This window comes from Silurus meridionalis, chromosome 1 (genome assembly GCF_014805685.1).
Source record: "Silurus meridionalis isolate SWU-2019-XX chromosome 1, ASM1480568v1, whole genome shotgun sequence".
Taxonomy (NCBI): Eukaryota; Metazoa; Chordata; class Actinopteri; order Siluriformes; family Siluridae; genus Silurus; species Silurus meridionalis.
The window spans coordinates 19,729,356-19,789,076 of record NC_060884.1 but is presented as its reverse complement, the minus strand read 5'-3'; the positions used below and the strand labels follow the sequence as shown (position 1 = coordinate 19,789,076).

The 59,721-nt window shown below is 36.8% G+C and overlaps 1 protein-coding gene across 2 annotated transcripts; it reads left to right on the top strand.

The window, feature by feature from the left end:
* The first annotated feature begins 3,001 nt into the window (after positions 1-3,001).
* On the top strand, positions 3,002-42,129 carry grm2a (glutamate receptor, metabotropic 2a). 2 transcript variants are annotated; one of them, XM_046859339.1, is made up of 7 exons: positions 3,002-3,493; positions 3,592-3,899; positions 16,351-16,986; positions 32,254-33,091; positions 35,657-36,720; positions 40,805-40,985; positions 41,536-42,129. In XM_046859339.1, exons 3-7 carry the CDS (start codon positions 16,477-16,479, stop codon positions 41,601-41,603), a joined length of 2,661 nt encoding a protein of 886 aa, XP_046715295.1. In that variant the 5' UTR covers positions 3,002-3,493; positions 3,592-3,899; positions 16,351-16,476; the 3' UTR covers positions 41,604-42,129. The 2 variants fall into 2 exon arrangements, with proteins under 2 accessions (XP_046715295.1, XP_046715287.1); XM_046859331.1 differs by having other exon boundaries at positions 3,002-3,899.
* Positions 42,130-59,721: the final 17,592 nt, after the last annotated feature.

The following is a 59,721-nucleotide window of genomic DNA, read 5'->3' as shown; positions in this document are numbered from 1 at the left end:
ATTTCCAACTATAATCAATATTTACACCATTACCCAACAGCCTGCCTCAGTGGGACTCGTATCTATTGATTGTGTAATCAGCGGCAACTTATATGCATAGAAAAAGCAGCGGGTTGAAAAGGCCTAGTGGTTGTGTCAGCAGGGGCTCTTCAATCTCTGAGTGCTCAGTTATGTTAACAGCTTAATTTATTTTTTTTTTTTACTCTGAAGCTATAAGGTAACATTTTTTTGAACAAACTTAGACTGATCTATTTTGTACTGAAGATTTCAGCGGTTACTTTCTAAGCACATCTACAATAAATAATGCTTGATAGGCATGTCAAATCTGTTTGTTTTCCATCACCATGGGGAGGTGACTAACACTTTTTAGCACAAAAGAAGCAAATGGTTTTTGATCTGCAAAACATAGGTAATGAATATAAAATACAAATTACCATAAAATACAAACTTGGCTATAATAGGGACAGTTTTTAAACTGTGAAAATGTTTTATATTTCTTTAGGATTTTCAGTAAATAAACTTGGCTATTAACCCTGATACATACCTGACATCTGTCCATGTTTCCATTGATTATTGCACAATCAATGAAAGTTTTAGCATACATGCGATCCTGACCTTGGGTTTCTCTCTGCATGAAATATCAGATTTTCTCTGGGTTCCAGAGTTTCCACTCCCCATTGATGCAGGCAACTCCAAACTGTCAATAGGTGGGCATGTGGATGTTAACTGGCATACAATCTCGAATGTACTCCTACCTTACATCAGAGCTCTCAGAATATTACTGGATTTAATTGGCTCTGTACATGTCCCTTGCACAGTGACAACGTTGAATCTAATCTAAAAAATTATACTGGAGATTTAGAGCAACACTGCAGTTATATTCTCCCACTGACATACGCTTACTGGTCACTTTCTTAGGAACACCAGTACAACTGCTCATTTATGCCTGTACCCATTAAAGAAGAAAATCGTAACTTGTGGTATTAGAGTAAGAGCACAAGGTCAGCCTTGATACAGCAGCATTGGAGCAGATAGGGATAAGAGCCTTGCTCAAGAGCTCAACAGTGGCAGCTTGAAAGTGCTGGGGCTTGAACCGCTGATCTTTTGAGCAATGACTCAAAGCCTTAGCTTTCAATGTAGCCTAAAATTCTATAGCCTAAAAATGATGAGACGCTTACCAAAGCTGTAGAGTGGTTATGTGCATTACTTGAGCCTTTCTGTCAGCTTAAAACCAGTCTGCAAACTATTCTCCTATGGATTCTCTTATCAACAAAGCTTTCCATCTACAAAGCTGTTATTCCATAAACGTTATTTATTTTCCCACACTATTCTGTTAACATTTAGAGACTAAATATATGGCAAATATGTGACAAATATGTGAACCTGCATAGAAACCTGTTTAGAATTTGTAATTAATTTAATTATTAGAATTGAAATTGCATTGTTTTTAATGTTTGTAACTGTATTGGTACCTGTGTGTCTCTGCTGGTAATTGATTTATATACTAGTGGTAGAAAGTTATGTCTAGTGGATACCATTAAGGAGCTTTATGCAATTTGTAGTTCAGGTTATCAACATTAGGGCATTATTAAGCATTTAGAGTCTGATATGTTTCTACAATAAGTTCTTTAGTTTGATGGTTAGGAGTAATGATATACACAAACACCCTGCAAAACACACCTCATCCACCCTCACCCTCAGCACTGGCGCTCCCCAGGGTTGTGTTCTGAGCCCCCTGCTGTACTCACTGTACACATGTGACTGTGTGGCCACTTCCAACTTCACAACCATCATCAAGTTTGCTGACGACACTGTTGTGGTGGGCCACATCAACGGGACCCCAGTGGAGAGAGTGGACAGTTTCCGGTACCTAGGTGTTCACATCACATAGGACCTGTCTTGGTCCTGTCACACCAACACCCTGGTAAAGAAGGTAAATGATGTTCAGCTGAACGTACCATCCACACCGAGCTCCCTAACCTGCAGGACATCTACAGCACTCTGTGCCGGACTAAGGCCAGAAAGATTATGAAGGACCTCAGCCATCCCAACAATGGACTCTTTTCTTTGTTGCGTTCAGGGAAACGCTTCCGCTCCCTGAAAGGGAACACAGAGAGAATGAGGAGGAGCTTCTCCCCCAGGCCATTCGGAGTTTGAACCAGGAAACACCTAGGATCTAAAAACTGGTCCACTCTCTCCATATCACACTTTTTCTCTGCACATATTTTTCTTTTCGCACTACGACACTTTAAACTCTGGACTGTCAATTTAGCTCTGGACTTTCACAGCACATTGCACTTTATACTTTATACCACACCATACCACACACGGACACTTAAGGACAATCACATAAACCACCTTAAATTGTTTACTGATTTACTGTTTACTGTCATAAGCATACCTTGTATTTACACCTTTTTTCTCAGATATATCTTTATATATTTTATGTTTTATATATTTTATACTCTATTTATCTGCCTTCTTTTTCTTGGGTTATTTATTTATTTTTTTCTCCCCATCCTATTCCCTCATGCCGTCGTAAAAAGCATTTCACTGCATGTCGTACCCTGTATGTATGTGTATGTGACAAATAAAATTTGATTTGATTTGATTTGGAAACCGTTATCATTTAGAAACTTATGGTGATGTCATGCGTCCTGGACAGCTACACAGTAAACTGTTAGGCTCTTCTCATTACTGACAATAAAACAAAACCTTTTTAAGACCACACTAAGGACCGTTTTTGTAGTTAAATATGCGAGCAAGCAGACTTGATAATGTGCACGTATAGTAGATGCTTTCCATTTCGTCTGTAGGCCACAATAAAGTAACTGCAGAGCTCATCTGGTCAGGGTCCTGTAGTGTAATTTACATCATACATTATGCAGGCCATCACTAAAAAAACAGGAAGCGAGCATAATTATGTAGCGCTGACCTAAGCTCATGGGAGCTCGCGCCCCTTTTCTTGCATATCCATCAGCGCCATGTCCAAACTTGTCATCTGTCCCAAAGTGCGATGCCAACGATGTCCCGTCTAATTTTTGACCAACCAGCCTCGGTGTGCCGATGCTCGAGCTTCTAACAAAAAGTGCGCGCGTTCCGACACGCGGCTCAGACTGAGAGACGGCGTGATACAGAGCGAGACGCGTCAGTAGCCAACATCAGCGCGCGACCTTTCCCAGGACCACTCAGAGCATTTCAACTCTTTTCTGCATTTAGTGTTAAGGTAAACCATACAACACAAAGTCAGCGCGACTTGATTGCATGGATATGAGCGGTATTTCATTTGACTTATCTATTTTATTTCGTTGCCACTGCCGTCGGGAACCATCCAGAGTTTGCGCTCGCGCTCAGGGCGTCCTTCTCTCTCCTCTTTGGCGCGCGCCAACATGCGCTCCTATTCCGTGTAAATCATACCACATTTTTTGACCACAGACTCAACATTTTTCCATGAATTGTCTTTCAGTCTACAGAACCTGACCAGACACATAAAGTTGAGTAATATGTCTTGTATTAGCTCAAATTTTGAACGTTCACGCGCTCGACATGTCATTCAGTAATATTCCTATTGTTGCGCGTGCGTAAATACAGAGGCGCTTGTGAGGAGTGAACACTGAGACTTTCTGTTGAGCCGAATCGCAGCTCAGCACCTTGGACAGCTCCGCGCGCTCACCTCTACAGCCATCCATCCCAGCGGAAAGAGCTCCATGCGCGAGCCTGAAGCTGAGCATCACCGAGGAGCCGCAGGACATTTACACGCATGCACGCACTCACGCACGCACACACACAAGCGCAAACAGACACACACACACACACACACACACACACACACACACACACAGAGAGAGCCCATCGTAAAGCAACATCTTCAAGATCTTCCCATGTGACCCGCGCATCAGGTAAGGCTGTCTTGACATTCTCTTATTGCATGACTGAAATAATTATTATGGCATTTAAAAAGTAACACGCTTCAGGCATTCTTTGGAGATAAATGATGTGAATGAAATAGTTCATTCACTCAGGTTTGGTTTGTGTCCGAATGCACATGTGCAAAGGAAGCTGCTTTTGTGTGGCATCATGCAAACAGTCGGTGATTTCAAGATCAGACTGAGAAACAGTCAGACTGATGCTATCTTACACTGTAAGTAGTAGAAAACCCATTTCCTGTGTCCTGGACGTGTCATTCAAACAATGAGGTCTTATTTAATCTAATGAATGATGTATATATTTTTATATATTATATATCAGTATATTATAAAAATATACTGATATATAATATATATAAAATGTACATAATGCATCATACAAAACATACATAATAGTAAAGTGTAATATAGACTGTTTCGCATTGTTGCAGATGCTTACTTGGTTGCTTGTTTATTTATTATTTTAACATTTCATAATATGCATATAGAGATGATCTCAGAAAGATTTTCCAACTTGTCTACCATGTCACCAGCCCAGTCTTTCCCACTATCAAACAGATTTCCACAAATGTGTGCTTTCATTCGATAAGCAGAATGCACTCTTACTGACTTAACGTAAGTGTGTTAAAGTGCTTAAGTTCTGTTTAAACAAGTTTTGTTTAATTTTTCACATCAGATTTCACAGATCTAATCTAGTCTGATGTCTGCATAACAGACAATGAGTACCAAAAAAACAACAAAAAAAAAACAATAACGAAAACCAATGCGGTTTTTCGCAGCATATATCTTTAATAATAAATCCTATGTGAGCCTAATACACAACAAAGCAACAAGTGATTAAATAAAGGCAAATTAGTGCCGTTATTTAAATATAGATTATTGTTATCTTAGTAAACCTGTGAAGACATACATGATATATCTTATGGTGAAAGCTCTGGGAGCAAATAAAAGCTAAAAGCCATAGTGTTGAACAGCATTAGAGGCAGCAGACAAGGGCACAGATTCTTGGGTGTAAATAATTCAGAACTTTACTGGGGCTGCAGAACATTCTCTTATCATGTTATGAAGTCCCAAACCCCTTTGGTCCTAATAGAAATCACTTTCAACTGCATAGCAGACACTCACGATCATGTTTGTGTGTGTGTGTGTGTGTGTGTGTGTGTGTGTGTGTGTGTGTGTGTGTGTGTGTGTGTGTGTGTGTGTGTGTGTGTGTGTGTGTGTGTGTTAATCTCTTAAGCAGGCTAGTTGAATATAAGCTTATCTGAGCATGTGGTCAGAAGTATTATCACACATGGCATGTAAGAAAGACTCTTTATCTGAGACAAACATGACTTGTCTGAGTAATGCCCGACTTCGAGGCATAACCTGGATGACTGATTCCCACAAGGAACAGTCTAGTAAAGGCAAGAAGCAGCTTTTCCGTCTTGTCAACATCCACAGAGTCTTTAGTAACATAGATAAGGTGTTGGTCTGAAATTACTTTATGGCAGAGACGATTAGCGAGATTAGTCTGCAATGTCATGAGTGAGTGATAAGTTATACTTGTTAAATCACGGCATCTGACTGTGGGTGCTCCAGACGGATGACATAATAAAGGAAAAGCATGAATAAATTAAAGGAAAAATGTTGATTCTAAACAGATATACTAAATCATATAATTAAGCTATTGGGCAAACATTCTACTGTGGGCTACAGTAGGTATCAAAAGGCTGAGTATAGAAAGTTGATCTGAAATTTGTATCAAGATTATTAGAGAACATTTGCAGGACAGTAAAAGAGGTATAAATTGGTATAAATGATAAATTGTGCAATTACTTTTTTCTTTAGAATGATTATGTAAATAAAATCAGAAGAAAAGCTGCACTTTAGCTGAGAATGTTATTGTGAGAGACGATCAGACTGTCAATAAACACTGTATAAACCCTTGCATTTCAGAGTGCATGGGTGCAAAAATATGAAATTGTCCTCTGCATTTCTAACAAATGGGAAAGTGCATGTATGTTAACAGCCAGAGAAAGGTACAATACATGTTTGAATGATTTGGGTCATTTGAATTAATTAATTATTAAATTAAATATGAAATTATTGTCAGCACTGATTTTTGGAAATTCTGAAACTTTAGAGAGAAAAATGCAAGTCAAAAAATCTGTAGTGTAATTCAATTGTCTATAAAAGCCTTTATGAAGACTGTTGCTGTTTTGGTTGTTTCTTTCTTGTCCAATAAAGTTCCTATTCATACTCTCATTGGTTATGGTTTGACACATGTCATCATACTATAAGATCATTTTAAACCCGCAGACCACAGGTGCATTTCACTCCTACTGTCTCTAACTGCTCACAAGCTGGAAAACAAAGCCCTCACTTAATGAGTGGTCATTGATTAGCCACTGTTCTTGGGAGTTAGGTTGAAGTTGTCCCATCCACAAAAAGAATCCTTCAGTAAAAATGTGTGTATTCTTGTGCAAAGGCAAAAAATCCCCACATGGATGGAAGTATAAATAATCAATAATTTATCATTATTAAACAATAATTAGTATACATATTGCAAATTAGAAATATCAGATTCATTAAGTACCTGGGAATTGTTTTTAGTCTTTTTAGGAAAAATCTGATTCGCATACTGAAGAGAAGAAAATGATCCATCCGTCTGCCTTTGGCTTTTTACAAATGAAAGGCAAAACCATTTAGCCTGTGGCTACCTTTTGGCTCATAAACACTTATTTCTAACAGGTCAATAAGAACACATTGTACACATGGGGTTTGAAACATAAAGACATTTCCTCATAAAACAGGAGGAGCAAGTATAAATAATGCAGTGGGCATGTATAAATAATTCAGCATTTTTACAATAATAGCTTAAATTGTGTAAACTAAGCCATCCTTAATCAGGTTAACTCCTTGTGGCATACTCATTTTTTGCTCATCTCATGCCTTCTTCATCTGGTTAAAACAAACTTCTCAAATGGAAAGACACAGAACTGAGCAGTGCTCAAAGGTCAGATTTAACCCCAGCTTGGAGGGGGGGGAAATGCCTTAATAATGTCTTATTAAGGCATTTATCTATTCAGCACATTTCTTAAAATCCACTGGCAGCACACGATGAACTTAATCATTCATTTATTCACAAATTTGCATGCACCATTGGTAGAATTTATACAATAATAAGGTGTAGAAAGTCGTAATTACAAAAAAACTCACACGTATATCACATTTTTTAATTAACATAAAGCCAGAAACTTTAATATTAGAAAAAAGCAACCAAACTGTTAAAGAAATGTGATGGTAAAGCCTGGCTCTCTCACAGCTCAGGGTCCATGGTTCAGTCCTGAACTCAGGTTACTCTCATTATAGATCTCTGACCTTGTCCAGGATAAAGAGGTTAATAAAGATTTTAATGACTGTACAAATAAAAGAAATAAAATTAATAAACAGCAAAACATACTTTATGAAGAAAAAATAGTTTAGAAGTGTAGCAAGAAGAACAGCTAATAAAGTTAACAGTTTCCAGTAACTCACAGAGGTTTTGGATTTGCATAACATGTAATGTAGAAGTGTTTTTTATTTGTCATGCTGTACTTTTTGGGAGGCTTACTGACTGGTAAACATTTGCTTTAATTACTTTAGTGACTCCCCAAACACACTGCAAACATTGTTAGACTTATTTGGAGTTGAGGTCCAAAATCTGCTTATAATATTTAAGCATTAGAAAGTCCACTATGAAGCTTGAAAGAATATTACTTTTCATACATTTAATGCATTTTAAACAGAACACACACCCATACACACACGTGGTCAGGGTCATGGTGGATTCAGAGCTTATTCAGGGAACACTGAAACTATAGGCAGAATGCACTCTAGACAGGATTCCAGTCACACACTCATTCAAAACTAGAGGCAATTAAAGCCGAGCAGTTAACCTACCTGCATGTTTTAGGAGACACAAGGAAACCAGAGAACCTGAAAGAAACCCTTATAGACATGGAGAAAGTTTACAAACTTCAGAAAGACAGTAACTTGGGCTCAGGATCAAACTGGGGAGCCTTAATCTATAAATTGGCCATACTACAATTTTGTAAATTGTAAAATTGTAAATACAGTGTATATTATTAACATTGAATTTTTGTGCATGTCTCTATACCCACTGCCTCATTTAACATCTTCTAAATCAACCAAATGAAGAACCAGAATCATAAAAATATTACCCTATTCTAATAATTATATGGAATTGTTTTACCCAAAAACAGTTGATATCAAGAAAACTTTTAAAATGAATTATTTCACAGGGTTTTTTTGCTCTGTACTATGTTTGCTTCATTACACATTACAAATAGATGAACCAGCAAGTAAGTAAGCACAAATAGATCTATATAATTGACTTCTATTTATTAATTCTTTTTTCTATTTATTAATGCTTTCTTTAATATATTTAAGAGCACTGGAAAGCCCAGCATGGAGTGGTTTATAGGTCTTTGGTTATTACAGTATATGAATAATAAATAGGGTTAGAGTGGGAAGGAAGAGTTCCACTGAAGCAGCAGGGAAAAGGCCATTGCTTCAGTGCCCACTCTACTGTCTAATCATTCACCTCTCAGAGAGCTCCCACAATCATATTAACGTCAGCAAGACGGCTCTTGCACAGCGATAATACTTATGTCGATAAAAAATCCTACTTCCTGGTGGTCCTGCAATTAGTCATAGAACTAAGTGCAAGAGTGGGCTCTCATTTGATTGGGCGAAGAAGGATTGCTGGTTAGGCATATTTCAAAGTAATAGTGCTAGTACTAGACTGCTCTGATGTTTTAGTGGAGCTCCTGTGCAAAATCATTACATGGTTCTTCTTTGTGTAATCTATGTATCTTTGCCTGACTATGTGAATTTGCCAAAAAACACGATTTTGCAAGAAATGTTTAATGTGTCTGTGGTATATGTGACATGCATAATTCTTTTATATACACTATATTGCCAAAAGTTTGCTGAAATCTGGACATAAGTATGGTATGTGGTTTTAGCACATCCCAATCCATTCCACTCTATAATCCACTCTTCTGGGAAGATGTTCCACTAGATTTTGGAGTGTGCTTGTAAACATTTGTGTTCTTGAGCTACAAGGGTGTTAGTAAAGTCAGGTACTGATGTAGAGTAAGGAGGCCTGGGGTGCAGTCAGTGTTCCAAATTTTCAGTGTGGCTGTGTGTGTATGTCAGTGCAAGATGTTTAATGAGTGTTACATGTAAAAACGTGTCTTTTTCCATTCGAAAGAGGAAAGCAATGACTGGCAGTTAACTGCAGCACTAGCATTTTCTTCACCGGATGAATATCATTTCGATTTTTTTTATCATTCTCTTACTATAATGACCACCATTTGTGAAGAACAGCCAAATAAATCTTTTATCTCTATTTACTGTTTTATAACTAACAGCTTTAAAGAACGATAACTCATACTGTATATTTAATGGGAATATGATAATAGCTGGCAGGACAACACATTTACTGTATACTTAAAGTGGAAACTCAGACTGAATATAATATTGGTTTAGTTTCTGATTCGTCACATAAATAAGATTACAAAAAGAAATCAGAACACTTGCAGTGGGTAAAAGGGATTTACCTAAATAAGACACTGTGAATAGTGGATTACAGTACATGATGCAGCAATTACTGTTTTTTTAAATATACTAATTAACTCAGGCTTAAGTTAACAAAATTAGTGAAGCATGAATGAAGCCCTTATTTTTATAAGTTTAAATAATATTAATTTACTGAAGTGGATCTGAAGTGCAGGGATTTATACTGTTGTAAAGATATTGAAAGGAAAGTGTTTTAATGATGTGACATTAGGCAAAACGCCAGCACCAAAGGTTCCGACAGATTGGCAATCTGAGTTTCAATATTAAGTCACAAACATTTTAGGTTCTTTGCGGCTCGGCTTTTATTCGTCGCTAAGCGAAAAAGCCAGACACTTTTTTACATCTCAAAGAGATGATTATCATATAAATGCTGTCGTCTACACCAGACTTACACTGAAAAAACCTACAAACAGATTAGCACTTTGGACACCCACACCTGCCACATAGGTATTCCTGCTACATTCATTCGTCTTTTCCTTTTCTGTTCCCATGTTCCTCTTCACAGACATCTTTTACTCCTGATGCCTTTTTTCCTGTGACCTGGTCAGGCAGTCTGGCTGACTGAGAAACATAATACTTTTTGATCAAAATGGTCATTTGGTAAAACAGAACACAGAGGAAGAGATGTGGAATAAGAAAGATGCATGATAAAAAAAGATAATAAAATATTTTTTTTTACTTGAATTGCATATAAATAAGATAATCCAAGCCAGATTGGCTGGCTGTCACAAAGGTTGAATATATATCAAAAGGTTGAATACAGTCAAAAAGTTACAAATCCTGTCTAAAGTTACACTGAGTAGTTCAATTTCCTACATTTAAACCCTGTCTAATGAGTCTAATGTAGCCACATCACAACCATGTGTTACAGATAACAAGATACACTGTCATGGATTGCCTTTTCTGGTTACTCTAATGTGTATTGCTGTCATTTTGGCAGAAATTGTCATCAAAGCCATCAATGTTTGATGTGACAAACGTATACCAAATGCCTATTTCGCAAAGTGTTCTCTACTTAATATTTGCTTTAATAGACGTTTTTTGGTTGATAATATAAAACCTGCAGTATATCTACAGTATACTGCAGTCACTGAAATGTAATTTCTCAAGTTAAGTTAAAACATGATAAGTTATCGATAAATCGTTATTCTGCTTTATGTCATGGTGTGATTACATAATGACAGAAACATTCACTTAGAACAAATCTAGATTACATTAAAGGGCACCTTATACATAATAAAAAGCAAGCATTTTATGTGGCCATGGTATGAAATATACAGTTAGGCCCAGAAATATTTGGACAGTGACACAAGATTTGTTATTTTAGCTGTTTACCAAAACATATTCAAAATACAGTTATTCACAGGCTATTCACATCAAAATTAGCAGAAGGGTTTAGGAATTACAGCTACTTATATGTAGCCACCTTTTTTTTTCAAGGGACCAAAAGTAATCGGACAATTGCCTCAAAAGCTATTAAATTGAGTGCATGGGCTGTTCCCTCATGAATCCATCATCAGTTTAGCAGATAAAAGGTCTGGAATTGAGTCCAGGTATAGCATTTCTGTTTGGAAGCTGATGCTGTGGTCAAAAGAACTGTCAGTGGAAGTGAAACAGACCATCATTAGGATGAAAAAAACAGAAGAAATCCATAAGAGAGATAGCAATAATGGTGGGAGTGGCCAAAACAACAGTTTGGTGCATTCTAAGAAAAAAAGAGCGCACCGGTGAGCTCAGGAACTTAAAAAGGCCTGGACGTCCACGGAAGACAACAGTGGTGGATGATCGCAGAATCCTTTCCATGGTGAAGAAAAACCCATTCACAACATGCACCAAAGAAAAGAACACTCTGCAGGAAGTAGGTGTAACAGTATCTAAGTCTACCATAAAGGGACTTCATGGAAGAAAATACAGAGGGTTCACCACAAGCTGCAAACTATTAATCAGCCTCAAAAAAGGCCAGATTAGACTTTGCCAAGAAAACATCTAAAGAAGCCGGCCCAGTACTGGAACAGCATTCTTTGGACAGATAAAACTAAGACCAACCTGTACCAGAATGATGGGAAAAAGAAAGTTTGGAGAAGGCTTGAACTGCTGATGACCAAAGAATACCACATCCCCTGTAAAACATGGTGGAGGCAGTGTGATGGCATGGGCATGCATGGTTTCCAATGGCACTGGGTCACAAGTGTTTGTTGATAATGTGACAGAAGACAGAAGCAGCCGGATGAATTCTAAAGTGTATAGGGATATACTTTCTGCTCAGATTCAGCCAAACGCAGCAAAGTTGATTGGACAGCGCTTCACAGTACAGATGGACAATGACGCAAAACATACTGCTAAAGCAACCCAGGAGTTTTTTAAGGCAAAGAAGTGGAATATTCTGCAATGGCCAAGTTAATCACCAGATCTCAACCCAATCGAGCATGCATTTTACTTGCTTAAGACAAAACGTAAGGCAGAAAGACAGCAGTAACTGAAGACAGCTGCAGTAAAGGCCTGGCAAAGCACTACAAAGGAGGAAACCCAGCGTTTGGTGATGTCCATGGGTTCAAGACTTCAGGCAGTCATTGCCTCCAAAGGATTCTCAACAAAGTATTAAAAATGAACATTTTATTTATGGTAATGTTAATTTATTTGAGCATCTGAAATAAGGTAACTTTGTATTAAAATAGTTGCAATTCCTAAATATTTCATAGTATATTTTTGTTTAACCCCTCTAATTAAATCTGAAAGTCTGCCCTTCAATTGCATCTCAATTGTTTCATTTCAAATCCGATGTGTTGGCATGCGTAGCCTAAATCATGAAGACTGTGTCACTGTCCAAAAAGTTTGGGGCCTAACTGTACCTTTTATATACCTTTTATGACATTTATAATGATTTTCAAGCACTAATCCTGGCGATATGTTATATATATTATAATGTTATTATGTTATATATATGAATTATAAGAGAACACTTAGAAAAGACCAGATTCTATGAGATGGAAGCTGTCACAGCATCAAATTTGGTAACTCGTGAGAATCACTGATTATGGTAACCACTGCCTCATATCAGTAAGTAAAAACTGTTATCTAAACTCATAATATCATATAATGATGTTTGTGACATGGTTACATACTGTAAGTTTAATAAATAAACAGATTGTCTTATAGTCCAAGGTTGCTTTTAATCTGTCTTCTGTATTATTAAGTATTATAGTGTTGTGTGGATTTTCTTTTCCTCAACATTTTTATATAGTATTATAATTATACACACTTTTGTGCATGTGTAAATGTGCATGTGGTGCACTCGCCAATATCAATACTTTGATTGAGAATGTGTAAAAAACTATTTATGTGCTTAAGGAGAATTATATTTCATATATCATATTTCATATTTTAAATATATTATATGTCTTTATTTAAGCATATGTGATATGCATAATTATTTTATATACACTTTATTGCCAAAAGTTTGCTGAAACCTGGTCATAAGTATAGTATGTGGTTTTTGAGCATCACATTCCATATTTAGTCCCAATTTGCCCTTATAATTGCTTTCACTCTTCTAGGAAGAAGAAGTGTGCTTGTAGACATTTGTGTTCATGAGCTACAAGGGTGTTAGTAAAGTCAGGTACTGATGTAGGGGGTAAGGAGGCCTGTAGTGCAGTCCGTGTTCCAATTCATCCCAAAGGTGTTCAGTAGGGTTCACATTAGAGCTCTCTAGCAGGCCACTCAAGGGCTTCCTCTCCAAACCATGTAAACCATATCATCATGGAGCTCACTTTGTGCACGCCACACTGTCATGCTGGAACAGATTTGAGTTCAAGTGAACGCTGTTAATACGCCGCATCCAAAGACATCCTATACAGTTGTGTGTCTCCAGCTTTGTGGTTACAGTTTTCAGAAGAACCACATATTGCAGGAAGAATCAGGTGAATCAGGTTTGGCAAAATAGTGTGTCAGGCATTACGTATCGGTCTTTTACAGTTTTATTAATCTTTTAAAAAGTTCTAAGCAGTGTTGCTTTTTTTCTGTTAGAAAGATACGTTTTTAGAGAATAGTGCACTGATAAAGGAAATATCCGTCAAAGAAGATATAAATGCCTGACTCTAGTGTGTAAAGAGATAACTAGTGAGTATTATCCTGCAAATCAATTTTGCAAACACACATGTACTCATAAACTGTTCAAAATTCTAAATGGAAGCATACATGAGCAATTCAAAGAGACAGTTCAGGAGATACATCCTGCAAAAAGAAACAGCCACTTTTCACAAGGCATCCTAAAATCCCCAGTGGACTGCACTTCTATGTTCATTGACCAGATTGGCCTTCTCATCCATTGCTCAACCATCTTTCTCTCCCCCCTTTACCACTCTCTCTTCCCCTATCTCTTGGCTGACAAGTTTCCATGGAAACAAAGAGAAGGGAGAAAACCGTAATGAGTCCGTGGATAGGGTCTCATAAAGATGAAGATGTACAGCACATCACATATATCTCACCCTTTGTCTCACTGTCTCTGACACACCCTTTCTTCTGCAATGCTGTTTGCTATGTGAAGTGTGGTGTTGAATGATAAAATTAGCCAGGAGAGATGGACAGTTAGATGGATTGGGTGGGAACTCTTTACTGTTGTTTAAACATATGAATATATTGTTTAATGTCTGCTAATGGTAAATCATTAGATTTAAAGTCATTTCTGTTTGTGGCAGCGACAGTGTGAAACATAAATATGGGCGTTCACTTTCATCTTTTGTCTTTTTTTAATCTTTGTTTCTGGTTGCTGTAATTTTAGTTACATTCTGTTGCTGAATCTGGCTTAACTAGTACACACAGCAACCTTTATCAAGCCTTCAGCATTTTACATCAACACATACAGTACAGACCAAAAGTTTGGACACACCTTCTCATTCAAAGAGTTTTCTTTATTTTTATGACTATGAAACTTGTAGATTCACACTGAAGGCATCAAAACTATAAATTAACACATGTGGAATTATATATGGAATTATATACATAACAAAAAAGTGTGAAACAACTGAAAAATGTCATATTCTAGGTTCTTCAAAGTAGCCACCTTTTGCTTTGATTACTGCATTGCACACTCTTGGCATTCTCTTGATGAGCTTCAAGAGGTAGTCATCTGAAATGGTCTTCCAACAGTCTTGAAGAAGTTCCCCGAGAGATGCTTGGCACTTGTTGGCCCTTTTGCCTTCACTCTGCGGTCCAGCTCACCCCTAAACCATCTCGATTGGGTTCAGGTCCGGTGACTGTAGAGGCCAGGTCATCTGGCGCAGCACCCCATCACTCTCCTTCTTGGTCAAATAGCCCTTGATGCCTTCAGTGTGACTCTACAATTTTCATAGTCATGAAAATAAAGAAAACTCTTTGAATGAGAAGGTGTGTCCAAACTTTTGGTCTGTACTGTATGTCTCCTTCCCATTTTTCTTTTAAACTGTCAACTGTCATTTCTTTTTACTATTTTTCAGTGTGATCTGTGCTTAGTCCTTTAGCATCTTAGGCATTGACAAACCTACACACAACAATATTAATCAATTCTTCAAATAAGTTTATTCATTCATTTATCAGTAAGGGCTTTATCTTGGTCAGGGTACACATCATGTATGGGATGTGATACGTAAGTTGAAAGAAGCTGCTTTATTAAGCAGAAAGGATAATTAAAAAGGAAAAGCAAAGTCATGATCAAAATTCAGACAAAGGTCAGGTGATGTACCAATAGGATCCAGTCGGAACACTAGGAAGTTGCAATTCTTGCCAGCCAGTTTTGGAGAAAACCTGAAAAAAAACCTCCGGGAGATCATGCAAAATCCTGTAGGGACAGCAACATACCCCCAAGATGCTGGAGCTGTGTGTTACAGTAGCATTTCTATTCACTGAATCTTTGTATTGCTTGTGAAGAAATTATTGTATGAATCTTTGTATTGCTTGTGAAGAAATTATTGTAAGTATTGCAGTTTTAACAGTATTTAGGATATCTGCCAATCCAAACTCTAAACAGTGTGTATGTATATAATATTAAGATTTTTGTTTGTTCAAAGCTTGCTAAATTGACTTTTTCTAGAAAACATGCTTCAAAGTGATTAATACAAAATCAACATGGTTCTCTCATTTCATTCTCGGGATTGCACATTTCCAATTTCAAGCTTGAACCTGAGATGAATGTTGTCAAACAAAGGTTTTTTCTTTGTTCAAGTAAAATTGTCTATATTTTAAAGGTGGCCTCTGGGTAAAAGAGTCAGCAATTGGCAGAGGTAACCAGATACTTTACATTTTATTTGGCAATAACATACCAATAATTCTTGAATTGAGTGCTTTACAGAAGCTGTTGATTTAATAATTATTGGATAGAAAGGCTCTTCAGAAAGCTAGATTACAGAGCTAAAGCAAACAGGCTTTACACTACAGTAGTCACACTGTCCTTAGGGAACAGTGCCAAACACACACACACACACACACACACACACACACACACACACACACACACACACACACACACACACATGCCCTTTATGAACAATAATAATTGTTGTGAATAATAATAATAATAAGAATTATATATTGTTATTTATATTTTTAACATTTTAATAAAAAATATAAGTCCATTTCACATTTAAATGTAATTTTTACAGTTTTATGATATGTATTCTGATGTGATTGGAATTCTTGCACAATGGCCATAAGCAGCAATTGTAAGTCTCCACTCCTCTTAACAACACAGTTATGTTAATACAGTCCTGCTATTTTCTTTTCTAAATTATATCCTCTGTTCTCATAACTCTCTCTGTTTAATTCACAGCCACTAATGCCGAAGCTTACCTGTGCCTGACCACAAGCATAGCATCATCAAGCACTGCACCATTTGCTGGACAGGGAAAATAAACACATAATAAAAGCTGAGAATTCTGTGTTGTATCTGGCTACAATGGCTAGGAGGCTTCTCTTTCTCCAAGCTCAAGGACATTCCTGGCCACTCCATCTTCTCCTCCTGCTGCTGCTTGTGGCCAGGAGCCCACAGGCTCTTGAAGTATCTGGCTATAGCAGCGATACTGCCAAGAAGGACATCATCATAGAGGGGGATCTGGTGATCGGGGGACTCTTTCCAGTCCATCAGAAGGGTGAAGGTGCAGAGGACTGTGGTCGCATCAATGCACAAAGAGGGATACAGAGACTGGAGGCCATGCTGCTCGCACTAGACGAGATCAATAAAGATAATCGGATCTTGCCCGGTGTCACTCTGGGGGCTCACATTCTGGACACGTGTTCAAAGGACACCTACGCACTGGAGCAGTCGCTGGAATTTGTGCGGGCTGTTCTCACCAAGGTGGATGACAGTGAATATACGTGCCCAGATGGATCCTATGCCATTCATGATGATGTGCCACTTGCCATATCTGGAGTCATTGGTGGATCCTACAGTGATGTTTCTATACAGGTGCAACTTCTACGTTTATTTTTGCTATAAAAGGTTTTTAAAAATACCTTATTTGTTCAATATATGCTCACCAGTTGTGTTCAATTCATTTTATTTATATACAGTATATCTTCAAATGCACTGAGTTCAAGCCATTATTACAATGATATAAGTTCAGAATATACTCACATGATGAACTCTATAAGAATGCCAACCTAAAACACAATACTAATGACATTATTTAGCACTGGCAATAAACCTAACTACAAATGGTGCAAAACTGTCAATTATATTTCATGGTGATAAAAATTCTAATAACAGTGGCTTAAAAAGGCATTTAAACAGGACCTCTGCATACAAGCTTTAATCCTGTTTTTAATAGCCAATCTTTCCTTATGAAATTCGAACAGAATATTTGTCTGCAAATAAAATGCTTGGCAAATAAAGTACAAAAATGGCACAGCAATATTACTTTTTAAGTTGATGGATATTCCTCTTACTGGACTCAGTTCAGGACATATTCAGTACAATCACAGTAAACCTTTATGACATCACCTCAATTAAAGGCAACCAAATCAATAAGTGCTGTTTGACTACAATCCAACTAGATTACTTAGGCTGTAATTGTTTTGTTGCTACACACATTATGGAAAACTACATACTATAAATTATAATGTTATGCAGCAAAAAGCAATATTGTTGCTCTATGCATAAAAGCATAGCAGGGAATACAGTGTACCCTAAGTGCTATACAGTTATGAGCCTATTTCATTAAATGCATTAGCTTGTACTAACCTCATAAGCAGATGAGTGATAGAGCTGCATACACACCTTCATCTTTTGCACGTGTTACCCCCTACTTCTTTCCTCTTTTTCTGAATTGGGCTCATGAGGGTTTAAATCCTTTCTTTTTATCATCCATAATTTTAATTTGGATTGAGCACTCCTTATTGATGTGATCTCGCCCAGCCCCCGCCTCTCCTTTAAGAGTGTATGAGTAAGGGGACTTCTCCGGGTGGTGGGTGCACCAAGTCCCGACCAGCTTCATTGTAATAATTGACGCAACCGTGCAAATAAGTGGTAAACAACAACAAAACTAACGATCGATTCTTTTTTTTTATTATTTATTTATTTATTTTTTATGAGCTTGGTCAGCTGCCCATGTCACCTAATGTCACCGCCACTGCCAAGCGGCAATCAAAGCAAGTTTAAAACAGAGCACGCGCTCTACCCTGATTGGAGGCATACTGCGTGTTTGACCAGTTCAGTTTATATCCGCTCATAAATAAAGTCCAACGACTGATTTTGCAAAATGTAGTTCAGTGAAAAGTAATTTGACTTTGAAATGTAGTGAAGTTAAATTAAAAGTCTCCTCAAACGGAAATACTTGAGTAATGTACAGATACACGAAAAAAACCTAAGTACAGTAATGAATTACATTTACTTCATTACTGTCCCCCACTGGTAAAAACACAAACCAAATTTGATTTGATTTAAAGGCTGAACTGTGTACAGGTGCAAACATTAGACAACAAACCAGTGGTATGTTAAGCTAGAAGTAACATGTGTTTACAATGTACTCTTTGGACATCCCATTCTCCATTTAGTCCCCATTTGCTCCATTCTTACACTATATTTTAAAGAGTGCTTGTAAAGATTTTCGCTCATATAGCCACACAGGGACTGATGCAGTTTGAGGAGGCCTGGAGGTGCAATACGTTTTTTAATACATTTTAAGTTAATCCCTAATGAGCAAGCCAGTGGCAACTGTGGCAAGGAAAAACTCCCTGAGACTGCATGAGGAAGAAACATTGAGAGGAACCAAACATATAGTGTAGCTAGTAAATACATTTGGAGGATTGCCATTTGTCAGCATGAAATTATCACCTGTGACAAAAAGTCAGTGAAAAAGCTGTATAATGCTTACAAGTAATTCAATAACTCACGACTAGTGTGGAAGCAGGGGCAGTTGTATGCCAAGCCTTGAAGTCAAGTGAAAAAACATTGAACTTGTTTTTTTATTTATTGTACTCATCATAATATGCATTGAAGATGTAAAGCGATGACTGCAATTTGCTTTTGTTATAACTGATCTAAAAACCTACTGTGATCTACTGAACACCCTGGCAATTTAGTCAAAATGTTGCCCTATAGTTGTTGTCCATAAGTGTTCTACACTTTTACAAACATAAATGTAAAAGAAGTGCAAAGTGGATTGTTTACATTTAGAATAATTGTATTAATAAAATATATATATGAAATTTTATTTTAAATATTCCACCCTATACCTAATGATTAGGTAAATATTATAATTAGCATATAATTAGTTTTGACTAGAAGTTTTACTTGAATGTACCAAATGTGCTTCATAAATATAAAAAGTGTAAACTGCTAGTAACCTGCATCAAGTTTTCCATGCTCAGCTTCTATTCTTAAAGTATCATCAGTTATTCTCCACAGAAACGTTTTCTGCAGTAGTATTAGTAACATAATCAATGAACATGGCCATTTTTTTTTTAGAATTTAACATTTGGCTTAAAATATGACAGCTTGTTTACTGAAGAAAAAAGAAAGAAGTGATGACATTTTCACTGGCATCACCTTTAACAGGAATAGATAAATAAACGAGCTAGTTATAGAGCTAGCCGATAAGTGATACACTGAGTATGGCTGCTTCAGGACCTACTTCCACTAACTAATCAAAAACTTTGGTAAACAAATTTCCTTCACTCAAAATAACGTCCTTGTTTGTAGCTGTATATGATCAGCCATGCAGATATTCAGTATAACTACACTTGTGTTGTGTGATATTATATAGATAGAACTAATGCATTCATAGTAAGTAACTATCAGTATAGTGTGATAAAGTCACTCAATGCTCTTATACCACACTTTGGAAATTGAAGTATACTACACTATTTTAAGTGAAATTATCAAAATTATAAAAACCATATATTTTGATATTGCTTTCATTTAATCCCAGTGTGGTTTAACATAGAAAATAATGAACATTTATTAGATTTTGAGAACAAGATTTGCATGATCAACTTTCTCTTTTCTATATGTTCAACCCATCTACTTTGCTGCCAAGCGTTTCGTGAGCTTCACTTCAGACAAGTCATGGTGTTGAAAGTACTGTCAGAAGCAGGCATGCCACAGATGTTAGCTTTAAAGCAAGGTGACAGGATAAATGCTGACAGTTTGATTACTTTGTTCCATGCCATGGGAAAGAGACACGGAAAACGGAGGAACACTAATTGGGTGAATGCTCGGTGTGTTTTGAATACAATCATCTTGTCAGTTTTGAGTTATATCAACATTAATAAAGACATGTAAATATTTGAGTATTGTTAGTTGCCTCCTTGGGATCAGTCTGTCCTCTTTTGTGGTTCAGTGACTTTTAAGCAAAGATTGTGTTCCTTAACCAAAGAATTTGCAGCACAGTTTAACACAGAATCAACTTTCTCTTGTTTCTCTCTTGTTTTAGTCTATTACAAATAATTTACAGAACAGCTTGTGGCATAATAATGACTTTCTTGAAGTTTAAACTTGTGCACTTGTGTATTAGCTTCTCAGAAGGGGGTCTGCAATCGAAAGGTCCTAGCTGTAATAAAAGCCACATTAGAATGGCTAATAAACACAGCTCTGTAGAAGGGAGTTTCCATTAAGTTGGGAAACCCGATGCTTTGTGTTCATTCATTTATTCCATTATTACATTGTGATATAATAATTTTTCACCAAGCTGCTTGGCAATTTCCCCGTAGCCCTTTCCAGCCTTGTGGAGGTGTACAATTTTGTCTCTAGTGTCTTTGGACAGCTCTTTGGTCTTGGCTATATTAGTAGTTGGATTCTTACTGATTGTATGGGGTGGACAGGTGTCTTTATGCAGCTGACGACCTCAAACAGGTGCATCTAATTTAGGATAATAAATGTAGTGGAGGTGGATATTTTAAAGGCAGACTAACAGGTCTTTGAGGGTCAGAATTCTAGCTGATAGACAGGTGTTCAAATACTTATTTGCAGCTGTATCATATAAATAAATAGTTAAAAAATCATACATTGTAATTTCTGGATTTTTTTTTTTAGATTATGTCTCTCACAGTGGACATGCACCTACGATGACAATTTCAGACACCTCCATGATTTCTAAGTGGGAGAACTTGCAAAATAGCAGGGTGTTCAAATACTTATTTTCCTCACTGTATATATATATATATATATATATATATATATATATATATATATATATATATATATATATATATATATATATATATATATATCACATCACAATATAATAATTGAGAACTTAGAACTTGTTCTACACAAACATTGTGGTTAACACTTTATATTTATATATACACTACACCACAAAGTTTGTGTAGAACAAGTTCTTAATTCGTAAGTAAGAAGCATGAAATGTGCCAGTGGCTAAAACCTCTAGAACAAAGATCAACAGAAATTGCACCAGGAAAATCAAATTGCATGATGAGCCACTCAGCATGCTTAGACAGGAGTTTTCTGTGCTGCTTTAAAACAAATTCTTATCCTGGCCAAGCTGCATGTGCCAAATCTTCCAGCAGAGCATAAACCCAGGCTATAGCTGTTTTTTAAGTTTACTTGTTAGTTATGCTGTTATTATTTGACAGTAAATGGGAGGGCAGGTCACTGTAATCAATTTAACCATGATTGGCATATGTATGTCAGTTTATGCACATATGTGCATCCTTTTTTTGCTTCCTTTTTTTTTTATTGTGTGTCTAATATTACAGTTTACACACACACACACACACACACACACACACACACACACACACACACACACACATCAGCTTTTAGTCCTCGTATTTTTGTGCTGTAAAGAGGCATTCGTAGGTGCCTTGGTGAGATGCTTAAGCTGCCTGTAATAAAGCACACATCACATTATTGTGGACTCTCAGGTACTATAGTATGGCCAATTATTCAAAATCATGATACAATGCACAGACCCAGACAGACACACATTCACATGGCAGCCCTTGACAATCCCTGTAAAAGTAAAACTATACCAACAGCACTGAGACATCACTTCACAGCACAGCACAGCACAGTTCAAGTTCAAGTTTATTTCTATAGCGCTTTTCACAATGAACACTGTTTCAAAGCAGCGTTACAGAACTTAAGAATTAAAGGGAATGATCTTTGTTTATCCCTGATGAGCAAGAAAAAACTCCCTTAGATGTTATGAGGAAGAAACCATGAGAGGAACCAGACTCAAAAGAAGAACCCATCTTTATTTGGGTGATATCAAGTGTGATTATAAATCTTAAAACAATCCAAAACACTGGAGAGTGAGAACTACAATGAGCACCGGAGTGTGTGATTATGAGTAATGTACTTTCTACAGTCTTATACAGTCATTTGATGTTGTGGAACCAGCTAGTAAGCAACTCATAGAATAGTTCTACATAAAAATAGCTCATAAAATAGCTCAAAGAGGTCCAGTGTCCAAACTCTACTTCTTTGAAGGTCCATGATCTTCATGAGGTGGGACACAACTGGAGCTAGGACAACCTCAGGGTGCCTCAGGATGGATAGAGAAAGAGAAGCAGTGGAGAGGAATAGGTGTAGCTGCTGTTTATGATATTAACAAGCACAAGTTAATAATGTGCATGTGATCAGATGTACTGAAGCGCAAGGTTATGATGTGATGTGTGTTATGTGTAGGACTCGCTAAAAAGATACGTTTTTTAATCTACGCTCAAACTGGGAGAGTGTGTCTGAGCCCTGAATACTGTCAGGAAGTCTATTCCAAAGTTTAGGAGCTGAATGTGAGAATGCTCTACCACCTTTAGTGGACTTTGCTATTCTAAGAACTACTAGAAGTCCAGAGTTTTGAAATCTCAAAGAGCGTGATGGAGCTATATGGTCACATTTTCTCGACCTTGTGAAAACTTTGGCTGCTGCATTCTGGACACAGTTCACTTATTTAAAAAAACATTGCTGCATAATGTGTAAGATTTTTCAATGGTTTGCTGCTTTATTTATGAATGTGAACATGGCAAGTTTTTCGAAGCTTTCATGGCATTGAGGTGAGTGAGGGTGAGTTTGATAAATGATATATAATTTTAGATAAAGAAAAAATGAGCATGATCGAGTCCAATAATTTTTTATTTTTTCTTCTTTTAAGATATGTTCTTTTATGGAAGTGTTTACTATAAAGCCTAGCCCACTGACTAGTGCTGGTTAACTATAGAAAAGATTCGTTGTTGATCAAAATGCAATCACATGTGTAAAAGAAATGTGGAGTACAATGCACAAATAGGACTGTTTATAATTACTGTCATGCAGAAGACGGTGCACACCGTAAAGCTAATTTTTATTGCATTGCTCTTATGCTGCTTGATCTCTGGAGCAGGATGATTGCTTTTTGAAGAATTAAATGCTGTCTTTGCATCGGAACTGAATATAATTCCCTATTGAATTGCATTTCGCTTTTGTTTATGTCATGCTGCAGCACGACATTGAAATGCAGACACCATCCAACCAAAGCCCTAAGCTGCACATGTAATAAGAGATGGGAAGAAAAGAGAAATTTCCTAAAGGAAAGTTATCAATAATTTAAATAATTGCTGTTTATTGTTTTTTATTGGCTTATAGTTTCTTTGCCTTTACTGCACTGAACCCTCTATCAAAAATAGTTAAAATGATAAAAGTGCTAATATGATTAGAAAACTTACAACAAAACTATTGATTTAGATGATAACATTTCAAAAGAATTGATTACAGTTATGTACCTCGTGCACTTATTATGGTTTAATAAAAATTACAATGTTCTTGCACATAGACCATGTAATTCACTGCTATATAATCTTCTACATAAAATTCAGAATCAGTTAAAAAGTGTGTCAAATCTTCCAAAGTAATACAGACAGTAGTATTTCCATGTATAGCAGACACCCATATCCAGAGCAATGTAGAAATCATTTTATACAACTCAGGGTTCAGCAATGGCAGCTTGGTGGTGCTGGGATTTGAACTAATGACATTTTGATCGGAAGTTCATCTTTCCCCCACTTCCCAAATGCATTCATAAAGCAATAGAAATTAAGGCTTGAGTAACTTTTCCATTTTTACAGTAGCATGGAGATTTTGTTATGCACTTAAGTCTGAGAGTGCTGAAATAGATTGATATGTTGGAAAGAAGTCTGTCTGTTCCATGACATGTGACACTTTAGAAACACTTTCAGTTGGAATTACTTTTAATGTGCTCTGAGTCAGTGTGCACAGTCACTATGGGGCATGAAGCAAAAAGTGGTAGATGGAGACTGTGACAGGTATAAATCAAGCAGGCAGGTATAACAAGATATTTATTTAGTATGTCTTGTATTAATTTACTATTCTTTAGACATTTTATGTTATTAATTATATAAAGTTATATGCATAATGATGTATTCATTGATTTATTTAAAGAATAATTCAGTTTATTGTATTTAGTTAGTATTTGGGGAAAGATCTTTTTTTATATATTGAAATGGCACAACATGAATAATGACCATTCACAAAATGATATCAATGATATCCATGTACCTACACTATATAGCCAAAGTGTGGGGACACATGGCCATCACACTGGAAGCACACATTGATCTAGAATGTCTTTTTATGCTGTAGTTCTATGTTTTCATGCCACTAACTAAATGGTTCCAAAACATGATCCAGAATGACAATGCTCCTGTGCATAGAACAAGGTGCATAAAGTCATGTTTACCAAGGCTGGAGAGGAAGGAACTAAAGTGGCTTGCATACACACATAACATCAGTGCCTGATGCCAATAATACTCTTGTTAGAGGGTCTAGCAGATTTCCTTAATTTTCTCATCATAGAAGGAGGCACATTCATCAGCAGTCAGGGAGGATTGAGCAGGTGTGGCAGGGGGGTTGAGTATTGAAGAAAAGATGTTGTGGCGCTAACGAGGATCTTGTGCAGAGGCCTTGAGCTTTCCTTGTAGAAGGCAGTATTAGCAGAAGTCACATTTTGAGATCTAAGTTCTCGTCGATTGCTGTGCAAAACTTCTGACAGCCAGGGTGTGGGACAAGAAGTCTTCTTCGGTTTTGTAGTCAAGGGGCATAAAGAGTCCATGGTTGAGGAAAGAGAGGAGAGGAAGGAGTCAGTAGCAAAGTCCCAGGGTAGAGAGGAAAAAGAGTCAGGGTCAGGAAGAGATGAAAGAGTACAGGAAGCTACAGAGGAGGGAGAGATTGAGTGAAGGTTAAAATGGATAAGAGAGACATGTAAATTGTTTTTAGGTAGAATAGGAATAGTGTTTGAAAAGGAAACCAAGTGATGATCATAAATTTGAAGGGAAGTGGCAGTCATGTCTGGAGCTGGGGTATGGCGGGTGAAAACCAGGTCCAGGACATTTCCTCTATTGTGTGTTGGGGGGCAGCTGTTAAATGTCAAGGAGAAGGTATTCAGAAATGTCAGGAGGCAAGATGACTGAAGTTTGTCAGATGGGAGGTTGAATAACTGTCAGAGGGGTGCTGTCAGAAGGAAAAGTACTAAGGAGTGTGTCCATCTCTTCTAGGAAGTCTCCAAGGGGACCAGGAGGGTGGTTAATGACAATAATAAAGAGGTTGCTTGTAGAGGTAACTGAAACTGCATGGAATTCAAAAGAAGACATGGTTAGATGAGACAAAGGGAGAGGTGTGAAACATGGATGTCCAGGTCTCAGTAAGTGCCAGAAAGTCGAAGGTGTAGTGGGAAGCCAAGTCTGTGTCGGCTTTCCTTACAGCAGCCTGGCAATTCCAGAGCCCATCTGCCACCACTGTTTGCGATTGAGACAACAGAGAAGGCTAGATGAGGTTACTGGTAATGTGACCTCTGTTCTGTGGATGAGAACGTGTCTGTAAGAGGTGACTACAGAGATGGGTTTAAGACACATGTCTGATCTCCCAATTTAAGATCAATGTATGAATTTTAAGAACACAAAAGAACAATATATGAACTAATAAACACTAAGCATTACTGGCCTCAGGGGGGTTACTTACAACCAGCCACTTCAATATAAGTGAGTAAGCCCTGCCAGTGAGACTGAAACTACCCTTTATTAATCACCTGATAGAACTAATAAGCACAGACCAACACTTTAATCAACTGACTTAAGTAGATATACAAAGTTAGAATCCTACCTTACCAGAAGAGAGTACATTGAAGATAGAGCTTAAGCACACACAAGCCCATACAAGATCCAACTACAGAAAAGAGGTGATGCTGTTTGTGTGTCTCTGTAAGTTTCTTCGTGTATAGGCAGAGTTCATGAACCTGCAGAGGCTCTATTCTGTTGCTTCATCTGCTGGGGTAGAGAGAATCTGTGCCAGCTCCAGATAGAAATTCAATGTTCTTTTACCGAACAAAAGCTTTAGCACTATCGTTCTGCTATGATGTATGACTATGATCATTTTTCAAATCTAAAGTCATTTTCAATTGCCATCCAATTGTTCATAGTCAGGGTGACAGGACTAGAATCTTGTTCCATTATCACTCTGAGGGACATCAAGTGCAATATTGCTATTTTGCTCATTAATAAAAATATTTGAGGGGACAAGAACCTCTGATTAACAATATCCTGTGATTGTGTAGCAGACACTTAATGATAATAAAAAATACTTTTTCTATTGGGGCAAATTCTCCATGGAAAATAATGTAATATTCTTTTGATTTGATGTTTGATACTGACACTTCTACTGTAACTCCTTATATTTTTCACTCCTTTTTTACAGAATGCTCCGTGCACCCTTTTGAGATATACTGTAACTAAGATGTTATCTAAGATGTTTGTCTTACAAGCTTATGACCTAGAAAATGCCCATTTATCTACAACCTCTTTAAAAACCATTTAAAAAATCACTAAAGCTCCCAAGCAGTTTAATGCCCAAGGAAAACAATACAAATTACACACATACATTACTTAGTTATTAATGTCTATTAAAAATACATATCTTGCTAATATTCTACTTGCTAATATTCTACTCTTTCTATGCCACTATTTAAACTATTTTGTTATCAATGCTACATATGTTCCATGCAACACAAAGTGATCTTAATATCTTTCAGAACAGAGAAAGAAAGCCTATAATGGGAATTAATTTTCCTGAACTAGATTTTGAGCTATTTTTTTTTTTTACTGATTTGTAGTTTGATTGTGATTTAGTGCTGTATAGTGCTGACTGGCCAATAGAAAGAGCTACTAATGCACTTACTTGTAGTTTGACAACAAATGAATAAATAGCTTAATCATCTGAAAAAACAGTTTTAATAGCAAATAAAGCTTTATATAAACTAGCAAATGTAATTTGTCCAATTTATTTTAAAGAATCTCTTCCAGAATTGTAACATAATACATATGAGAAATATACACATGTAGTGTAATAAATAAACAGTTTATTTATTTTTTTATCTGTAGTATCACAAGTAGATTTTAACCAATTTTGAAATAACCTTTTTTAACTGGATGCATACACTTCTCACCTATTAATTTCTATCCACAGCACAACTCCCACCTGTCACATAACATCCTCTCATATGCCCAAGAGGAAGAATAAAAACCAAACACCAATCTTTTTGAACAGCTTCTCATGCTGCCTCACAGGGCTTGACCTCAATAATGCACTTGTGAGTGACTGGTCAAACCCTTACAGCCAAAAATTCCCAATTTGAAATTCAGTGCAATATATTTTTTTATAAAGCAGTTCTATAAACAAGAAATTCATATAGAGTATTTTTTCCACACAATATAGATCATTTGATTTTAACTTGGCTAGTGGAAATAAATGTTGACGAAGCCATATTTTGTAGTCTGTCTGCTAGCTGGCTAGTTCATTGGCCAGCAATTCTCATAAAAAGGTGCTTCGGGACAAATTTGGTGCCCTGTCTTTATTTCTATTTTTATCTTATGAGCTTCCATATTTTAAGTTAAATAGGTACATTTAAGTTAAATATGCTAAATTAGGTTATACAGTATTCCTGTAACATTGATAATGTTGCTAACTCTATTATAATAATAGTTTCAATCTAGGAAGTTGAATTTCAAAAACATAGTGATTCATAAATTCATAAAAAAAATATAGGCACTTTTAAAACACTGATAAACCAGTGGAATTAGGGAAATGTAACTATATTTGTTTTATATATTCCTCAGCATGTTGTTTGCTTTTTAGTCTGTTTAGAATTAATGTGTGCACAAGCACATGTACATTCATGTTTGCACATGTGTGTGTCTGCGGTTCAGTATGTCTAATCCTGTGGTAGACATACTGAACTATTGCAGAATTGAAGACAGGCACTAATCCACAGGGAAAACAACATGGGCTTTTCATGTTGAGAAAATCTTCACAACCCCAGTCACCAAACCCCAGTCAGAATGAAGCTATTTTCCTCTCTCTTTTTTTATCCTTCCCTTCAAGATTCTGTCAGTCTGTTTTTTTTTCCCCTTATCTTTTCTCTGTCTTTCACACTTGCTTCCATTTTCTTTTCAGGTCTCTGTCATTTCCTCTTGTGGCTTTTTCTCTCATACAGTAGCTTTTTTTGTCCTTTATATCCTTCTCGGTTTTACTCTTTTCATTTGTCTATTCACATTTATTACCAATGCTTTCTTTCTTCAGTATACATTCTTTATACTCTCTACAGTATGAATGAATTTCTATAGTTAATTTTGAGACGTTGTAGATAGACTTGAATAATGAAATATGTTTAAATAATTGTATATTGTGAATGTATATATGCTAAAATTGGGCTGAAATAGCAGATGAGGTGGAAAGAGTAATTGACAAAGAGATGAATAAAACATGCAGGTACTATAAGGGTAGTTGGTTGATTCAACAGATTAATAAATAGGTTGTTAATATAACAGAGATGTAAATATATTATGTTCAAGTCATTTGTTAATAAATTATTTATTAAATTTGATCTTAATTACAGAAGTGAAATCTTATTTAAATCTTTATTTAAATTTTATTTAAAAGACTCTTAATGAGAAATAAGTGTATTAAATGTCACTCAAAATATGTCTGCAAACATACAACTGTCACTAATCATATTTCTGCATGCCAAGATTTGTCATAATGGATTCATAACCTTTCGGTGTAATTTCATTTGTTTATACAGTATATTTATAATAATTGCTAAAATTATTTTTATAACAGTAGTTAGAATTACTCTGGTTTTTACAGTAATACTGTCAGGGATTTGATGTCAGTGCATTGGAGGAACAAAAACATGTGATTTATATAGTTACTGTTTACCAGGTTTTGTTGTTCATAATAAAAGAAAGTTTGTGCTTTATACTATTGTACCCACATAACATATTTATATAATAACTTACCTGCCATTTTCTTATATCCTTATACTTACTTACTTCTTATATCTTAAATCTTCTTTTCTGGAATAGTACACAAACTAATCTGGTAAATCCATATAAAACTGCTGCTAATTTTCTTGCCATTGAGAGTCTGGGTGTACATAAAGACATGGGCTCCATATTTAAACATTGAAATCAGTTAGTGTTAAAAAAATCTCTATAAAGTTAATATATATATATATATATATATATATATATATATATATATATATATATATATATATATATATATATATATATATATCTTGAAAATATGATGCTATTTTGGTGTGCTGTGATCTCTGAAAGCTTTTGATAATGTGTTTTAAAATGAAATTTCATTATACTTTTGCCAGGTGTGAACATTATATTTCATCTTTCAAATTTAGTTGTGGGTGCTTTAGTGGTGGAAAATTATTCTTCATCTTCTCATAAAACTGCAAGTTTTAATCCCAATCATGCCATAACAACTATGTCAGGGAGCCAAGTGAGCGAAATTGCTTGTGCGCTATGAGTGGAAGAAATGTCATTACTGTATCTCCTGTGACACTAGTGACTAGTGACACTAGCAAATCTTTGGCCTTTGTAGCTTGTGTATGCAGAAGAGGATATGAGTGTCTTATGATGCTTTGAAATGCAATCTGAGCAGAATTAAAAAAATATATGTACTTGACTAATTTCACATGTTTTGGTGAAAGCATGTGTTAGTCATCACCTATCCTGGTTGGTAGCTAGCATATAATAGAACAGAGGCTGTTGGGTGGAAATTGTTTTTACAATTTCTGGGCACTCAGAGTGATATAGAGATTAAAAAAATATAATATTTTGAACGGTATATTTAAGAATAATTCAGAATAATTTGTTCCTTTATTTATCTTTCCTGTGTACCTGCTTGAGGTGGATCAGAACCAATCCTGTAAACACTGACATAATCCCTGGTCTGGATTAAATCAAGGACCCTGGAGTTATAGTCATAATTTGTTTGATTCAAATGTCATGTATATAGATTTTTCTCAATCATATCTGTATTAAAACAGGTCACATACAAAAAGTGTAAAGCAGGCCATGTCAGTAGTAAAGATCCAGGAAGGTAAATGTATTATTATAAATGTATTCAGCTGTCTTGAAACATAGTTTATTCAAATAGAGGCTGCAAGAATTGCTTAAACAGACTAGATGTTTTATAGTCATTTTGTATTACAATAAAGTCAGTGTCAGTGGAACATAAGAAAGTGCATAGAAACAAGCCTTTTCCAGTACTAACCTCTGTCTACATCTCTCACTGTTTCTATAGCAACATATGTATTAAATGTATGCATGCTGAGCTCTCTATGCTAAAAAACATTTTTAAACATTTTTTGGCAGTGTACTTTGTAACAGGGTTTTGTTTAAAAAAATTATTAAGCCATCCAAACTCTGATCAACATTATACTAAAAGAGCATGAACTGCTGAAGCCAATATCTCATTTGTTAATAGAACTAAAAGCTAGGACTTTTTAAAATGTGCTAATTGTCATTTTACACAACAAGCTGTAAAAAAGCTGTAAAAACTGCCAAATGACTACTATTACACTGTAGGTCCTGATAGCATAATGGTGCAGGGAGCAGCATTGGCACCTCATAGCTTTAGGACACTTGATTTAATTCTGGATTAAACTGTCATCATCGAGTTCTGCATGTTCTTCCGTTTGTCTGTGTTTGTTTTCCCATGGGCTCTATGTTCTTTCAATCCCTCAAAGACATCCTAGAAGGTAGATTGACTGTGATAAATTGAGCAGGTATGCAGTGGTGCTTTGCCATAGCATCCAGCATGCATTTTCAAAAACATATACATGTTTCTTATTTATTTATGTCAAAATGAGAGACCTCTCTCTATTGGAAAAAAAGATTCATATTGTCTCAGGCAGACTTACTTCTAGTTCCACATTTGGGTATTTTGCATTTGATCAACTCTGAAATTACATGAGGAGGAAAACTCTAGAGGTATCAAGCTTAAAAGGAAAGCCAACCTGATTTTGGTGACCACAGATACTGTGATTCATTGATCTTTCACAACTGTATTCTATTCTGTGCCATTCTCAACAACAATATGAGATCAGGTGAATGAAGCTCCTAGAAGAAGCAGAGAATTTGAACTAGTGGGCAGAGAGTCAGGATTACCAGCACCTCATCATTGAGCAGGTGTAAAGTGTAGCTCAACAAAGAAAGAAAAAGAACACAGATTATTAGGAATGCTTTTGTCCTGTAGTACTTTAAGAAGAGGTACATTGTGTGCAGAGTACAAGCAGGGAATTTGGCAAGGCTTAATGGCAACCAGACTATCACAGAGTATATGCTTCACAAGGTGAGTGTGGGTAGAGAGTTCTTATATACTGTCTTGTGTAATTATAAATAGATGTGTGTAATGAGTAAGATGGTAACTTGACTGTTGTAGCTGGGTGATGTGATTTGTAGCTGCCATGTTTGTAGTCAGCATTGTACTGGATAATGGATAATGTAGCTGTAAACCATTACTACCCTTGGCATGTCAGTATGACAACAAAACTGAAAGGGAGATACAAAATCATGGTAGAGTCCACATACAAAAATAGACCACATCCACTTGGTTTAAATGTTAATGTGTCAACCGATATAGATATTTGGATTACTAGACAAATACAGTTAGAGATACATATACTAATCTGACTATTCTGAGGCAATACAATATATCTTATGTTGGTTTTTGTTGGTTGGTATTGGTATTGTGTTTTACACAATAAAAAAAAAAAAAAATACTTTTTAGTCATTACGTTAATGCTCTAATTTGTTATACTGTATAACCTATAATTTATAAATAATTTTATTATAATTGCTCAGCCTAACAGTGTTTAAAGACTCTTTTCTGCACACTTCATTGATCATTCTCTTCATGCAGGTGGCCAACCTTTTGCGACTTTTCCAGATCCCACAGATTAGCTATGCCTCAACAAGTGCTAAGCTCAGTGATAAGTCCCGCTATGACTACTTTGCTCGTACGGTTCCCCCAGACTTCTACCAAGCTAAGGCCATGGCTGAGATCCTGCGCTACTTCAACTGGACTTATGTCTCCACTGTTGCCTCAGAGGGTGACTATGGAGAAACTGGCATCGATGCTTTTCAGCAGGAGGCCAGAGCCTTGCAAATCTGCATTGCTACATCTGCGAAGGTTAGCCGCTCAATGGACCGCTACAGTTATGATGGAGTGATCAGGTCTCTGTTACAGAAGTCCAATGCTAAAGTTGTAATACTCTTTACAAGAAGTGAGGATGCCCGGGAGCTTCTAGTTGCAGCAAATCGCATGAACGTGTCGTTTATCTGGGTAGCCAGTGATGGCTGGGGGGCACAGGAGAGTGTGGTGAAAGGAAGTGAATCAGTGGCTGACGGAGCATTCACCATTGAACTTGCTTCTTATCAAATCAACAAATTTGCTGAGTACTTCACAAATCTAAATCCTTACAACAACACTCGCAATCCCTGGTTCCGAGAGTTCTGGGAGAATCGGTTCCAATGCAGCCTGCATGATATTAACTGTGGCAAGCATTCTCTCCGCGATGGCAAGTTTGAGCAGGAATCCAAGATCATGTTTGTAGTGAATGCTGTGTATGCAATGGCCCATGCACTGCACAACCTGAGACAAGCAGTATGTTTAAACACCACTAAAATCTGCAGTGCCATGAAACCAGTAAATGGAAAGAAGCTGTATAAAGATTACATCTTGAAGACCCAGTTTAATGGTGAGTACTTTGATGGTAAATATTCCACATTTCTGGCAGGTTAAATTGTATTTTTATAAAGTTATTACCCTTACTTTATATTATAAATGTACATTTAATTGATTTAAAATTATTGTTTTGTCTCTGCATTCAGTTATTTAGTATTTGAACTGAATGTTGGTGTAGTACCCAGTGTGTATGTGCTGAGAAAACTTGAGCAGAAGGCACATTTCTTAGTTAAGCTTTGGCTTATTTTTATTGTAATAAAACCTTTTGCGACAAAGCTGGCAGAGCCTCAACACACACACACTCACACACACACACACACACACACACACACACACACACACACACACACACACACGCCACTCATTTGTGTACTACAAACACAAATGAGTGGCGTGTGTGTGTGTGTGTGTGTGTGTGTGTGTGAGTGTGTGTGTGTTGAGGCTCTGCCAGCTTTGTCACTCAGCACACCTAAATAGGCAGGTGGTAATAAGACCCAGATGAGAATCATTATGCGTTGCCTGCTTCCTCTTCTCCATCTACAGCTGATGCTCAACCACACCCCCGCTGCCACACTCAGCTTTACTTTGAGTGTATCTATGTGTAATTTTGGTAATCACAGGTAGTAAAGCAGGCTATGAGACAATAGGACAGCTGAAATTAAGAAAAATTATTTAGTACACTGTTTCGGTACAAGACACAGTATTTTGTAAAATACAATTAAACTACTGATAAACTTCATTATCAGAAAATCAGTGTTCTGAATTATGCTGTGGGCGAATGAGAAATTATGTACTAAAAGAGAAAAGGAGTGTGAAGGAAAACGATCTCTTCATGTTACAAAACACACCACTTTACCTGTAAATCATGTGGCTGCTTAGACCACCACCAGGATGTTTGAAGTGTGCAGAAAATAACAGCTCAGATCCAGCCATCTGCCTTAAAACTAAGCAACAAAAACATATTAAATATTTTTTTTATTGTCAGAAGCAAACAGGTTTTTTAAGCCAAATGACTGAACAAAATTTCTTAGAGGATGCAAAAGGCTCCTAAAATAAGCTGCAAATAAAAATGGTCTGATGATGTCTACATACTGCATGAGTGCAAATTATATGAAGAATATGTTTATATGTACACTGATTTGTCTATATACACTATATGACCAAATGTTTGTGACATATTACCATCACACCAATGTGATTTCTTTTCAAATTAGTGCCAGAAAATTAGAAACAAACAACTATATGCCTTTGTACAGTATTTGCTGTAGCACTGAAATTTCCCTTTACTAACACCACCAAGTTGCCAGGCTGACACAGCATGACAATACCCCTGTTCCCAATACATGGTCCAAGGTTTTAGTGGGAGAGCTCAATCATCAGCTATTGGCATGTCCTGGAATACACACTGATGGGACACTAGTTCACTAGTGGCAACATGTGTACACAACCAAACACACACACACACACACACACACACACACACACACACACACACACACACACACACACACACACACACACATATTTACTTCTACAGCCCTTCATAGTAGCCATTTCACCTACACACAACTAAGAACTTGGAGGACATTCTCACACACAGACTGGACCCTAGAGGTATGAGGTGGCAACACTACCTACGTCACTACCATGTTGCCCTTTATGATTCACCAAGCCTGATTTAAATACCTTTAAATTAAAGATGACATTCCACTTTTTACTACCTTCACATTTTTATTATTGCATTTTAAAGCCAGCAATGTTGCCTTGCTAATTATTTTAAGTATGATGCAGTAGCTCATGATACATGACAAAATAGGATGAAAATGTAGATAAGATTTAGAGTAAATCACATAAAAAAATATGCAATTGTTCTATATCACAGAGTACATATGTAATTATTATTTGTGAAAAGAAATGATCTGATACGAAATTTAATTATGCAAGTTTGTAACAAAGAGCTTGAGTTGTAAATTGCTATGTGTTGAACCTGTTTGTATCGTATTGTACTGACACAGTAGGGGGCACAGTCTATAAAACAGAGTGCCTCTATCCTGCTGGTTGTCTTTTAAACCAGCCTAATCTGAAAGATCAATGGACATGTAAAGCCATTTCTTTTGAGGATAACCAAGGAAGTGAAATGAACTCAAGGATTGAATCAAGCTCACTACTTTGGTAGGGCAATCATTTTGATTGTGCATCTTATTCGCTGAAAGCTATTACGCTTAAACAAACGGGAAATCAATATTTGTATAAAGATGTTTGGGGATGCTGAGGAAAAACCTGTTTCTGTCATACAAAAATATATATTTTGTCTTATCTAAAGTGAAACTTTTTTTTGATGTTCTTTCAAGAACTGAAAAATTACCTGAAAAGAAACATGACAATCTTGTGAATCCACCTACTAGCCTTAATTATGTAAATTCATGGTGAAGCTTTTATGGTTGTAAGTGCAGAGAGGGGATATTATAAAAGCTTTCAAAAGGCTCTGATATAATAGATTTGAAGCTTTTTTTCAAGTCTTTCCATGTCACTTTGACCTTGATCATATTGGCTTACCTTTTGTCCTTTGTTTCTACAGCTCCATTCCGTCCAGCTGAAACAGAGAACACTGTTAATTTTGATGCTTATGGGGACAGCCTGGGTCGCTACAACATCTTTCACTACCACATAGAGAATGGCACATATGTATACCGTAAAGTGGGCTATTGGGGCCAGACTTTGAACCTAGATATAAATCTTATTCCTTGGGATAACCAAGTGTTACCTACCTCTCAGTGTAGTGACCCCTGCAGGATGAATGAAATTAAGAGCATGCAGCCTGGTGATGTCTGCTGTTGGATCTGCATCCCCTGCCAGCCCTACCAGTATCTCCTGGATGAATTCACTTGCGCAGAATGCAGCTTTGGCCAATGGCCACTGGCCAACCTGACTGGCTGCTATGACTTGCCTGAGGAGTATATCCACTGGGAGGATGCCTGGGCCGTAGGACCAGTCACTATTGCCTGTCTTGGGATCCTGTGCACACTCTTTGTGATTTGTCTCTTAATAAAGAACAATGAAACGCCTGTAGTTAAAGCTAGTGGACGAGAACTTTCCTATATTTTACTCCTGGGTGTGCTTCTCTGTTACTGCATAACTTTTATCTACATCGCCAAACCTTCAGTAGTTGTGTGTACGTTACGTCGTCTTGGACTTGGTACCTCCTTTGCAGTCTGCTACTCAGCGCTCCTGACCAAGACCAACCGCATTGCCCGTATCTTCAGTGGTGTCAAAGATGGTGCACAAAGGCCAAGGTTTATAAGTCCAGTTTCACAGGTAGCTATTTGTGCTGGCCTCATTTCCTGTCAGCTGTTAGTGGTGATGGTCTGGCTCTTGGTAGAGACACCAGGTGTAAGGAAAGAGGTCAGTCCTGAGAGAAGGGACATAGTCAGATTGAAATGCAACAGCAAGGACTCCAGCATGCTAATTTCACTGACCTATAACTGTGTCCTCATTATCCTGTGTACCTTCTACGCTTTCAAGACCAGAAAGTGCCCAGAGAACTTCAATGAGGCAAAGTTTATTGGTTTTACTATGTACACCACCTGCATCATCTGGCTGGCTTTCCAGCCCATCTTCTATGTCACAGCCAGTGACTACAGGGTAAGCAGATTTAACATTGTTAATACTTATTTCCAATGGTTTTGGATTTACAGCAAAAGCTTAAGGAACAAAACTACAATTCTGATCTTAAGGCAAACAAAAGCTTCCCCTTTAGTCGAATGTGTAATTTTTAATGTCTAGATTTCCAACTGTTTACATACAGCCAGCAATCACACAAAATTGTTATTTTAGTTTACATTAGAATAACACCAATACAATAACACATTTATAGCACACTAATAACAATAATTCATCATACACTATTTGTCAAATGTTTGGACACATTTTCTCCTATGGGCATTTTCTTAATTCTTAGTATTTTTCTTTTAAAAACATTATAATATTGAATACATTGCCACTGTACAATTATGCAATGACCAACAAAAGTTTAAAGCTTCACAAGAACCTTCACCCAGAAGCCTTCTCAAATAGGGTCAAGCACAAGTTCTTTTACTCATCTTTAGTAACTTCTTTATTCTGGTCAAGATTGGAATTAATTGAAAGCCTATTCCTTTGAACAGTGAGTTTGAGGAAAGAATACATGGAGGGGACAATGGTCTTGTGCAGAGTGCCATACACACACATACACACACAAGCATGGGGAATTCAGAGTAATAAACTCTCCTACTGGCATGTTTGTACTAAAAAAAAAGAAAAAAGTATTAATTCACAATTCACAATACATTTGCTGTAAATATATAGATATTTAATATATGTAAAAAAAATCACTTGCAGTAAGCAATTCTTTAAAGTAAGGACTTTTTTTTTAAGAAAGTGACTATCATTTGTACTGATTGATGCTTTAAAATAATAAATGAAATAAGCAAAATGATCAACACCCACATTAAACATGGCTTCACACCCATGTCTGTTATTCAAAAAGCAGCCTTCAATTCCCATGATTCTCATTCTGTAGTCTTTCACATCCTCATCAAGCTCAAGAACAAACACCTTGAGCCTCTATTATTCTGCCCATGATTACTGATTGGACTCGATTGTTCACTCAAGCTGCCATTGTGCTTGTGATGATTTTGAGTCTGTGTTGTTAGTCTCTTTGTTCTGTTGTTTGCCTAAAATAAATTATTATCCCATTAGTCTAATCTACAGTAGCTCTGGCGTAATGAACTTTTTTTTTCAGTTGAAAATATCTGAAATTCAAAACAATAAATAGCAAGTTAATGTAATATTTAAGTTGTATGTGGGTGATATATTTAATCATGGAATAAATGAATCAGTGTATATGATTTTCTTAACATTTAAACAACCATCAATTAACACAGTAAAACGACATTATGTATTTATTTATTTATGTATGTATGTATGCATGTACTTATTTATTATTTAATTATCTATTTTAGTACTACGACCTTTATCCTTCATCCTTTTCAATGTTACATACACCACATTCTCATGCAGCAAATCTGTTCATCCATTTTTGGTAACACTATGGCTCTGCCTGTATTGCCTGCTCATGCATTACCAGATCGAGACACAACTACTATGTCACTTTTATGGTATAATCTACAATACCTACATATTTATTATTTATTAATAGCCAAAATAGTGATACTATATACTCATTGGCTGTATCTTTCTGAAGAAAATTTCACATTGTAAATTGAGTTTGCAATCAAAAAGCAAGTTCAACTACTAAACTTTATTTTCAGTTAATTATTTTTACATTGCATTGCAGCTCAACTCAGAGCAGCCAAAACAGCAAAATTAATAACAAATATTTTTAATGAACCCTTTTGTTCAATTCGCTGGCATGACATTTTTAAACAAATTATTTTTTAGTACAGAAGCTGTGCTTTCTGCATTGTTTTCACAATGACCCAAAATGCATGTCATAAAAAGACTCAAATTTTCAGTTGAAATGATACAGTATCCTTTTGCAAAATATTCATTTTTTTTTATTGCATTCATATGTGTGCGGTTCAGGGAGATTACATTGCTTTCAGTTCTTTGAGAAGCTGTTTGTATAAAGACAATAAAATGATTACATTTGCAATCCTTCTGAACCTCCTTTCAGCAGGTGACAGAAAATTAAAAAAGCTTTTTGACCCATGATTGCTTGCCTTTGTGTATAGAGCCTGAAATAAAGAGGGCATGATTTCATGGGTAGACACGGCCCTAACGAGGATGTATAGGAATGAACAATGCCAAGGAAACACTGCATGACTGACTTTTCTTCAATCTGTAGGTGTAATATGGCTCTAATAGGCTTTCTCTTTGAATCCACAGGGTCAGATAGATTAAAACAAAAAGAGAAAAGGACGGCAGCTTCTGGCCTCTAATGATAAAATTGTGCAGCCATGAGCATGAAGGGGAAAGACAAAAAGAACAGGATGACCCTGAGTATGTCTTTTTAAAACAAAAATAAATGTTGCTTGTGTATGTCTTTGGTGCATACAGTTTGCTGGAAAGGTAAAATATGGCAATTCTATTAGACCAGACTATAGTCATGCTTAGGAAGTGTGAGATGAGGGATTTCTGGTGGGAAATTGGTGATTTGAGGACATTTAATGCTACCGATAATTATAATGGAGATTTGTTTGTATAATGTATAAAACAGGAATGGTCATGTATAAATGTGAATTGTTCAATGAGCCAGTGAAGAAAACTGAAATACAATAAATTGATTTGAAGATTCTATGGAGGGGTAATAGGTGAAGCCAGAGGTGAGAAGCAATTAGTTATTTACCCCTAGAAAATGTATCTCTATGATTGCAGTCTCATATTTGCTTAAAGAGTTATGTTCCATGTGCAGTTATTTGGGTTGCATTATTTAAATCCTACAAATGTATTGTTATGCAATGCTTGCCTTTCTGAAATACTCCTGACTCTAATTCAGCTACCAGAATGGTAAAGTCATGCTCTTTGTAAGTCATGTGTAGCTTGCAGGAACGGAGATCTGTAAGCGGAGTTATTAGAACTTTATGGAATGAAGGTTGCAGTAAAAGTGTACTAAATAATTGGTAAGGATGTGTTTCGATTTAAAGCACCTGTATTAGTGTGGAGTTCATACAGAAATTGCACTTATTTTCAGATCTACGGTTAAACAAAACTGCATGTTACTTGCAGAGTTGCATAGACGTCACATGCATGTGGAAGCAATAGGTATGTCTGACTTGTGCACATTTTTTTTTACTTGATTTCTATCAGTACTTCTCTAGGATTATTTTAAATGAAAAGCAGTGTTAGTTCCTGTGTGTAACCACATTATATAATTATTATAATATTTAAACATTTTCACAGGACTTATTCAAAGGCAAACATTTCTTACTTAAAATGAACAGTTCTTTTTATTTAGCCAAATTGTATTAGTTAAATCACTTAAATTATTTTATTTATTTAATTCAATTCAATGAAAATATATGAAATTGATTAAATCTGTTTTAAATAGCTTACATCCTGTGTACACATTATAATACACATCATGTATGTCTTTATTTGTTACAAAGTAATGAGGGCATAAGCCATATGGTAAAAGTTAGTACAATATTTTAACAATGTATTTGACTAGCAGTATAAAGTACTATATATTGATTTTAATGCTTTTGTTTTATTATTTTAGACAAAATTTAGAGACATATCAATTTGTCTTTAAGGTTTCAATAAGAAGTTTATTAGAATACTTACCTTTTTTTATTTATACATATACTGTATCATTGCAATAGTCTTCTATTTTGTCTCTGCATTATGTCAAATCATTAACTTTGACAGTAGACACATACAAGCTGCTGCTTCTTTAGCCTACATTTTCAGTCCCTCAAATAATTCATTCAGACCTAAAGGCAAGTGCTTGTGTTTATAAGATTATGCTCTATTGACAATCAAAAATCTGTTATTAATTTAACTATATACAATAAATAATAAGAAACCAGGTGTATTACCTCTTAAACCTTGTTTCTTCACACATGCACTGTCTATATACAGACATAATACACTGCTTTAGGAGGGACACACGACAATTCAACTACAACTCTACTCAAATTAGAATTAATAGGTAACCGTTCTCCTCTTCACCCTCAGCTGCTGCAGTGAAGTAACGTTTGCTCTTATTCTGTTTATGTTCTCTCAGGTTCAGACCACCACAATGTGCATCTCAGTGAGTCTGAGCGGCTCAGTGGTGCTGGGTTGCCTTTTTGTCCCTAAAATCCATATCATCTTGTTCCAACCACAAAAGAATGTAACTACCAGTCTCAGGGTGGCCACCACTCGCTTCAGTGTGACCACTGGCCCCGGCTCCAGCTTCTCTCAAGGTACAGTTTATCTCCAGAAGAGTTAAAAATCATATCAAGATCTTAGTGTAAATGGCCATTAAATCAGAAAGGAATTTTAGCACTTCTCTAATACACATCGCAATTACAATGTGTTTATTAGACTGAACACCTTTATTAGATCAAATCCAGTTAAATAATTATTAAGAATTAATATTTATAGTCAGAATGTAGCAATGTCATAATATCTAAGAGCCTATTCTTTAAAAAAAAAACCTGTGATATTATAGTGTCAGAAAAAATTCAGTCAGAGAAAAGTCTCTTTCCTTAGAATGTGGTCATAATGGAATAAATGTTTCTACCAGACAGAAACTAATCATGTGAAAATATTAAAATGATTCTTGTTGATCAGTTGGAATCCAGTAAAAATACCTGATCCCAGTGATGTCATGATAATAGACTGAGATCTTAATAAGACAGGGTGGTGATCTTGAAAAAAGATGCCAAAAAAGATATTGATCAATTATTCTGAGAGGAATATCATACAACCTAATTAAAATGAAATTTCTTTGTCAATGTTTTGTGTCTCCAGCATCCAACATTGTGCCAACAGTGTGTAACGGAAGAGAAGTAGTGGACTCAACAACATCATCACTCTAAATTAAATGCTATCCATCCGCCAGATGTGGTATACAGATGCATTTAATCACTAGTCAGTAAAATGTGTTTGCTCATATTAGGGAGGCTTCTCACAATAAGGAGTAGCACTTATTTCATTTACAAAGTCCTGTGAAAAAAAAAAATCACTCTTTCTTACTTTCTCTTGTTCTCTCTTGCTGCTTCTTTCCCTTTTAAAGTCTCCCTCTCTCTTTCTCTCTCTCTCTCTCTCTCTCTCTCTCTCTCTCTCTTTTCGTTCATTGTTAGAAAATAATGGGATACCAGTGGAAGCTCTGTATACCACCAATTTTTATAGAAAATATGCTAATTTATTATTTGAAACATGGAGTAGAAAAACAATAGTGAATCTGTTCAGTGTATCAGATACAGAATGTTTTAATTGTAGATTTTTGGTGATTCAGGTATGTTGTTTCATTGTAATTACTGTAAATAAAAATGTGCTTTTTTTATGAATATTAAAATGCAACATGGATTTCTTTGTACATAAATTAAAGGTGATGTCAAGGATGTCTGTATGTTTTCTTTTTAAATATTTGCCTAAGCTGTCACATTTTTCAGCTGTCTATATATATATATATATATATATATATATATATATATATATATATATATATATATATATATATATATATATATATATATATATATATATATATATATATATATATATATATATATATATATATATATATATATATATATATATATATATATATATATATATATATAGATATATATATATACAGTTTCTCCGCTCTTTGTGGTATTCCAGGCTGTGTAAATGGGAGGCTGAAAAATAAGCCTTGTAGACCACAAACATTCAACTAATCAAGACAAGTGGGATCTCTGTCTGTCTTTCAGTCAATCTGCTTGACCACCTATTATTAATAGTTAGGAGAAATAGATTTGGGAAGAATGAAGTGGTCTCCAAACTTTCATAATCAAGGGTCAGCGTTTCTAATATCGGGGCATATACAAGTAAATAATATGAATTATTTATGCATAGATTTTTGAAAAGTACAATGGCAGAAAAATAGTCATTAATTAATAAACTTTAACAATAAACATGAGAAATAGATAAGCAGCCAAAATATTCTGTTGTATCTGCCTTGTTTATTATATTATTGTTTATTATAACAAAATATCTAGACACCTCTCTCTGTCTCTCTCTCTCTCTCTCTCTCTCTCTCTCTCTCTCTCTCTCTTTCACACACACACACACATACACACACATACTTCTTTTTGCTACATGGTGGGGACTCCTGACTGGGCGGTTACTCGTAGGGGCACCGATTTCTAAATACATTAGGCCACAATTTTTAAGTCAGACTTCTCTTTTGGATTTTTTGTTTCTCAAAAATCTTTATTTTTAGAAATACACAAGTTTAGAGAGCTCAATTTTTGTCTGTTTTTTTCTATTCTGGTGGGGATGTCCCTAGTTTGTCTTACCACCAACCACCTCTAGGTGTCACTATTATAAATTATCTGCAGATTATCCAATTTATATGCAATTATAACTGTGTATAACATTAACGAAGATGAAGATTAAGTTCAGACCATAACTAAAGTGTTGTTTAAAAGGGAGAATTTAACTGTTTTTATTTATTTATTTATTTGAATTTTGCTTTTCACTATTTCCCTATCATCTCTTGTACTTGAATAGACCATTTCTAACAACAGTAAAACAGTTGCCTTACCTCACTTGTTTAACATATTAAATTCTCTTCAATTCTGAGAGTCTAAAAAGTTCCACATTTTGGTATCTACAACAGTCATGTTATATGACAAGCAGGAAATGTTGATGTTCATTTACACCATCATGGTCTAAAATAAATAATGATCTGTGCATACTGGAATCGATTTAAATTAAAACAGAGCATGCAGGTGATCAACTGTGTTGCAATATATATTGCTATATAATATATCTGTATAAAAATTAGGTAGATGATATTTGATGTACAACCATGATTAACAACAACCTGAGAAGTTTGGACATTTGGGCAATTCCACAAAAACAAGAATCTGTGACATCTTAATTCCCTTTACATTTATTTATCAGCAACTTGAACTAAAATGTTTCTGAGCATGTTGCCTTTAACAAACATATGAAAAAAAACATCGATTAAAGGCTTTTCACCTTTACATCTTTTACTTCATGGAATCAATGCAATTTTTTGACATAAAATTCGACTGCCTCCCCACCTCTCCCTTGAAGTGCTGCTGGGGATTTTTCAATGTACTCCATGCACTGGCCTTTACCAGGAACCTTTCCAGAACTGATGTAGTCCATTAGAGTCTTTTCCACAGCCTGGATCTCCTCTGTAGACTACTTTCTCTGTAGGTTTTGTGAAGATCCTGAATAAAATAAATGTAATTAGTAATTGTGATAAAAGTGACTCATAACATATCATATCATTTCGCCTCTAGCTTTCCCATAATTCCCTACATTAGCTGACTACATACCTGCAGAATTTGAGGGTGGAGGTGAAGCATTGTTTTCTTTCTTGTTGAGGGTTCTCTTAGAATGAGAGGTAAGTACACTACAAGGCTCTTCTCTGTTCTGGCACCGAGGTGGTGGAATGAACTTCCCCTAGATGTCCGTACAGCAGAGTCCCTGACTATCTTCAAGTGACGACTGAAGACCTACCTCTTCCTGAAATACTTAAATTAGCACTTCCAAGCTTGTAGAATTCAAGGGTTATATTTATATTAAGTTTGTAATCTTGCGTACCAGTGTAGATTTATTCATTACTAGAGACTTAAAGCACTTTTGTACGTCGCTCTGGATAAGGCGTCTGCTAAATGCCGCAAATGTAAATGTAAATGTAAATGAAGCATTGTTTTATTTCTCGTTTTAAGAGTCTGATCCTTCACTGTCCATCAGTACTCTCTCTAGTAAACACAGCAACCACAGAGAAAATGATTATAGCTAAATAAAAGGAAAAATATTTTTTAAACTGCTACAGCCATCAAATAATATATAACCAACGGTGGTGTTCCTGTTAATCATAACATGGAATTTTCGATTTTTAAAACATCTTTATTTGCTCAGGCCTGTTTTACCTTGTGGATCAATCTGGATCTCATTTAGATTCCTTCCTTTTAATTGAGATACGTAGTTGTCCTCTCTCCATGGCTAGAAGAACTTTACTTATCTTCGCCAGCTGTAATGTACCTTCAGGTAGCCTGTAGTACTGCCGATGCACTCTGATGTCGTGTCCTAAAAAGTCATCAAGGTCAACCATTCCATTGTATTTCAAATTAAGGACCTTGGACATAGTGGCCATGTGCTTTCTCAGTCTAGTGGAGGATAACGCTTCAGGGTGTTCTGCTCTACAGCTTCGAGGAATCTGATGAATAATGTCTGATCATCTAAAGTGACTCATTGCTTGTGGTCGTCCAAACATTAACACATTCTCATCAGGCATATCACAGTTATGATAAGTCTCTACAAGTAACTCCATTGAGGTCACCATATCAGGAGTGAAAACAATGGGGATTTTTCTTCCATGTTTGTCTTTTATCTCAATTCTCTGGAAGTGCCTACACAGTTTCTTTTCAAGGTTTGCCAGAGTGAGCGCTACATCTGGATGAGTTAGTGAGGTGTCCCTCAGTGTGAAGGCAGTAAAGGACAGCTTGGATACCTCTCCTTCCCTTCTATGATTGAACTCAATCACCTGACAGAGTGTCACTTTTGCAACTTCTGCTCAGTGCTTGTTACTTGGATCTTTTTCAAGTTTAGTTTGGCTTTCGGTACTCTGTCTGTCAAGATACTGATGCATTTTTTTCAAATCTTTAGCAAAGGGAAAAAGTTGCAGAGAGTTCCACATTGCCTCGCTCAAATTTAAGGGGGCCTGGGATGAGACACACTCACTCCATTTAGTTTCGCAGATTTGTTTGAAGGCTTGCACATTGCTAAGAGTGTTCTTATCACCTGACATTATTGCTTCACGTTCAATAATGTTTGCCATCTTCTTGAGGTTGTACCCAAGCTTTAGTGCAGATGGTTTTTTGTAGGTGTTTGTCGCCTCATTCAAGCCAGCCACACTATGAACTGCTTTGCCTATCCGTTTTCTTCTTCAGTATCATGACCTTCACATTTGAATTAACAGGCGAAGATGATTCTCCGCTGTCATGTTTGTCAGATGTAGAAGACTGTCCAGTGTCTGTGCTCAATGAAGAGGATTATTTGGTCCCACTGCTCAAAAATAAACTAGAACCTTGAACCCCCAACCTGCTGATCGGTAAACCAACATCTTTCCCACTGTGCTACCACTTCTGATTCGTACAATCAGTCAATAAGCCCAATCAACCAACATGGCAAATTTTTCCACCATTTAGCTCATATTAAAAGTAGGCCAAACAAGTCTTTTGAAAAAGACAAAAAAATAACGCAATATTTTTAACAGGTCTCTTAAATTTACAAATAGATTTACAGTTTAATGTCACAAAGTAAACAAACTATTAGATTTTTAAAAAAGAAATACAAATTTTAAATTGGTGATGACGAGGCTTGAACCCCCAACAATGTGGGGACCTGCTGTTCAGTAAACCAAAAGCTTACCCACTGGCGCTACCACTCACAACTTGTTCAAGCAGTCAATAAGCCTAATGAACCAAAATGGCTTCTTTTCCATACTTCAACACCATGTAGCTCATGTTAAAAGTGGGCGAAACAAGTCTTTCAAAAAAGACAGAAATAAAGCAAATCTTTTCAACGGGTCTCTTTAATTAACAAATAGATTTACAGTTTAATGTCACAAAGTAAACAAACTATTAGATTTCAAAAGAGAAATAAACATTTTAAATTGGTGATGACAAGGTTTGAAACCCCAACCTTGTGGGGCCCTGCTGATTGGTAAACCAACACCTTAGCCACTAAACTACCAGTACCCCATTGCATAAGCAGTCAATAAGCCTAATGAACCAACAAGGCTTCTTTTCCATACTTCAACACCATGTAACTCATATGAAAAGTAGGCTAAACAGGTCTTTTAAAAAAGACAATGAAAAAAAGCAAATCTATTCAACAGGTCTATTTGATTAACAAATAGATTTTCAGTTTAATGTCACAAAGTAAAAAAATGGTTAGATTTCGAAAGAGAAAAACAACTTTTATCTTGGTGATGATGGGGCTTGAACACCCAACCTTGTGGGGACCTGCTGACTGGTAAACAAACAATTTACCCACTGAGCTACCAGTTCCCACTTGCGCAGTCAATAAGCCTAATGAACCAACATGGCTTCTTTTCCATACTTCAACACCATGTAGCTCATGTTAAAAGTAGGCCAAACAAGTCTTTCAAAAAGACAGAAATAAAGCAAATCTTTTCAACGGGTCTCTTTAATTAACAAATAGATTTACAGTTTAATGTCACAAAGTAAACAAACTATTAGATTTCAAAAGAGAAATAAACATTTTAAATTGGTGATGACAAGGTTTGAAACCCCAACCTTGTGGGGCCCTGCTGATTGGTAAACCAACACCTTAGCCACTAAACTACCAGTACCCCATTGCATAAGCAGTCAATAAGCCTAATGAACCAACAAGGCTTCTTTTCCATACTTCAACACCATGTAACTCATATGAAAAGTAGGCTAAACAGGTCTTTTAAAAAAGACAATGAAAAAAAGCAAATCTATTCAACAGGTCTATTTGATTAACAAATAGATTTTCAGTTTAATGTCACAAAGTAAAAAAATGGTTAGATTTCGAAAGAGAAAAACAACTTTTATCTTGGTGATGATGGGGCTTGAACACCCAACCTTGTGGGGACCTGCTGACTGGTAAACAAACAATTTACCCACTGAGCTACCAGTTCCCACTTGCGCAGTCAATAAGCCTAATGAACCAACATGGCTTCTTTTCCATACTTCAACACCATGTAGCTCATGTTAAAAGTAGGCCAAACAAGTCTTCAAAAAGACAGAAATAAAGCAAATCTTTTCAACGGGTCTCTTTAATTAACAAATAGATTTACAGTTTAATGTCACAAAGTAAACAAACTATTAGATTTCAAAAGAGAAATAAACATTTTAAATTGGTGATGACAAGGTTTGAAACCCCAACCTTGTGGGGCCCTGCTGATTGGTAAACCAACACCTTAGCCACTAAACTACCAGTACCCCATTGCATAAGCAGTCAATAAGCCTAATGAACCAACAAGGCTTCTTTTCCATACTTCAACACCATGTAACTCATATGAAAAGTAGGCTAAACAGGTCTTTTAAAAAAGACAATGAAAAAAAGCAAATCTATTCAACAGGTCTATTTGATTAACAAATAGATTTTCAGTTTAATGTCACAAAGTAAAAAAATGGTTAGATTTCGAAAGAGAAAAACAACTTTTATCTTGGTGATGATGGGGCTTGAACACCCAACCTTGTGGGGACCTGCTGACTGGTAAACAAACAATTTACCCACTGAGCTACCAGTTCCCACTTGCGCAGTCAATAAGCCTAATGAACCAACATGGCTTCTTTTCCATACTTCAACACCATGTAGCTCATGTTAAAAGTAGGCCAAACAAGTCTTCAAAAAAGAAAAAAAAAGCAATCTTTTAAACAGGTCTCTTTAATTAACAAATAGATTTACAGTTTAATGTAACAAATTAAACAAACTATTAGATAAAAAAAGCAAATTACCCACTGAGCTATCCTAATGTACTAGTGCAAGCAGTCAATAAGCCTAATGAACCAACATGGCTTCTTTTCCATCCTTCAACACATTTAAATAATATTAAAAGTAGGCCAAACAAGTCTTCAAAAAAGAAAAAAAGCAATCTTTTAAACAGGTCTCTTTAATTAACAAATAGATTTACAGTTTAATGTAACAAATTAAACAAACTTTTAGATACAAAAAAGCGAATTACCCACTGAGCTATCCTAATGTACTAGTGCAAGCAGTCAATAAGCCTAATGAACCAACATGGCATCTTTTCCATCCGTCAACACATTAAATAATATTAAAAGTAGGCCAAACAAGTCTTCAAAAAAGAAAAAAAAAGCAATCTTTTAAACAGGTCTCTTTAATTAACAAATAGATTTACAGTTTAATGTAACAAATTAAACAAACTATTAGATAAAAAAAAGCGAAATAAATATTTAATCTTGGCAACACCGAGGTTTGAACCCACAACCTGCAGATGGGTAAACCAACACCTTACCCACTGAGCTATCCCAATGGACTAGCCCAAGCAGTCAATAAGCCTAATGAACCAACATGGCTTTTTTTTTCATCCATCAACACCATGTAACTAATATTAAAAGTAGGCCAAACAAACTATTAGATGAAAAAAAAGCTAAATAAATAATTAATCTTGGCAACACCGTGGTTTGAACCCACAACCTGCAGATCGGTAAACCAACACCTTACCCACTGAGCTATCGCAACGGACAAGTGCAAGCAGTCAATAAGCCTAATGAACCAACATGGCTTCTTTTCCATACTTCAACACCATGTAACTAATATTAAAAGTAGGCCAAACAAGTCTTCAAAAAAGAAAAAAAAGCAATCTTTTAAACAGCTCTCTTTAATTAACAAATAGATTTACAGTTTAATGTAACAAATTAAACAAACTATTAGATTAAAAAAAGCGAAATAAAAGAATCAGCTTGGCAACACCAGGGTTTGAACCGACAAACTTGTGGAGAAATGCTAATCCATAAACCAACGCCTTACCCACTGAGCTATGCCACCAAGCTCGAACTCTCGGCTGATCACTCTCCAATCAAACTCTCCTCCACAGATGTCTGCAATGCACTGAGCCGGATCAGCGCTCACAAAGCCGCTGGACCAGACAACATCCCTGGTCGCGTACTCAGGGCATGTGCTGAGCAGCTTGCTGGGGTCTTTACTGACATCTTCAACCTGTCTCTGGCCCAAGCAGCTGTTCCCACTTGCTTTAAATGTACCTCCATTGTGCCAGTGCCGAAACACTCCAACCCAACATGCCTGAACGACTACCGCCCTGTAGCACTGACACCCATTGTCATGAAGTGCTTTGAGCGGCTGGTCCTGGCACACCTGAAGGACTCTCTGCCAACCACATTTGACTCCCACCAGTTTGCCTACCGAAGCAATAGAAGCACAGAAGATGCAGTTTCCATGGCACTGCACTCTGTGCTCACACACTTGGACAATAAGAACACCTATGCACGTATGCTGTTTGTTGACTTCAGCTCAGCATTCAATACCATCATTCCATCCAAGTTAATAGCCAAATTTCTAGATCTGGGCATTAACACCTCCACCTGCAACTGGGTCATGGACTTGCTGACCAAAAGACCCCAGCAAGTTAGATCTGGCTCCATCTGCTCCAACACCATCACACTCAACACTGGTGTACCACAGGGCTGTGTGCTGAGCCCCTTCCTCTACTCCCTCTTCACCTCCGACTGCAGGCCTGTGAATGGATCTAACTCCATCATCAAGTTTGCAGATGACACTACCGTGATTGGTCTCATCACCAACAATGATGAGACTGCCTACAGGGAGGAGATTCAGCACCTAGCCACATGGTGCAACAACAACAACCTGCTCCTTAACACCTCCAAGACAAAGGAGCTTATTGTGGACTTCAGGAAAGAGGCAAGAGGCACACATGACACCATCCACATCAACGGGATGGCTGTTGAGCGTGTCTCCAGTTTCAAGTTCCTGGGGATCCACATCTCAGCAGACCTGTCCTGGAATATCAACACCTCCAGCCTGGTCAAGAAGGCTCACCAGCGCCTCTTTTTCCTGAGGACACTTAAAAAAAATCAGCTCTCCTCGGATATCCTGGTAGAGAGCATCCTGACCAGCTGTGTTACAGTCTGGTATGGGAGCTGCTCTGCTGCAGAGCGTAAGGCACTGCAGCGGGTGGTGAAAACTGCCCAGCGCATCACAGGGACTCCACTCCCAGCCATGGAGGACATCCAAAAGAAACGCTGTCTGCGTCGAGCTCGTAGCATTCTTAAGAACTCCTCTCATCCCGCCCATAGACTGTTTTCTCTTCTGCCCTCCGGCAGGCGTTACAGGTGCCTCCGGACCAGGACCAGCAGACTAAAGAACAGCTTTTTTCCTAGAGCTGTCTCTTTACTGAACTCTGACACTCACTGATACACTACCACATTCCCCCCCACACCTCACACTCTTTGCTAATGGACTCTCTGAACAAAAACTTATGCTCACCAAGACACTGATCATTTCTCACCTCACACTTTGTTATTGCACAGACTGTTTACACAAACCTTTGCTCATTTGCACACTGCTCTTTTTTGTATTGCTGCTCACCATAAACGTATCACCACTGTACATATACCCGTTTTCTGTTTATAGCTATAGCAATATTATTATGTCCACCGCTTACATCATTCTGTAAATCTCGGTGTATAGTAATAGGCATCTGTATAGCATGTTCATAATACATATATATATATATATATATATATATATATATATATATATATATATATATATATATATATATATATATATATATATATATTCATCTGTATATTATTGTTCATATTACATATATATATTCATCTGTAATTATTTTTATAGTACATATATATACTCATCTGTATATTGTGTTTCAGTACATATATATTCATCTGTATACTACATTTATAGTACATATTCATCTTTAAATTACTGTTTATAGACTATATTTTATTTTATTTAACTATGTAAATTCATGTAAAAACTATATATCCTGCACTTGCTGTTATTGCACTGCATTTCGTTGCCTTGTACTTGTACATGTGTAATGACAATAAAGTTGAATCTAATCTAATCTAATCTAAAACTGAGCTATTCCAATGTACAAGTGAAAGCAGTCAATAAGCCTAGTGAACCAACATGGCTTATTTTCTTTACTTCAACACCATGTAACTAATATTAAATGTAGGCCAAACAAGTCTTCAAAAAAGGAAAAAAAAAAGAAATCTTTTAAACAGGTCTCTTTAATTAACAAATAGATTTACAGTTTAATGTAACAAATTAAACAAACTATTAGATAAAAAAAAAGCGAAATAAATATTTAATCTTGGCAACAACGAGGTTTGAACCCACAACCTGCAGATCGGTAAACCAACACCTTACCCACTGCACTAGTGCAAGCAGGCAATAAGCCGAATGAACCAACATGGCTTCTTTTCCATTCTTCAACACAATTTAACTCATTAAAAGTAGGCCAAACAAGTGTTGGTTTACTGATCAGCAGGTCCCCACAAGGTTGGGGGTTCAAGCCCTGTCATCACCAAGTAAAAATTTGTATTTCTCTTTTGAAATCTAATTGTTTGTTTACTTTGTGACCTAAAACTGTAAATCTATTTGTTAATTAAAGAGACCTGTTTAAGAGATTGCTTCATTTCTTTGTCTTTTTTGAAAGACTTGTTTGGTCTATTTTTAACGAGTTACATCGTGTTGAAGTATGGAAAAGAAGCCATTTTGTTTCATTATGCTTATTGACTGCTTGGACAAGTCAGAAGTGATAGCGCAGTGTTTCAGGTGTTGGTTTACTGATCAGCAGGTCCTCACAAGTTTGGGGGTTCAAGCCCTGTCCTGCACCACCCTCACATACTTCTCTGACACACCTGACTTCCTCATTCAATACCACAACTCCTCTCTTGGCACCCTGTTGTATGCTTTCTCTAAATCCACAAACACACAGTGCAACTCCTTGTGACCTTTTTTATACTTCTCCATCAACATTCTCAAAGCAAATAATGCATCTGTGGTGCTCTTCCTCGGCATGAAACCATACTGCTGCCCACAGATGGTCACCTCTTGTATCAGCCTGGATTTCACTACTCTTTCCCATAACTTCATGGTGTGACTGATCAACTTTATTCCCCTGAAGTTATTGCAGTTCTGCACAGCCCCCTTGTTTTTGAAGATCAGTACCAGCACACTCCTTCTCCATTCCTTAGGCATCCTCTCACCTTCCAAAATACTGTTAAAAGATCTTGTTAAAAACTCCACTGCCATCTCACCTAAACATCTCCAAGTTTCTACCGGTATGTCATCTGGTCCAACTGACTTTCTACTCTGTATCCTCTTCATTGCTGATCTCACTTTATCCTTTTAATAATCCTATCCACTTCCTGCTTCACCAACTCCACACCATCCAACCTTCTCTCTCTCTCATTTTCCTCATTCATCAGCTGCTCAAAATACTCCCTCCATCTTCTCAACACACTCTCCTCACTAGTCAACACATTTCCATCTCCATTCTTTATTGCTCTAACTTTTCTCCTTCCTTAGTGTCCAACTTCTCATACAGCTCCCCATATGCCTTTTCCTTGGCTTTCGCCACATACCTCTTTACCTGCTGCCTCATCTCCTTGTACTCCTGTCTACTTTTGTAATCACTCTGTCGATCCCAATTCTGTTTTGACAACCTCTTTCTCCTTATGCTTTCCTGCACTTCCTCATTCCACCACAACGTTTCTTTATCTTCCTTTCTATTTCCAGATGTCACACCAAGAGCCTTTATAGCTGTCTCTCCTATCACTTTTGCAGTAGTCGCCCAATCATTCAGCATCTCCTCACCACCACCGAGCCCCTTTCTGACCTCTTCCCTGAATCTCACACTACAGTCTTCCTCCTTCAGTTTCCAATATCTTATTCTTCTTTCAGTCCTCACTCTCCTCCTCTTCTTCTTCAATCCCAGGGCCATTCTTCAGACCACCATCTGATGCTGTCTAGCTACACTGCCCCCCTCCCCACACTTTACAGTCTTTAATCTTTTTAAAGTTGCATCTTGTGCATACAATATAGTCCACCTGTGTGCACCTTACAGAGGCTTTAGCCATGTTGTTAGCAAATCATTGCCCCTCTACTTCATAAGCACTAACATCTTGATGCTGGATCAGTAGATTTTTAAAATCTGGATCCAGATTGGATTATATCTGTACTATTCACCTATTTAGCTTTATAAAGAGATATGTATCTGGCCCTATTCTCCCTTTCTCCATTAGGTCATGCCAAAGCTATTTCATGGCATCACTACTAGCCAGAGACTGTCAGATATAGACTGAGGGTAAGATTAGTAGCTCTTTGGTATTGGTTAGCAATTACAATAAATGTATACATTTATAATAAAGTTATGAAACATTTATATGAAAATAGTGTGTTAGTAGTTCACTTTTAAGGCCTTGAAAGAGCACAGAGCTTTGCCAAATGTCTGTAGTTATCTAATACAGATATTTCCTGAGTTACAATGGTTCGACTTATGATTTTTCAATGTTACGATGCCGATAAGGATACGACAAAATTTTGTTGGACGCGCAGCTGGGATGAGCGTATCTCTCCCCTGTGGGATGCCCCACTCTCGCTAGCATTTGATGGAGTCAAACTTGTCTCAGTGTGTATTTCTATCTGTTTCAAATGGTTTCAAACAGCAATTTAAGTGATAAAAACATGTCTTCCAAATGGCCAAGTATGTCTAGTGCTGAAAGTGATAAAAAGAAGAGGAAAGCCATCAGTTTACAGCAGAAAATAAAAATTATAAATCAGCATGAAGCCGAAAAGGTTGTCATAGTCATAGTACCATCTTCAACTTACAACATTTTTGACTTACAATGGAGTCTTCGTAGCATATTTCCATCGTAAGTGGGGGACTTAACACCATTTGTATATAATGCAGTGAATTATCAAAAAGATAATCCAGTAGGGGCGCTGTCTAGCTTGTCATGTAGTAGGACGTGGTGTTAGGAGGTTACGGTGGATTATTGTTATAATTGTTATTATTTCGAGCTTTTCACTTTTTTTTTTGCTCTCAATCCCTCGGTTTACCCTCGTTGTTTGTATATTTGACTCTGGAGGTAATTATGATGTCTGGTAAAACTACTAAGGCCCGTAGCACAACTCAGTCGCAGCTGCGGCCTGGTGCAACAGTTGTGGCCTCACCTTCACGTGATTCACCTCCATGTGAAGGGCCCATCGTTCCACAGGCAGCTTCTAAGGCTGATATTGACTCATTAAAGTCAGAGCTGCTGTCCTCTATGAGGCCCGAAATCACCCAGGTTTGAAGGCCGAACTAAATGCATTGGAATGTACATTGGGAGATAATTTACTAACAATAAAGTCGGAGCTTCAGGCGGTGAAGGCGCAGCTGTCCAGCGATAAAGCTGTGAATGAGGCTGCGGTTCGGGAACGAAAGGGCACCGTGGTTAAAATGGAGCGCTCACTTTCTGTTTGCACCGATGATATCGCTGTAGTGCAACGTGACATACAACGTCTTACTGCTGAGTTCAATAAACTGGAGACCAAATGCGAAGATCTGGAAGCTAGATCACGGCGCGATAATATCTGGATAATCGGTGTCCCTAAGGGGTTCCAATAGCTCCACTATCGCGAGTGTTGCCGCGCTGTAGAGGGAGGCACTAAGTCTGGAAAAGGAGCCAGTTCTGGACAGGTCACATCGCACTCTGCAGCCCGTACCGAAGCCTGGTGAACGACCACGAACCATTGTGGCCAGATTTCACTATCACAGCGAATGCGACAGCTCCGTGGCATTGAAGGTGTGCTGTACGAGTTGTTTTATCCAGCGCGACTACGTATTACACACAATGGTGTGGGGAAAGATTTTCTTTCACCTGACGGTGCCAGCAAGTATATAAAAACTATACAAACTGTTTAAAATATAAACATATTTTTTGTCGCTGTTGGTCACTTGCTGTTAGTCCTTGTTTTCATATCACTGCACTGTTTACAAACATGCTGGTCGCTAACTTTATTTTTTGTTTTTCCCAAGTATTATTTTTACGGGAATCAAAGTGTAAGTAATCCTGAAAACTTAATGTTTGTTTCATAAATGTTTGGTCAATTTATGTTGGGAATTTATTTTCCTCTAGAAACATTGTTTATATATTTATGTAGACCAGGGATGAGTAGCCGTAAACTAGATAGAGTTGCGCATAATTTATGTTGTAATAAATCTGCTGGAGCCCTCTTTTTGCTTAGGATGGGCTTGTTCTCCGTGTCGTTAGCACATTTATTTGTGTGGGCGGTGATAGGTTTCTTTTTTGATAGTTCATGTTTCTGTCCTCTAGGGTTACTGTTAGAATGGGGACTCTACTTGTGTGTTGGATATGTGTTTGTGTTCGAGTGTCTGATGTGCGCGCACAGGGGTGGGGGGATGGGGATCCCCCTGGCTTCACAGGTCCTGTTTTAATTTTTTTTGTGTAGTTGTTTTTGGATGAATGGCTGACACTAATACCGACTCACGTTTAGCTGGCAGTGGTACACCTGTCCAGTTCCTTAGCTGGAATATTAGGGGCATGGGTAATCCTATTAAAAGGTCTAGGGTTTTTACCCACCGGAAACACTTACGTGCCGACATAGTATTTTTACAGGAAACACACCTCCATGTCAAAGATCACCATAGGCTTCACCGTCCTTGGGTGGGTCAAACTTTCCACTCCAATTTCAATTCTAATGCACGAGGGGTGGCCATCCTAGTAAATAGAAGCATACGGTTTTCACCTACCCGTATAATTGCAGATAGGAATGGCAGATATGTCATTGTGGCTGGTACATTGATACAGACCAAGGTTTTGCTGGTTAATATTTATGCTCCAAACTTTGATGATCGTGATTTTGCAAATATGTTACTGAGTAGTCTTCCCTTTTTAAATACCCATTTGATAATTTTTGGTGGTGATTTAAATTGTGTTTTTGAACCTCGTTTTGGATCTTTCTAGTTCTCGTGGTGTATCCCAATCTGCAATGTCTAAATCGTTCTCCGATTTCATGTCACAGTACAGCTTAGTAGACCCATGGAGATGTCGCAATCCCTGGATCAAAAAATTCTAATTTTTCTCCCCGGTGCATCATTCAAATTCCAGAATTGAATTTTTTTTATTGATAGCCATCTTAATCACTCTGTTGTATCTACAGATTATTTGGGCATTGTGATCTCTGATCATGCTCCTCTAGCATTGGATATCCAATTCTTAACGCATAGGCCTACACAATCTCCTTGGCGGTTTGATTTGCATCTGCTAGCAGACAAGGATTTCTGTGGGTCTATTTCTAAAGCTATTGACTAATTCATGTTGTTTAATCATCTTGACTCTACTCCATGCTCATTATAATGGGAGACTCTAAAAGCCTATCTCAGGGGGCAAATCGTTTCGTACTCTGCTTTCATATATCAGAAGCACAGAACTAAACTCAGGGAAATTTCATCGGCCAACTTGATCAGAGCTAAGCGTCCAACCCTTCTCCACAGCTATACAAACAACGTGTTGAGTTACAAGCAGAATTCTCCTCTCCACTAAAGAAACTGAACGCATGCTGCTATGAACTCGTGGATCGTATTACAAATATGGTGATAAACCAAGCAGATTGTTAGCTCATCAGCTAAGAAAGATTTATGATCAAACTCTTGATGTCACCCAAATGAGGATGGGTTCCCCTTTTGAGTCTGGTTCCTCTCAAGGTTTCTTCCTCATAACATCTAAGGGAGTTTTTCCTTGCCACAGGCTTGCTCATCAGGGCTAAATACACACCATTCACCTTGTCTGTTGATTTCTGTAAAGCTGCTTTGAGACAATGTTTGTTGTGAAAAGCGTTATAGAAAAAATTATGACTTGACTTGACTTGACTAAGACGGCAGGCTGCATCAAGCCTAATACCGAAGATTAATAATGACTCAAATGTTACCATTACTGATCCCATAGAGATCAATGCAGTATTTAAGTCATATTACTCTGTTCTTTATAAATCTGAATGCCTTACTGATAATAAGAGACTGGGTGATTTCCTTCAATGTGTCGATTTTCCTGTTATTGATATGGTCTCTGTAACGGACGTGGACTCTCCACTAACTCTTGAAGAAGTCAGAGATTCAATAAGGACGATGCAGTCTAATAAAGCCCCAGGCCCAGATAGTTTTCCAGTCGAGTTTTTAAAAAGGTTCATCGTTAAATTAGCACCGCTGCTCCTTGGTGTGTTCAATGAATCTCTGGATCAGGGTGTACTACCACCCACTTTCAATCAAGCCTCAATAGCCCTTCCTTTGAAGAAGATCATTTGTTACCCCCGTCATTTTTAGATTCAGCTTTCTCACTACGGCCCGAAAAAGGCATCAAGCAACTTTATAATTTGTACGAAAATGGCATCTTTAGAAGTTTCACCAGCCTGTCCTTGGAGTATGGGCTGCCTGCAGCTAATTTTTTTTAGATATTTCCAAGTCCGCAGCTTTGTATCTAAATGCCTTCCCAATTTTCCCTCTATACCCCCCAAGCAACCTTGGGAGAGTTTAGTCATGTTTACTCCACACCAGCGTAGTTTGATTTCCCGGATATACAGTTTTATTTTATCTCTCAATAATAATAATATTAAATAATAATAATAATAATAATAATAATAATAATAATATATTCCATTAACCAAATCACATTAAAGTATTTTTGAACCTAAATTGACAATTAATGAATGTAGATTCCCCTGGCATACAACAGTCATACAACATACGACATGCGAAATTAGGATTGAAAGAACTGGAGTTGGCCAACCTCTTTTGATTAATTTCCTATTTCCATTAATAATGAGTGTTTGAATATAGACAGATCCACAATAAATTACATTAAGGGCTTCAGTTTTAACAGATCTATTATATTCAAATTATTTAATGCATTTTCATGTAATCTAACAAAAATAATTTGCTTAGTAATAACATAATTTGTGGCTCAGTGTACCCAGATGTTTTATTCTGGTGCATCAACAGTAAATGTACTTATTTTGTTAATTTTATAAATTAACATACATTTATAAGTAAATAGTTTAATAATCTATTCTGTAATATACATTACATTTATATTTTATATACAGATATATGATCCTAGAGAGTGGAAAGAACATGACACACACTTCCAGAACAATGTAACGGTGGGGTCGGCAATATCGTGTGTGACCTCTAGGGGTGCATAGATTACACAGTCATACAGATTTTGTCTTGAAAATAGACCCCATGGGGTCTTCAAAAAAAAACCTCACTGGGCATGTCTAGACACTGTTTGGGAGGTGCTTGTATGGCTTTGCCAGTGGGGAGCTCACTTTTGGTCCCCACGGTGACATGGGTCCCCGTGAGTCAGTGTGCATTCGGGTCGAGGTCCCCACCGGGATAGGAGAACAAGAACAAACACACACACACACACACACACACTCACACACACACACACACACACACACACACACACACACACACATACACACACACACACACACACACTGAAAATAGATGAGCAATAAGAGGTCCTTTTGAATGTAGTATGAACTGAGTAAAGGCATGTGAAATGTTTTTTTATTGATCACAAATTTGATCATTTCTGAAGTATTACAGAATGCTGAACACAGACATTCTAACTGGAGCTTAACTTGTTAGTGTGTGCATGCATGGCAAGACACTTTATTAATGCCAGTAAAAGATCTCTGGAATCCTCCCACCAAATTAAGTCATGTTTGTTTTGAGCGACTGGAAACCCTGGTGGTTATAAGGTACAGTATGTCAACTAAGCACAATGTCACTAATCTAAAAGTAATATAATAATAGCAATATAGAAATGACATTCTTTTCATTTATTCTGATCTCATATTCCTCCTACTCCTATTTCTTTTTGTTTCAGGAAACAGTGAATTAGTCCACTGGCAACATAATTTTAATTCTCATTCATGTTTAGTTGAAGCTTAACATAAATTTAGGAATTCTACCACTTGTCGATGAACATTAGGTAAAACTGTGCTTTTCCTCCACTGCACCCTAATCTCACATTTAGATATAGTTCAAGGTTATGTTCTAAACTACATAATGCACACTAATCAAAATTCCTTATGTAATGCAACCAATAGTGTAGAGACATACTATTTATTACAGCAGTTTGGGATATAATCAAGTAACCTGACTGCTCAGTATGAAAGAATGCTCAAAGTAAGCAGTGGGTGGAAAATCTATTGCATTTTAGTGTGATGGTCCCAGTCTCTTAGTAACTGGTAAAAAACTCTCAACACAAGCTTTAGGAACTTAACTGTCACTGTGGTTTCGGGATAAAGCAGCAGTGTCTATGCACCATTGACTTTTTAAATGTTTATTTAGCTTTATCA

What these genes read in the sequence shown, in the direction of transcription:
- grm2a (XM_046859339.1), top strand. Translation starts at nt 16,477, where the DNA reads ATGGCTAGGAGGCTTCTCTTTCTCCAAGCTCAAGGACATTCCTGGCCA. An exon ending in ACAGTGATGTTTCTATACAG is followed by an intron (nt 16,987 to 32,253) that starts GTGCAACTTCTA and finishes CTCTTCATGCAG; the next exon opens with GTGGCCAACCTTTTGCGACT. An exon ending in CGGCTCCAGCTTCTCTCAAG is followed by an intron (nt 40,986 to 41,535) that starts GTACAGTTTATC and finishes TTGTGTCTCCAG; the next exon opens with CATCCAACATTGTGCCAACA.